This window comes from Panthera tigris, chromosome C1 (assembly GCF_018350195.1).
Source record: "Panthera tigris isolate Pti1 chromosome C1, P.tigris_Pti1_mat1.1, whole genome shotgun sequence".
Taxonomy (NCBI): domain Eukaryota; kingdom Metazoa; phylum Chordata; class Mammalia; order Carnivora; family Felidae; genus Panthera; species Panthera tigris.
Window position 1 is genome coordinate 111,396,847 of NC_056667.1, and position 72,089 is coordinate 111,468,935.

The 72,089-nt window shown below is 38.8% G+C and overlaps 1 long non-coding RNA gene across 2 annotated transcripts; it reads left to right on the forward strand.

Moving 5' to 3' along the window:
- Nucleotides 1-5,849: 5,849 nt before the first annotated feature.
- LOC122240869 lies at nt 5,850-60,276 on the forward strand. Of its 2 annotated transcripts, none has more exons than XR_006220608.1 (3): nt 5,850-5,968; nt 56,645-56,786; nt 60,189-60,276. It is a non-coding gene; the product is annotated as an uncharacterized LOC122240869 (long non-coding RNA). The 2 variants fall into 2 exon arrangements; XR_006220609.1 differs by lacking the exon at nt 5,850-5,968 and adding an exon at nt 31,603-31,654.
- The last annotated feature ends 11,813 nt before the right edge of the window (nt 60,277-72,089 follow it).

The window sequence follows — 72,089 nt, forward strand, 5'->3', positions numbered from 1 at the left end:
GGAAACACATGTATCACTCTCTAGTAGGCTTCCTCAAGCTTCCTTACACGGTGGTAGTTGAAGTATTCCCAAAATAGCAAGAGGACAAACCTCACCAAGCAATTATTTTGCATGCCTCTGCCTATCTCCTGATGGGTAACGCTCCATTGGCCAGAGCCAGCCATGTGGCCCACCCAAATTCAAGTGCAGGAGAAACAGGATCCACCTTCTGATGGAATGAGATGAAATACGACCAGTTTTTCAGTTTACAACGAAACCTTATCTGACCCCTTCCACACGGCCTCAGGTTAAACATCTCACTAAAATCCACATGGCCAATGAATCTTCTAGAAAAAATTACATTAAATTTCAAATACAAACTAATGTTTATAGCTAATTAAAGTAAAATGTAATTCTCTGCCATAGATCATTATAACTGCATAATGATGAGGACAGTAAGATATTTTGGACAGAGGGAGAAGAAAGGTCACACATTACTATAGAATATGGTCATATTCTTCTCTAATTCAGATGTTGAGAAAAAAAAGGAATTGGAATGGTGACTAAAAGTGTCAATTTGGTGGAAAGAATAGATGGCTCATCTCTAGGCACACAGAGATAGGTTTGAAGTCTTTTAAAGGAGTAGGAAGGCTCATAGATCCAGGGAAATGTAGCAAGGTGTCTTACTTCATTCCATGCCAAATTAGTAAGCATAGCATTTCACACTTGATTCACACTTGGCAATCTACACAGCTCCCTATTTTCATTCATTCACTTAACTTTCAAAGTGCCTGATAATCATGACACACAGTGTTATTGCCATTTCAAAGATGGCCGAGGCTTGCCCAAAAAATCAGTGTCAAGAGAGAAGAGAGACATAAGGGGCCATGATTGGAGGAGGTAGAGCAGAAAGAGATGAGCGTTGGCCAGAGGGTGGGCATTACAACAGTCAGAAGCTTGTTTGAGAGAATTAATGCTTCAGAAGGTCTCGAACCATGAGCTCAAGACAGGGCTTTAGAGAACAGGAAGTTGTTGTTTTTGTCAGACGTAAACTTCTTTGGGGGCAAGGGGACAGAGATGAGGCCAGAAGTGAGAAGGTAGAAGACAGAGCTGCTGGATGCTCACATGCAGTTTCCCAACCCCAACAAATGGTTTCATAGCTCAGAATTCTGGATTCTGTCAAAAGAAAATGTTATGTCTTGGAGGGCTAGCTTCTTGACTATGTTAAAACAATTAGGAGATAGATTTCACACATGCAAATGAGATATTTACATCAGTAAAGGGGTCATTTGTGTATAAGCAGAAACAGCCTTTTAAGATGAAAGTGTGATAATAGGAACATGCATTTTGCACCAGACTGTAAGTGCAGCAAGTACTTTATGCATAGGGCCTCGCTTATTTACTTGTTATTTTATTCATCCAGTGAATGTCAAATGCCTGTTGTAGGACAAGAAATTTCTGAAGCATCAAGAATGTATGGATGACTAAGATCTTCACACCAACATAGCTCATGGCCAAGGGCAGGGCTGTCTAGTGGAAATGTGATGCGAGGCACATAATGTACTTTCTGGCAACTTTCCAGTAACTCACAGCTCCTCTCAGTTCAAAGTAGTCACATTTCCAGGGCTTGTGGCCGCCAAACTGGACAGCACAGATTTGGGTGGGCACAAGGACATAAACAATTATCATACAACTTGAAAACTGCTAGGACAAAAATTTCACAAGGTACAATGAATGGAGGCATGGCTTTTAAACTCCTAGATTACCCACGTTGTTAGCAACAGTTTCCTAGACTGTCTGGGCTGGAGGAAAAAAAAAAGATTAGTTCATCTTTTAATAAACATGAGAAATGCTTCATGCTACACCTTGTCTTTGAAATTCAAAAGGCACATTTATATATTAGAAGGTCTGAGAAGGGTTGAGAGTGCAACTTCAGCTTGGGTCATGATGTCATGGTTTGTGAGTTCGAGCCCCGTGTCTGGCTCTGTGCTGACAGTTCAAAACCTGGAGCCTGCTTTGGATTCTGTGTCTCCCTCTCTCTCTCTCTGCCCCTCCCCTGCTCACACTCTGTCTTTCTCTCTTAAAAATAAATAAACATTAAAAAATATTTAAAAAGGTCTGAGAAGCCCTGCAGAAAAGAAATGACCTTCAGTATGCCCACCCCAACACTTCCTCACAGTTATTGACATATCCACATATTTTTTGATAATTATAAATAGCTATGAGAAACACTTTGGAAAAAGCCTGCTTAAAGAATGTAAGCTCTTGGGGCACCTGGGTGGCTCAGTCAGTTAAGGATCTGAGTCAATTTCAGCTCAGGTCACGATCTCATGGTTCATGGGATCGAGCTACATGATGGGCTCTATGCTGACAGTGCTGAACCTGCTTGGAATTCTCTCCCTCCCTCACTCTCTCTGCCCCTCTCCTATTCCTGATCTCTCTCTCTCAAAATAAAGAACTTTAAAAAATAGAATGTGAGCTCTATTTAATAGACATATTTTGAACAACTGGGGGTTCTAGTTCAACACTGGTCAATATCTATATATTTTTTTCTCCTGAAATATCTAGTTCAATTTTCCTGCAATAGGAAAGTCTAGTGAACATACTTCGATCCTTCCAGGAATCTATGCCTAAAACACACTGTTTCTTCTATCTAAAATGGCCTTCCTCTCTTTTCCCTCTGCTCTTAGAAAAATTCCTTATTATTTTTCAAGACCCAGTGTAAACATCACATTTACTCAGACTCTCCCAGACTCCTCATGGCAGAAATAAAGTTCTCTGTGTATACAAAATAGTCACTATAATTACCTATGCACATGTTTAATGTTCTTAACACAGGTTAGGGGCCCAGTCTTATCTCTCTCTATATTCCCAGAAACTGGCACAGCTTCAGGCATATACTAGGTGTCCCCCACTCACTGCATACATCCCATTAATGAGGGGCACTCAGCTAGGGTCGTTTTTTCTTACAACTTTATTGAGATACTGACATATAACATATGTCATATGTGACATAGAACATATTTGTTTAATGGACAGTGTGATGACTAGATACATGTATATATTGCAAAATGATTACCACAATAAGGTGAGCCAACACTGCTTTTCCTGCAGATAATTATGATTTGTGTGTGTGTGTGTGTGTGTGTGTGTAACATTTAAGATCTGCTCTCTTAAAAACTTTCACATATATAATACAGTAGTGACAATATAATTTTTTAAATATTTATTTATTTTCGAGAGACAGCGAAAGTGGGGGGGGGTGGCAGAGAGAAAGGGAGACATAGCAGTTTCTGAGCTGTCAGCACAGAACCTGATGTGGGCCTTGAACTCATGAACCACAAGATCATGACCTGAGCTAAAGTCAGACACTGCACCGACTGAGCCACTCATGCAACCAAGTAGTGACAATTAACATCACCATGCTGAGCATTAGATCCCCAGATTTTATTTGCCTTATAATTGGGAGTTTCCAGACTCTTTTGACCAACATTTACCCAGTCTCCCTGCTCCCAGACCCTGGCATCTGCCATTCTACTCTCTGCTTCTATGAGTTTGGCTTTTTAAAATTCTGGTTTCTTTTTAATATCAGGACTTGTCCTGCTCCTTGCCCTTCCAGTGTCCATTCCAGGCTCTGTGAGGGTCCAGGGAGGCCAGATGTGGGCAGCAAGGCAGACACTGCGTTCTGGTGGCTGGACCAGCAAGATGGCCACCCTCCTTCTCCCCTGGCTCTGCCTGGCCTGGCCTGGCCCCCTTCTCCCCACCTTCCCGCTCCTTGTTTGACTTGAGTCTTCCTTATGAGGTTCCTGGTGTATTCCTGACTTCATTCGTCCTGGCCTCTTTTGGCCCTGATGAGGAATGGCTAAAGCATCAACTCCAACCTTTGCCAAAGGTCAAAGGGCTGACCCTGCCACATACTTGCCTGACATCTTGATCTGTAGCTGATCTCTGTTCCTCTGGCCTCAGGAGACACATTTCTCTGGATTGTCTTCTTATCCCACCACCAAACCCCAGTCAGCTGTGACCAGTCTTGCCAAACACAATAAACCACCCAGAAATTAATTCCTTTCATGGATCCTCCAGTTCTGACTCTGTCCTCTGTGTCTGTGGCTCTCACTTTGTCCCCTCATCCTTTGAACTGTCAAGAGACCACTTTCGTATCTCTCTCCACTTTGATACTGTCAGCTTCTTAATTTGCTATACTGGGATCTTCTTTCTCCCTGATCTCCTCATCTCTTTCTAGCATGTTCTACTGATACATTGTGGGACCCACTTCAAATCTTGGAATGAAGTAGAAATTACACAGGAAATACCCTTTTTTTTTCTTTTATCCTGTTTCATACACTAGACCTGTTTTAGGAAACAGTCCCTGACAGTCCTGTTGAGTACATTCAGATAAAAAAAACAAATCTGGAGATAAACATATCCAATTATTTTTCTGTTTCGCATGCCTAACTCCATCACAAAGCAGGGGCAAGGGGCTTTTGGATTCTGGGTCATTGGTTAGTAAAAACTATCCATCACTGCTTCAGGGATGTGTCACCAAGTGATGCCCTTTGGTCTGTAATGTTATGAAAATGAGATTGTTTAATTTACAGCTGTTCTTACACCAGCCTTGTAGATCTGAAAAATTAATTACCAAATGACATACTTTACAAAACTAGGTAGAGAAAAGGAAGCAGCAGAATGTGAGAGCCAGGGGCCCCTTTTACACAGTAATATCTTAAAAGCCAGAAAGAACTGGCACACCGTGTGGCTTTTTTCCTGCTGCTGACTGTGATGGCCTTTTTCCCCTGGGGCCTGGAGCCTGCAGCAAGGAATGAGTCCTTCAGACTGGCTGGTCTGACATTCTGCCTCCCTCCTTATCCAGCTACATGCCAAAGGCAAGATCCTCACCTCTTTGAGATTCAATATGGCCATCTGTAGCATAGATGGGTATTACCACCTACTTCATAAAGTTCCTATAAGAATTAAATGTGGACACATATACAAAATGCTCCTAGCCAGAGGGACACCACGGAGGTTTTCAGTGGTTCCTGTCCTGCCATGCTGGTTTCAGCCTGAGGCCTGTGGATCCCATGCATCGTCACCCAGTGCCCTGCTGGTGCCTTTCCACCACACTCATGACATTAGGAACTAGAAAACTCCAGTATCCACACCTCAGCCAACCCATGTCTTTCCTCCATCTTTTCTGAACTTTCATTACTTAAATTGATTTGTTTCTTTTATTTATTTCCCTTGTCACTGGAAAATGCCCCCTGCCCCAAACATACACCAGGGTGAAATGTTCATTTTGGAACTGGAAGGTCATTAGAAGTAGTCACACCCACCCCCGCAGTAGACAAGTGGGGAAAATGAGGCATAGAGAAGAGATGTGAGCTGCTGAGAGATATGCAGAGAGGGAACCCAGGTCCCTGACTTCCTCTGCATTGTCCTCAGAGCATGGACTTTGTATTCAGAAGGTTGAAGATTCTAAGCCTAGCTATGCCATTTACTAAGCGTGTGATGTTTGCCAACTGCTTGGTATCCCTGAGCCTGTTTTCCCAAGCATGTATAAACTTGGCATAGCCTTCTCTTGATTGGGTATGAATTACAATTACTTTCTTTGGAATACTCAAATGATTCAAGGTTTCCCCCTCTCAAGCGATCATGAGAATGTTGTTTTCTGTCCTTATGGTCCTTCCTGCTGGGAAGGAATCCAAGTGTTTATTCATCCAAGAAATCAGTTCTGGGTATCATCACCTCCAAGGGAGGGACCATAGGTAGCAGGGCATATACAGCCCTTTTGCCAATTGTGATGACCACACAGTGTCATTGCTATAAGTCAGTTGGTCCTCACATCATCTTGTTTGTCCCTGTTGGATCACCACTGGAGCCTGATGGCTGGGAAGCCAGGTGTATCCCCATCCCCTACAGATGGGGCTTAGGAGTCTATGACTGCTGTTGGACTTTGGATCTGAAGAAGGAATCTCCCTTCCACAGTGTTAGGGTATGTACCTGTGACTTATAAGATCACACTATAGGTATTGACTCTGATTACAGCTCTTTAGTAGCCCAATTTTATAATTTTTACCCTTCTATGTAGCCATCTGTGTAGACCATGGCCATAGTTTCAGAATGGCTGGGTCTGGAAGGTTGTTGGTCACAGAGACACCCAAGGCCCTGAACCATTACTGTTTCCTGACCTCCTAACCCCTAATGTTGAAGATATGCCAAATCCATTCCCCTTTCTTGTTGCAGAATGAGTAGCATTTTTCCAGGTGAAGATCCCCCCGTTATCTCAGGCTGAGATGATACTTTTTCCCTAGGGATGCTGTGAGGGCTGATGGTTCCAGACACTTGAGGAATGTGGGTGCTTTTCTTCTACTTCTGCCACTCAGGATAAGGGAAGGGTTAGTTAAAGAGGTTGATTTAGGTTAAAAAGAACATTGGGAGAGTATATGTTTAAAAATCAAGTTGGTTACTTATAGGAAGACAGTAAGGAGAGGGCTGGGCTGAAGGCTTATGACACAGAGGATCACTGTTCTGAATATAACTTTCATCATGGTTGACTTTTTAAAAGTCTCTCTGTAACTTACATATTAAAAAATTCAAGTCAAGTCAATAAAAATGAGAAGAATATATCTAAAACTGAAAGAAAACTGAAACAAATGAATGTAATTATGTTTTAAATGAATTTTGTTTAAATAAACACACTGAGGGGGGAGCTAAAAAAAAACAAGAAAAGAACTAATTCTAGTAGCTAATGGCCACAGTGTTCGACTCTGTGTGGGGGTGCAACACACAGACATAAACTTTTGAGTTAGTTTGCTTATTTTAGTTTTATTGGCATAATTCTTGAGTTATTGTAGGTGTAATACAGGGTTGAGCAAATAATAAACATGTTGAAGCTGTTGGGAGCCAAGATACTCCTTGTGGAAGAAGCAACATTCAAATACGGATAGGAGGTTGATTAAGCTTGAAGGTATTGGTGTGAACTCAGGGTTTCCAAAATACATATAATACATGTGCACAGGTGTGTTTATATGCACAGGTATATGCATACATCTGTGCGTATGCATGCATATTTGTATGTATGTGCATCTTTATGTGAAAAGTATGTAGTGTTTCCTATCCCTGTCTGCTGAGAAAGCCAAGAAGCAAAGCCATCCTAGGAGAAGTTATCACACCTGATGTTGGGATCTGGGTCTCTAATACCATCCACACTAAAAAGCACCTGGGCATGGGGCACCTGGGTGACTCAGTTGGTTAAGGGTCCGACTTCGCCTCAGGTCATGATCTCATGGTTTGTGAGTTTGAGCCCTGCATTGGGCTCTTAGCTGACAGCTCAGAGCCTGAAGCCTGCTTCGGATTCTGTGTCTCATTCTCTGCCCCTCCCCCACTTGTGCTGCATCTCTCTCTGTGTCTTTTAAAAATAAATAAATGTAAAAAAAATTTTTTTTTAAACGCACCTGGGCCAAACAGAGAAATCAGTGATCAAGTTTGGTCAGGTTACATAAAGAGTTTGGAGCACCTTGTATGCCAGAAAGTAAGAAATGTTAAAAAAAAAATACAAGCATGTTGCAAGGGCATAGAGGGGATTTCAGCAAGCCAAATATAGCACAACTTAAGAATAAAATAGTTAAATACAGTAATGAATTGTAAACCATTTAAAATAGAAATGTATGAGTTGGTGTTGATAATAGACTGAAAGACTGATGGATAGATAGGTAACTGGTAAAGCATTATTACAGTAGAATACTGAAGGTCATCTGTTAAAGGTGGAGATAGTGTCTAGAATTTGGCAACTGGGATGGTAAAGATTGCACCAAACAAGAATCATCAGTGGATGCCAAATGTAGGAACATTTTGATAAGGAGAAGGATATTTGCATGGTCTTACAATGTCTCTCTACTGTCTGCTTAGTAGTTTTGAGGAGGGGAAAAACAGTTCTTATGTGGTGGAGAAATTGGGAAACTCCCTGTCTGGGTGACCAATAGTCACATCATCTATGAAAGACAGACGGACATGCAGGCACAAAACCCAGAGAAGAACACAACATCAACTTTGCTGCATTGCAAGAATACATAATATTAATCTTATCATGAAAGAACATCAGACAGATCCAGAATGAGAATAGTTGCATTTAATCAAAAAGGAGGGGGAAAAAGTGAGTTTGTATTCTTCAAAAATGACAATGTCATAAAAGTCAAGGAAAAGCTATGGAAATGTTTGAGGTTAAAGGAAGGCAAACAGATATGACAACTAAATGGAGTACCTGACTCTCTCCTGGACCCTTGAACAAGAGGGGGGAAATGCTATAAAGGACATTATTAGGCCAACTAAAAAAGTTGGAACAGAACGGTAGGCTAAGTAAAAGCACAACACCCATAAATTTACTGAAGTTGATCATGGTACTGTGCTTACATAAGAGCATATCCCTGTTATTAGGAAATGCACATTCAAGTGTTTAGGAGACAAAGACTGGTGTATTTAACTTACTCTCACATTGTCTAAAACATGTATAAACATGTGAACATGCATGCTTATGTGTACATGCATATGCACATATTTGTATATTATATATATGTGTGTATATATATGTATATATATATGATAGCTAGAAGGATATAGATAAATAGATTAGATAGATAGATAGATAGATAATATAGATGGTTAGGGGTCCCCGAGTGACTCAGTTGGCTAAGCATCTGGCTCTTGACTTAGACTCAGGTCATGATCTCACAGTTCATGGGTTTGAGCCCCACGTTGGGCTCTTTACTGACGATGCACAGCCTGCTTGGGATTCTCTCCCTCTGCCCCTCCTCCCCTCATGTGCTTTGTCTCTCTCTTTCTTTCTGTCTCTCATTCAAAAAAATAGATAAACTTTAAAAAAAGAGAATATAGATGGTTGGATGCACGGATGGATGGATAGACAGATGATAGATAAATAGATAGACAGATAGATAATAGATTATAGAAGATGGATTAGACAGATTGGTAGATGATAGATAAATAGGTAGATAGATGATAGAAGATAGATAGATAGATAGATAGATAATAAATAATAGATAAATAGGTAGATAGATGATAGATAGATAATAGATAGATAATAGGTAAACAGATTTAAGCAGATGATAAAGCAAATAAGGTAAAATGTTAACAACAGTTCAATCTGGATAAATGACACATAGGTATTCTTCACACTGCTTTTACTTTTGCAATTTTTCTTTAAATTTAAAATTCTTTTCAGTTAAAGTAAAAATGATGTTTCTGATTTGGTCTGTGTGGAGAAAGCAAATGAGCACCTTGGCTCTTGTAAAGAGCTCATGATGAAATGGAATAGACCTGACAAGAACCCTCAGGGAAAGGAGAACTGGAGAAAAACTTCCAGCTTTTCACATTTGCCTCAGGTCACATCTCCCTCTCTTAAATAAACATCATGCAAAGTAATGAGTACATATTTTCCAGCTCAGGACTCTTTTTGAGTCACACTATAAATGTCAGAAATAATCCCATGCTTAATAAATCAAATCTATTCCAGCACTTAATTATATCCTTTTGTTTTCACAAATCACTTGTGGTTAGAAATACTTTAGGGCAGAGCAACCATGAAACAATTGGCCATTTGCTCTTAAGCGTAGTGTCAGAACAAATGGGGCCCTCACCAGTGAGGAGTGTGGCATTGGAGGAAGCTGGAGGTAAGGTATCTAATGCCACAAGTCCCAGAGTGAGCTTCAGGACAAAAAGCTGGGGTCTTCCTTTTGCAGTCAAGGTCATTCTTGCCAGTAGAATGTTCTCCATCCCCATGATTATCCACTTTATCTACAAGAATCTCATTAATAAAGAGAATTCCTCAGACTATGTCATTTGGAATGTTTTAAAATTTCTTTTACACTCTATTTCAAACATATCAAGTCACATTCATTTTAAGTTATAGAAGAGTTTCCATGTATTTTCTAATTTCTTCTTTAATTTTCTGGTTAACCTATTCATTTTTTTAGTAGGATGTTCTTTAACCTCCATGTATTTGTGGTCTTTCCAAATTTTTTCTTGTGGTTGACTTCAAATTTCATAATGTTGTGGTCTTAAAATATAAATTATATGAACTCAATATTTTTGTACTTTTTGAGGGCTGATTTGTGACCCAGTATGTGATAAAATCTGGATAATGTTCCATGTGTACTCAAAAAGAATGTGTATTTTGCTGCGTTAGGGTGAAATATTTTGAATAGATCCATTAAGTCCATCCAGTCCAGTGTGTTATTCAAAGCCATTGTTTCCATGTTGATTTTCTGCTTAGATGATCTGTCTGGCACAAAACAGTCACATAGATCAATGAAATGGAAAGGAAAAACCAGAAATGGACTCACAACTGTATGGTCAACTAATCTTTGACAAAGTAGGAAAGAATACCCAATGGAAAAAAGACAGTCTCTCTAACCAATGGTGCTGGGAAAACTGGACAAACTACATGGAGAATAAAACTGGACAAACTACATGGAGAATAAAACTGGACCATTTTCTTACACCATAAACAAAAATAAATTCAAAATGAATGAAAGACGTAAATGTGAGACAGGAAATTGTAAAAATCCTAGAAGAGAACACAGGCAGCAATTTCTTTGACCTCAACCCCAGCAACTTCTTACTAGACATGTTGCCGGAGGCAGTGGAAACAAAAGCAAAAATGAACTACTGGGACCTCATCAAGACAAAAAGCTTCCGCACAGCAAAGGAAACAATAAACAAAATTAAAAGGCAGCCTACAGAATGGGAGAAGATATTTGCAGATGAAATATCTGATAAAGGGTTAGTATCCAACATCTATAAAGAACTTATCAAATTCATGACCCAAAAACCAAGTAATCCAGTTAGGAAATGGGCAGAAGACATGAATAGACATTTTCCCAAAGAGGATAGATAGTTAACAGGCACATGAAAATACACTCAACATCACTCATCATCAAGGAAATACAAATCAAAACCACGATGAGATACCACCTCACACCTGTCAGAATGGCTAAAATTAACAAATCAGGAAACAACAGATGTTGGTGAGGATGCAGAGAAAAGGGAACCCTCTTACACTGTCAGTGGTAATGCAAACTGGTGCAGGATCTCTGGAAAATGGTATGGAGTTTTCTCAAAAAATTAAAAATAGAACTACCCTGTGACCCAGTAATTGCACTACTAGATATTTATCCAAGGGATACAAAAATACAGATTCAAAGGGGTACATGCCCCTCAATGATAGCAGTGCTATCAACAATAGTCCAACTATGAAAGAGCCCAAATGTCCATCTACTGATGAATGGATAAAGAAGATATAGTATATATATATATACACACACATATATACACATATATGTATATGAATGGACAAATAATATTATATATATGTATATATATAATATTCATATATGTATATATGAATTTCACTCAGCCATCAAGAAGAATGAAATCTTGCCATTTGCAACTATGTGGATGGAGCTAGAATGTATTATGTTAAGTAAAATAAGTCATTCAGAGAAAGAGAAATGCCATATTATTTCATTCATGTGGAATTTAAGAAACAAAACAGATGAACATATGGGAAGGAAAAAGCAAAGATTGGGGGAGAGAGAGAGAGAGAAGCAAACCATAAGAGACTCGTGACTATATAGAACAAACTGAGGGTTGATAGAGGGGGATGGGTGGTGAATGGACTAAATGGGTGATGAGTACTAAGGGGGACACTTGTTATGGTGAGCACTGGGTGTTATATGTAAGTGATGAATCACTAAATTCAACTCCTGAAACAAATATTACACTGTACGCTAACCAGCTAAAATTTAAATAAAAATTTGAAATAAACAAAAAATAAAAATCCATTTACAATTTAAAAAAATATACAGAAAAAAAGTTTGTTTAAAAATCTCTTAAATTATTTTGAATAATTTGAATAAGAACCTAAAATAGATATATCTTTATATCCCAGCTTTATCTCTATCTCTTTCTCTCTCATATGCATGTATATATACCTATTAATACATGCATACATACACGTGTGTGTGTGTGTGTGTGTGTGTGTGTGTGTGTGTAAAGTTCATTGACACTTTAATAGGAATAAGCACTCTGGGCCTTCAGGATCAGCATTTGCTCCTTAGGTAAAGAAGAGTTTGTAAACTGCTTTGTGGAGAATCTCATATAAACTGGGCTAAACAAAAAGGATGCCATCATTTGAGCAAACACAAGAGTGGTATAATGCATTTGTGACAATCTCATGTGTCATCCACACTCCATTAATAGATGTCTTGAGGAGCTAAGGAGGGCTAAATGAACAATTACTTTATGCTCAATAATTCAAAGGCAAAGTCAGACTCTCCACAGAGTAAGATTTCAGTGGTGACTGGAGAAAGCCCACTGCTGTGCCAAATCTTCCTCTCTCCTCTGCAGGGTTATCCCTAGAATTCTCCATCCAATGAAAAGCTAAACTTCTCTAACCTCACAATTTGAATGAAGCAGCATTGGTTCCAAAATCTCCAACAGACACTTAAGTTAAACCTCTCCGCTTCTCACCTTTAAGCCAGGCACACACATTTGAGTAGAGCTCTGAGATATGGGGAGGAACTATTTTTCATTAAAAAAAAAAAATCAGCTTTCCATAATCCAAGCTAATCAAATTCCTAAGATTAAGGATGCTTTTTGGCTTTACTAATAAATCCTATTTTCATCAGATTACTTGCCTCCAAGTTTAAGTCCTAATGTGAGGCCAAGCAGCTTTACTTTAACACGATAATACATTTGGAGTTATTTAACTTCATATGGCTGCTTGCTTCTACACAACAGGGCCCAAGAGTACCATGGACCCAACAGATATTAGGTGTGTGCCCATGACATCTAATATACATGCTATCAACGAGGAGGAGGCAAGGACAGATAAGATGGTCTCTACTCATAGGATGCCTACTCTGGTGGAAGAGACACACTCGCTAACAGATAAATAACACAACTAATTAAATGTTAAACACAACAGAGATATAAACAAAATTGAATAGCAGATGACAGGAAAGAACATGTGCATGTACCAGAGGGACTCAGGGAACATGAGCAGGGTTTCTGAAGGCTCCAGACAAGTTACTAGGTGAAGAATGTGAGGAAAGAAGTTCTCAACACATGGAACAACATGGGAAAAGCCACAGGAGTGGCTTGAGGGAGAGCATGAGTGGCTTGCTCCCAGTGGAGGATGATGGTGTGCCTGGGACCTGGAGGGTACTGCAGATTGGCTGGGGATGAAGTTAGGAGAGATGAGCAGAGTGTGACTGACCTCAGGTCCTAATGAAGAAGGATGTGTCTGTATGAACATGTGGGTTATTGCTTTATATCATGTATTTTATAATGCTTTGACATCTTAGGGCCTTGCTGACAGGGGAGACACTGCCCTCCCAGGTACAGCTAATTCCTAGAAATAGTAAACTACTTGCCTATGAGCATGTCTTTGAGATGCAATCAATCAACGCCAAGTTCACACTCCTACTTGCAACCTTTTATGGGCTCCTGCAGTCCAGAATGCTATTCCTCTTCCCTAAACCACTCCAGGGCCAGCTCCCAGATGGGAAAACTAGGGGCAGCCCCAGAGCCCAAAGCATGCTGAAATTACTCAAACTATCCAATTCTATACCTGGTCAGCAGCTTGAACCTGCCTCACCCATTCCTTCTTATGAAAACCACAACAAAGCCTCTTGCCCATGTTCCCTTCTTGTTCCTTCTGTGTCCTGACTGACCCTGGTGCTTCTCTGTGCAGCCCTGCATGGTGTGGCATGACCCCTCTTTTTAGGAACTGTGAGTAGCAAACTATTGTCTCAGTGGCAGTCAATTCCCGAGCTGCTAACCTCACCGTACCTGCAAACAAGAACAAAATTCTGGGCACATTTTAAAACAGTGTCCTGAAGGCAAACACAGTGCAACAGAGGCATTAAAGTAAGTATAGCTTCTTTCACAGGAAGGTAGCTCTAATAACACTTGGCAGAATCAGATAGCATGAAGGAAGTCTCAGGCAGGATAACCAGTAGGAGGTAGTTGTAATCATCAAACAGAACAATAAGGAGGGCTGAAGGGGATGGTGGCGAAGCTGGAAGTGCTTCTGAATGTAATCAGTCACTAGGATAAATTTTGCATTCTCGTATCTTATTTTTACAGATCTTCTGTTCTTCTTACTTTCCTATCAGCTATCTTTTCTTGTTAGAGACCAAACTTCTAGGAAGATTACTACCTTCGCTAATTTGTTATTTCTAACTGGGCATGGACTAGATTATCAGATACTCAAGTTTATTGCAAGAGTAGCCAGAATGAATAAATGGAGTATGTGAATGAAAGTCAGAACAACTCTCATAAACAAAATCCATGAGCTGGAGTGTATGGGAACATTGGAATCCCTTAAAAAATTTTTTTAATGTTTATTTTATTTTTGAGAGAGAGAGAGACAGAGTGTGAGCAGGAGAGGAGCGGAGAGAGAGGGAAACATGGAATCTGAAGCAGGTTCCAGGCTCTGAGCTGTCAGCACAGAACCCGATGCAGGGCTCAAACCCACAAACTGTGAGATCATGACCTGAACTGAAGTCAGACGCTTAACCAACTGAGCCACCCAGGCGCCCCTGGAATCCCTTTTAAATCTCCAGAGATATACGTTTGAGCTAACTTTTAAGTTCTTGGAGGTCTGAATATTTCAGATAGAGAAATTTTATGTGGATAAATTGGAAGGCTGAGAGATTGTAAAGGTTGGGAATCTTATACAGAGAATAAATACATTTCTTCAGTTCTGGCCATTGAACAGGAGCAGGCTTGGCAACATCATGTTCTAGGCCCACTACAGATGTCTCACTTCCTGTGAAACCACATGGGTTGATTCACTACGTGTGGTGCAAGACCCGATTAAGAACCCACCAAGCAGAAGCCCAAGTATAATGATAAAAAATAGCCATGGACAAAAATGGGAGCTTATCTACCTAGTCCAAAGGCATTCTAGCAATGGTTTTCAGTACAGAATAGGGGAATAATAGGAGAGGCAGAAGTAAAAGAGGTGTGTATTTGAGAGAAAGCTGACTTTTCAGAACGCAAAACCATTGCCTTAGTTCACGTGTTTCTGTCTTGCTTACTGAGCTTCAATGTCTTTAACTGAAGAGTTGGTAGAAAAGTTTTGTTATGATGTCAGAATTAACCTAAGGATACATAGAGACTTGAGGTCCCATTTTCAATGTGTACTGATGTCTTTGTGAGATCTCTCCTCAGGGATATTCAGGTACAAGGGTCCCAGTGGGGGCACGTGGACTGAATATAACTAGAAGGTGCGATATCAGGGAAGGCCCACAGAATGATCCATTTCCAGAATAAAGAGGAAAACTGCATTGGAAATATCAAGAAAGAGGGGCACCTGGGTGGCTCAGTCGGTTGAGCATCCGACTTTGGCTCAGGTCATGATTTCACAGGACGTGAGTTAGAGCTGCACATCGGGCTGTGTTTTGACAGCTCAGAGCTCGGAGTCTGGAGTCTGCTTCAGATTCTGTGTCTCCCTCTCTCTCTGCCCCTAACCCACTCTCATTCTGTCTTTGTCTCTTTCAAAAATAAATAAACATTTTAAAAAAATACGCAAGAAAGAGACAGAGGTATGTGTGGTGGGTCAGGCAAATTTATCATGAACATAATGAGTTAGGATAAAATGTGAACACAGGGAGCCTGGGTGGTTCAGTCAGTTAAGCCTCTGATTCTTGATTTTGGCTCAGATCATGATCTCACAGTTCATGGGTTTGAGCCCCACATTGGGCTCTGAGCTGACAGTACTGAGCCTGCTTGGAATTCTCTCTCTCTCTCTCTCTCTCTCTCTCTTTCTCTTTCTCTCTCTCAAAATAAATAAACAAACAAAAAAGGATGTAAAGAATACACTGGCTTGTGTCATTGAGGAGCCAGTTTGTAAACAAAGGGTGTAAACTTATGTTGATCTTTTTAATAATGATAATTGTTGAATTTGCTTTGTCCTATTTTTTGTAAGGCTTGGTACCAGGCTTTTTGCATGAACTATGTCTGATTCTGAAAAATAATCATTATCCTCTTTCCAGAAGAAGAGAATAGTAAAATACAGAGCAGAAGATTAAAATGCCCAAGCTTGTGTGGGTAAGTGAATGAATGAAAGCTTCAATGCATAGTTGCTCCATAACTTTGTCCTTGATTTCCATGAGTTTTATGTGGTGCCTCTCTTTCACTATAGGGATGGATGTGGCTACTTGAACATAGTGCATTGTCCTGGAACAAAGGAAACAAAAAGAAAAATAGACGCAATTTACTCCTTAAGTGGTATAGAGTTTTGCCAGAGAAATTAGACTTTCCACCTAAAAAATAATGGGACAGTGAAAAACTGCACAGAATTAAATATACAAAAGTTAGGGAAGAGTAAGATAATATTTGAATGGGTCCAGACATTAAGCAGGTAGAACTTAAGCAGGGCCATTAAGGAAGGTGAGATCTGGCTTGGAAATAGGAGGAGATCCTATTGTGGGATAATGGACTTGCCATCACCCTTAGCAGGCTCTGTCTGTTCCCAACTTCTTTTTACTTGTGGCTGGCAAAAGGTAAGAAGAGCCTGAGATGTAAGGATGTTAATGTATGGGATTGGAGTTCAGTACCAGAAACAGAGAAAAGGGACAGTAGAGGTCTTAGCCCTAAACTTGGTTCTCTGATCCCTCCCTCACAGATCTCTGCATCAGGGTTTCCTGGTAATGCTCCTACCTCACACAATCAAAATTGTTGCTCTGATCTCTGATATCTTCTTCTTGTGCTCCAGCCTACCACTTGCCATTAAGGTCCATTAGCCAGACCAGTTCTACAAATCTGAGCAGTAACAAAGCCTGTTGTTTTCTTACCTCATGTTCTCTCCATCTTCTTATTTTCAAACAGGACACAGATATGCAGAGAATTACCCTCCACCTTAAGTCCACATGCTTCCAAGGAAGGAAGCCCTGTCTCCAGTTTCAGGGAGTAAACACTGATTGGTTAAACCCTTGATGGACTACATCAGTGTTTCTCAAATTGTAGTGTGTAGACCAGCTGCATTCACATCAACTGAGAACCAGAAACTCTGGGAAGAGCCCGTAACCAATGTTTTAGCAAGCACTTCAGGTGTTTCTGACACATGCTAATGTGTGGGAATCACTGGTCTACACTGATGATGTTGGCCCCAATATTCTCACAAGTGATTGGATGAAGTCAGTGGGTCTCATCTGGGGACAGTGTGCTCCCCTCACTCCATGGGGACCTTTGGCAGTATCTGGAGACATATTTGTCTCACTCTCAGACCTAGAATTGTTCATCTGTTTCCTTAATAATTCCTCTTTTTATCCCCAGGTTGATTGATTGCCATGCTTGATTTTCTTGGCCAGTGGTTCTCAAAGTATGGTCACTGGAATAGCATCATCAGCATCAACTGGGACCTTATTAGACATGAAAATTTCCCCGCTCTGCCCCAGAACTGTTGAAATAGAAACTCTGGGTGGAACCCCAAATTCTAGGGTTTTCTTTCACAAGCCTTCTGGATGACTCTAATCAGTGGCTGAGAACCACTGATTTTGACTGTTTTCTTTCAAGGTTGTAAATGACACTCTGCTATTTGGCTCCACTGTAGTGTTTCCAGATATTTCTGGCTAGTTCATTTTTTAAGTCATTGAAGTTCATGCCATCTTAACTATTAAATACTTTCATTTTAATTATCTTTACAACATTTATTTTACTCAGATATCTGGTGACTTGGTTGTCTTTTAATAATTGTAAATACAGAGCACTGGTGAAGGCAACTTCCTTGAAGTTGCATTGGTTTGTTTTTCCCAATGGCTAACTGGTCCTTTATCAGGGACTGGGGCATGTAGAGCTAAATGTGGATTCTGTAAAAGAGATTGGGGCATGTGGATAACCAGGATTAATTTCCAGATGACCAGGTGCTGGCAGAGTTGGATTATAATTCCTCCTGAGCAGGACAGTCTTTCTTGGTTTCCCCTTCCCTATCACAGAAGGCCACAATTACCAGAACACTGCTCAGCTTCCCTCCCAGTTCCCAAGCCCTATCCAGCCAGACAGTTCACTTGCTTTACAGAAAGTTTAGAGTTTTAGCCAAAAGGCGAGGTTGCTACTTCCCCTTCTTCAAATACTTATGGGGCTGCTATTGAGTCAGGGTGGTTCTGCTCTGTCTGATGCAGATCTTGAATACAGTGCTTTCCAAACCTTAGAGACCTTCAAATCCTTGTGTTAAAATGTGAAGTCTGATTCAGTAGGTGGGGCCTAAGTTTCTGTATCTTAAAAAAGTTCCCAGGTGATATAGATGCTACTAGTCCATGAACCCCCCCTTTCAGTAACAAGACTTTAATTCAATACCCTGAATTATTCTATTCCTTGAATTCCTTCATTCTAAGCTTCTAGCTCCTCTGGTTCTGTTCCTAACAACCAAGCACTCAATTTTTTTTCCATGTATGCATTGAGCTTGGGTTTCTTTCTTTCTTTCTTTCTTTCTTTCTTTCTTTCTTTCTTTCTTTCTTTCTTTCTTTCTTTCTTTTTTAATTTAACACTTATTTGTTTTGAGAGAGAGAGAGAGAACACATGTGAGTGGGGGAGGGGCAGAGAGAGAGGGAGAGAGAGAAGATCCCAAGCAGGCTTCTCACTGCAGGGCTCAATCTCACCAACCTTGAGCTCATTACCTGAGCTGAGATCAAGAGTCAGACACTTAGCAGACTGAGCCACCCAGGCATCCTGAGCTCGGGTTTCTTCTATTCTTTTTGACATGAAGTCTTTTCCTCTCTCTCTCTTCAGTTTTTCCCACAATCTCCAATATGATAAGTGAATGAAACTTTCTTGTTCTCCCAGTACTCTTTTTAAAACTAGTATTAGAATATACATTGGATAGGAGATGGAATAGACCCAAGTGCTAGGTACAATGAATTTTAACTTCTAAATAAAATTTCCATTTCTAGGTTCTCTTCACTCTATAGATCTTATACATGCTATAGTGTTGCCAGCTAAGGCATGCTCTGGTCTTCCCAAGAACTGTTCTCATAATCACCCTTAATTAAGTTGCCTTTTGACATCTTAGGTTAATCATGTTTCTTTCTAGCTTTTAGGTCCTTGTGATATTGAGTCAGTTTTTAGGACATCCCAACATCCTCACCCTGGCCCCTTGAATAACTTGCTATTTCTCACAATATTAATTGAGAGAAAAGAAAAACAGACGAATGTAGGCCTTGATGAGAAGTAATAGATGAGTACCAACCATATCTTACAGAATCTATACCCTGTGATGTGTTCCAATTCTATCTGTTCTTGGCCTCCAAGAAAGATCCTGTCCCCACAGGACAGCATCAAAGTTATAGTTGGATGGAACTAGTGAGTACAAGCTAGTTCCTTTCTTGCACTGAAGCTACTTTTGATATTTTCTTTCTTGAGGATGCCCTGCTTTATGAATGCATACATGTGAATCTTAAAAGAAAATCAAAGTCTGAAGGCTAGTGGTATAAAATTAGCAAGACTCTAGGGAAGAGAGTGAAGATAGAATTTTCCAAACTTCATTGCCCGAACTCTCAGCCAGCAGCAAATCCCCTTGAGGAAGGACTTCATTTTCATCTCCAAGCCATATCTAATTGCCTCTTTGTCATCCTCTGATTAAAACCAGCAGCAATTGGACCATCTAGATGTTCTGTCTATAACAAGGTTTAGATACTGGCTTGGCAGAACAGTGTGGTTTTTCAAAGGCTAATAAGGTTGAACTTGGCATCATTTATCACTAATCTGTGGCTTTATTCTTGGCTCCTGTTTCATGATCTGCCACATTTAATTTACTGCTCTCTTGCTCCAGATGACACTGATGATGTTGAAAGTCAGTGAGGCAGGTGGGGGTAGGGGATGGGGGGGGGACTGTGGTTAATAAATGTGGTTATAGCAGTCTGGTGTGTATCTGACCTTTATCTTTCAAATAACCTGTGTAAATCCAGACCAGCCAATGAGCCCAGATAGATGACTGTGTTAAGGGAGACGATGAAATTCGGTGAGCAAATTCTAACACAAGGAGAAATTGATGTGGTAGTCCAGTCCACACCAACCAGTTCTGTAGTTTGTCTTAAGTGCCTTCCTTGTGTGATGTTGAGTGACTAGGACTGGTTGCTAATGGGAATGGATGACCAAGTTTCTGATAGGAAAGGATGATGAATACTTGATTTCAGAGGTGATTTTCAGAAGAAGGGAGGATGCTGTTAGGGCAGTGAACATCAAGAAATGTGTTATGAATGTTTTTTTTTCTAAAATTGGGTGAAGAAAACAAAATCCACCTGTATACCATACCCCAGATGATTCATAAAGAGAAATTTAAGACCCTGATGTCTTCTTTCTTTTCTTATAAGGAAGCTGTTTTTTTTCACCCCACTTATCACATTCACATGTATTTGCTCTTGACTATTGTTCCTAGGACTCTTCCACTCAAGTACAAAATTATGCTTTCCTACACAGCTTTTGGCTTAGCTTTCTATTCTAGTTTTAGCACCTTCTATGCAGTGAATAAAGATTACAGGTTCAACTCAGGGTTGTATAGAAACCATCCCTACCTGAGCCAGTCTTCTTCCTTATGATTGAAATAGATTCATACAAGACAGAGGGAATGCATAGAAGGTGTTCCTTTAAGTGTATCATTCTCTGTCCCCATTTTCCCAGTGACCTCTATTTTTAGACTATTAAAACATGCTCCCAGATTATTATTACACATGAAGTTATAGAGCTTTATTAATTAAGGCAGAACTTGTTGCTATGAAAGATGATTCAATAAATTCAGTGACAACACAATAGAAGTTTATTTCTCATTCGCTTAGAGTCCAAAAGAGGTGATAGAGGAGAGAGGATGATCCTCACAGTTATGTAGGATCCACACTAACAGAAGCTCTGCCTTTTCAACATAAGGCTTATTAGGGATTACCTTGGTCTTTGATATAAACTAGCAGATAGGGGAAGAAAAGAGTAGTGTATGTTGTAGGATGGTTTAGTATGCAGGCCAAAATGACAGATGAAGTTGCCTAACTTCAACTTTATCAAGTTTTTATCTGAATTGTGTACTCAAGAAGAATGAGAAGCAAATTAGTAAATAACTGGTCAGTTATTGGCACATGCCTACTGAAGGAAAAAAGATCTGGTCTGGAAGTCAGAAGGATTGAACTCTACCTAGTTCTGGCTCTGCCAGTAACGTAATACCTTATCTTTCTATTTGGTTAATGTCCCCAATGTTGATTTTCATACTGATAATAAACTATAATATCTGGTCCCTAAGAAAACTTCTGGTGATAATAGGCTGTAAACTTATATTAATAATTAAGAAAAAGAAAGGAAGATCAATGCCCAGAAAAAGGCCGTTGTTTTTAGTTGTTTGTTACTATTGTATTTTATATTTAAAAAAAACCTGATCTTAGATTATACTTTATACCTACCCAAAGCATTTCAAATCTCCCTATATATTATAGGATATGTCCATATTATTTGAGTTCTATAGAGTCTAAATACAGTTTTAGCTTACATCAGTTTGTTGATGTAGTTTCCATTTCGGTTAAACTCCTGAACAACATATCCACAGGAAGCGGAATGAACTCCAGAATGTAAATAAAGATTCTAATGTGAGATGGGAAGCACAGGTAATTACTAACTTAAATAATTTATAACAGCATAGCTATTTTCCTCTATCACCATATCCATATTTTTATAGCAAAATTTATAAAATTTTAATTCATAAGCTGTAGTCACTACTTCTTTACTTCCAAACACTCATTAACACCTAATTATTTATTTATGTGTCTATCACTTAACTATAATTGTTCCCATTCTTCTGCTCTTCTGCCCTAAATTTTCAGGTCCATGAAAATAAATCTATAATATTCATCCTTCAAAATCACTGTCACAGGTTGTCAAATATTTGATCGCTTGATGATTGCTTTCAAGTTGATATCTCATAAACCCTTCAAATTCAACATTAATATGTTGAATTTATACATTTTTTTTTACATTTTAAATTTTTATACATTAATTAATTCCATAAATATTCAGTATAGTTTTTTGGTTTGGGCTATGAAGCAGTAACCAGGAACAGACTTACTATCCTGCATTAATAACAGAACAAAAACATAAACAAATAAACAAAATCAGAAACCTGTCAAATGGTGCATGAACCCAGGGGATAGGAAAACAAATGGAGCCTGCCATTAGAATGTCCCAGCTTTATATTGAAAGCACTTTTCTGAACAGAAACTCATTGTATTGGCCTTTTTCCTTTGTCAAAGATCAGTTTTTATGAGGTTGACTATATTTATTAGTTTAATTTATTTACTTCTATGCTCTCTATTCTGTTACATTGATATGTGTCCATTTTTTCCCCATCAATAGCACACTGTCTCAATTATTATAATTTGGTGATAAATCTTGAAGTCAGACAGTGGTAGTCCTTTAATACTATTCTCTTTTAATGTGTTGACTGCTCTGGGTCTTTTGCTCTTCTATATAAATATTGAATTAGTTTGTCAATATCCACAAAATATCTTGCTGGAATTTTGGTTGGGATTGTACTGAATCTGTAATCAAGTGGGAAAAACTAATATATTAAAAAAAATTCTTAACGCTTATTTTTGAGAGACGGAGAGGCAGAGCATGAGTGAGGTAGGGATAGAAAGAGGGGGCAACACAGAATCTGAGCTGTCAGCACCGATCCCAATGTGGGGCTTGAACTTATGAACCATGAGATCATGACCTGAGCTGAAGTTGGCCACTTAATTGACTGAGCCACCCAGGTGCCCATGAAAGAACTAGTATCTTGACCTTACGGAATCTTCCTTTCTATGAACATGGAGTAGCTCTACATTTTTTCCACTTTTTTCATCAGAGTTTTGTAGTTTTCATTATGTAGATTTTTTAAATGTATTTTGTTAGATTTATACCTAAGTATTTTATTTTGGGGTATTAATGTAGATGGTATTATGTTTTTAATTTCAAATTCCATTTGTTTATTGGTGGTATATAGAAAAGTGATTGACTTTTGTATATTATCCTTATATCTTGTAGTTTTGCTACGATCAGTTCCAGGAGGTTAAAAATTCTATTCTTTCAGATTTTCTCTATAGACAATCATGTAATCTGTGAATAAAGACAGTTTTATTTCTTTCTTCCAAATGTGTATACCTTAAATTTCCTTTTCTTGTCTTATTTTATTAGCTACAACTTCCAGTATAATGTTGGAAAGGAATGATGAGAAGAGACATCCTTGCCTTATATTTGATCTTAGTGAGAAAGTTTTTACTTTTGCACCATTAGGTATAATATTACTTGTAGACTTTTTTTAACAGGTTGAAAAAGTTCCTTCTAGGGGCGCCTGGGTGGCTCAATCAGTTAGCATCTGACTCTTGATTTTGTCTCAGGTCATGATCTCATGGTTCATGAGTTCGAGCCCCACATCAGGCTCCATGATGACATAATGGGGTCTGCATGGGATTCTCTCTCTCTCTCTATCTCTATCTTTCTCTCTGCCCTTCCCCCACTCTCTCACTCTCTCAAAATAAATAAATAAACTTTAAAAATTAAAAAAAAAAGAAGTTCCTTCCATTCTTAGTTTGCTAAGAAGTTTTATCATGAAAGGGTGTTGGATTTTGTCAAATGCTTTTTCTATAGGTATTGACATGATCATATTATCTTTTCTAATTTAGCTTACTGATGTGATGTAATTGAGTTTCAAATATTGAACTAGCCTTGCATACATACCTGAGACAAAACCTACTTGGTCATGGTGTATAATTATTTTTTGGATTTTTAGATTAAACTTGCTAATATTTTGTTGAGAAGTTTTATATTATTATTCATGAGAGATATTGGTCTGTAGTTTTCTTTTCTTATATTTGTCTAGTTTTGTTTTAGAGTAGTGCTGGTTTCATAGAATGAGTTAGGATTCCCTCTGTTCCCTCTGCTTTTATCCTCTGAAATACATTATGGAGAATTGGCATAATCTCTTCCTTAAATGTTTGGTAGAATTCACCAGTGTACCATCCAGTATATTTCTTTTTTGGAGAATTATGGGTTCATTTTATTTAGTACATATAGGTCCAGTTGGCTTGTTTCTTATGTGAGTTTTTCTTATGTGAGGTTTGGCAGATGGTGTCTTTCAGAGAATTTAATTTCATCTAGGTAATCAAATACACTGCCATAAAGTTGTTCATAATATTCCTTTATTATCCTTTTTTTTTAAAGAATTGTATTTACATATTTATTTTTGAGAGACAGAGAGAGAGAGAGAGATAGAGGGGGGGAGAGAGAGCACGTGCAGGAGAGAGGCAAAGGCAAAGGGAGGCAAAAAAGGAAAATCCCAACCAAGCTCTGCACCCTCAGCACAGAGCCTGATGGTGGGAGTTGAATCACGAACTGTGAGATGAGTTCATGACCTGAGCTGAAATCAAGAGTCAGACACTTAACTGACTAAGACACCTAGGTGCCCCTCCTTTATTATCCTTCTAATGCCCAGAAGAACTGTAGTGATGTAATGTCTTTCATTTCTGATATTAGCAATTTGTGTCTTCTGTTTTTCTTAAGTAGCTTGGCTAGAGATTTTTTGGTTATGTGGATCTTTTCCAAGACTGACTTTTGGTTTTGTTGATTTTTTTTTCTATTTATTTTATGTTTCCAGTAACTTATTTCTTTTGTAATTATTTTTTTATTACTTACCTAGACTTTAATTTTCCCTTTTTCTAGTTTCCAAAAGTGGAAACTTAGTTTATTGATCTAATGTGCTTTTTTTTTGTTTCTAATATATGCATTCAATGGTATAAATTTACCTTTAAGCACTGCTTTTGCTGCATTTCACAAATTTGGTAAGTTGAGTTTTTATTTTTATTTAGTTCAAAATACTTTTTAATTTATTTTTAGATTTCATCTTTGACCCATGTGTTATTCAGAAGTTGGCTGTTTAATCTCCACATACTTGGGAGTTTTCTGGTTACCTTTCTGTTTCTGATGTCTAGTGTAATTCCATTATGGTCTGGGAGCAGACATTGTATGATTTCTATTATTTTAAATTTAAGGTATGTTTAATGCCCTGGAATGTGTTCTATCATGGGGAATGTTCCATATGAGCTTGAGAAAAATGTGTATTCTATTTTTGTTGGGTGAAATACTCCTTGATGTTGATTTTAACCAGGCGATTGATAGTGCTGTTGAGATCAATTCTGCCTTTACTGATTTTCTTTCTGTTGAATCTATTTCTCATAGAAGAGGGTCGAAAGCTCCAACTATGATAGTGGATTCATGTTTTTCTCTTTGTCATTCTATCAGCTTTTGCTTCACATAGTTTAAGGCTCTGTTGTTAGGTGCATACCTTTTTAAGATCATTGTGTCGTCTTGGAGAATTGATATTTTTTACTATGTAATGCCTCTCTTTAACTCTAATAATTTTCCTTGCTTTGAAGTAAGCTCAGTCTGAAATTTATTATTATTAGCTAATTAAAATTATTTCTACTTTCTTTGGAATAGTGTTAGCATAATATATTTTCTCCATCCATTTACTTTTAATCCGCATGTGTCTTTATATGTAAAGTAGGTTTCTTGTAGACAGCACATAGCTGAGTTTTAGTTTTTGGTCCACTCTGATAACCTTTGTCTTTTAAATTGGTATTTTTAGAGCACTGATGTTTAAAATGATTGATAAAGTTAGATGAATGTCTATCATACTTTTTTCAGTTTTTCTTTTGTTGCTCTTGTTCTCTAACTTTTGTCTCTCATGCTTTTCCTGCCTTTTGTGTTTTTTATACAGTAATTGTGCATTTTATTGTCCATTTTCCCTCATTTCTTAGCATTTTATTTATTCATTTATTTAACTTTTTATTTTAAGCAATTTTCCTAGAATTGGCAATATACTTTTAGAACTAATATAAATTCACTTTCAAATAATAGTATACCACTTCTCAGGTATTATGAGTACCTTATAAAAACAAAATAATTTATATTCCCCCCTTTTGTCCCTTTCATCATTGTTATTTTTCATTTAATATATTGATGCTTTTATTTTTTTATTATATTTCATTTTCTTAATGTTTTTATTTATTTTTGAGATAGAGAGAGACAGAGTATGAGCAGGGGAGGGGCAGAGAGAGAGGGAGACACAGAATCCAAAACAGGCTCCAGGCTCTGAGCTGTCAGCACAGAGCCTAAGCCTGATGTGGGGCTCGAACTCACGGACGGTGAGATCATGACCTGACCTGAAGTCGGACACTTAACTGACTGAGCCACCCAGGCACCCCATTGCTTTTATTATGTTGAACATACTGTTATCTGTTATATAAATTAACAAGATATATGTAATTATTTTACCATTACTTATTCCTTTTTAATACTCTTCCTTTACCCAAATTTCTGAATCATATTTTATTTTCCTTCTCTCTAGAAGAACTTTTTTTGACATATCTTGAAAGAGATACACTGCAACAAATTCCCCCAATTTTTATTTGACTGAGAAAGACTTTCTCCTTCACTTTGTTGTTTATTTGTGTTTATTTATTCTTGACAAATAAAATTGATGCATATTTAAGATGTACAACATGATTTTTTAATTTATGCATACATTGTGGAATGTTACCAAAATCAAAATAAATGATATATTCATTTACAATAGTTTTTTGTTTTGTTTTGTTTTGTTGGTAGTGTGAACACTTAAGATCTAGTCCTAACATTTTCAAGTTAGTATTAACTGTGACTGTATTATGTACCTTAAGTGCTCAACACTTATTCATTTTATAACTGAAAAGTTGTGTCTTTTGATGAATATTTTCCCTTTGCTCCTAAGTCTCATCATCTGATAATCACTATTCTACTTTTTTTACTATGAGTTTGTGTGTATAGCTAATTTCTCTTAACATAATGTCCTCTAGGTTTATCAATATTGCAAGTGGTAAGTTTTCCTTTTTAAAAGCTAAATATTTTATTACATATATATCCTATGTTACATATATCTATTTATATTATACTGTATACACACACACTCACACATACACTTGGCTGAGGTGAATAATGCTTCCCTAAAGATGAGAGTGCAGATATTATTTTGTTATTGGATTTGTTGCTGTTTGTCTCCTGATCCTCTGCATTTCTGTCATATCTGTCATAATATCTCCTTTTACATTTCTACTTTCATTTATTTGAGTTTTCTCTTCTTCTTTCTTAGTCTAGCTGAAATTTTGTTAATTTTGTCTTTAAAAAATTACTCAGTTGATTGTTTCTTGTTGTCTTTCTAATCCCTATTCATTTAATTCTTTTCTGATCTTTATTTTCTTTCTCCTATTAACTTTGAGCTTTTTTGTCCTTCTTTTAGACCCTTGAGATGTAAAGTTAGGTTGCTTATTTTAGATCCCCCTTTTTTTTTAATGTTGACATTGATTGTCATTTCCCTCTCAGACCTGTTATTGTGATGTATTAAGTTTTGATACATTGTGTTTCCATTTTTGTTTCTCTCTCTCTCTCTTTCTCTCTCTCTCTCTCTCTCTCTCTCTCTCTCTCTATATATATATATATATATATATATATGTTATTTCTTTCACCAATTACTTGTTCAGATTGTTCAACCTCCACCTACCTGTGAATTTCCAGGTTTCCTTTTGTTACTGAGTTCTAGTTTTATACCATTGTCATGGAAGAGATATTTGATGAAGTCTCAATCTTCTTAAGTCTTGTTTTTTGTGTTTGCAAAGAACTATATCCTGCTTTTGTTGAATGAAATATTCTGTATATGTTAGGTTCATTTGGTCTAAAGGTTATGTTCTAATACTTCCTTATAGACTTTCTGTCTGGATGTATCCATTGTTTAAAGTGGGGTGTTGAAGTCCTCTACTATTTTTATAGTACTTTCTTTTTTCCCTTCAGATCTGTCATTGGTAGATTAATATACTTTGGTGCTTCATTGCTGGGTAAATATACATTTTCTATTGTTATTTCCTATTGTTGAATCAATCCTTGTATGGTTATATAATGACCTTTTTTATCTCTTATTATAGTTTTGACTTAAAGTCTATTTAGTCTGATAAATATAGCTATCTTTGCTCTCCTTAGGTTTCCATTTGCATGGGATATCTTTTTTCTAACACTTTACTTTGAATCTTTGTGTATCCTAAAGCTGAAGTGAGTGTCTTGCAGGCAGCATATAGTTGGGTTATTTAATTTAATTTTATTATCTTATTTTACATTTAACCACTCTATGTCTTTTAATTAAGGAATGTAGTCCATTTACAGTTAAAGTAATTATTGATAAGTAAAGACTTACTCTGCCATTTTGCTTATTTTTTTCTAAGTATTTTCTAGATTCTTTGTTTCTTTCATTGTCTCTTGCTGTTTTCCTTCCTAATTTGATCATTTTCTATAGTGATATGTTTTCATTTTTTTCTTTTTCTCTTTTGTGTATTATCTTGCATAGGTTTTTGCTTTGTGGTTTCCACAAGGCTTACAAATGACATATTTATAATAGTCTATTTTAAGCTGAGAACAACTTAACTTTTTGCATACAAAAGCTCAACGTTTTCACTCCACCATACGCATGTACATAATGTGTACACATAAATGTGTTTGATGTCACAACTTATGTCTATTTATATTGTATATCCATTAACAGATTAATGTTGCTATAGTTATTTTTAATCTTTTGTCTTTTAACTTTTATGCTAGAGTTATGTCATTTACACATCATCATTACAGTATCAGTTACTCTGAAGTTGACCATATATTTACCTTTACTATTGAGTTTTATACTTTCATATGATTTCTCGTTACTACTTAATGTATTTTCTTCTCAGCTTGAATAACTCCTTTTATCATTTTTTGTAAGTCAGTTCCAGCGGTGATAAATTCCTTTAGCTTTTGCTTGTCTGGGAATGTTTTATTTCCCTTTTAATTCTGAAAGATAATTGTCAGGTATAGTATTTTTCGTTGGCATGTTTTTCTCTAGTAATTTGAGTATATCATCTCAAGGGTTTCTGCTAGGAAATGGCCTTATGTGGTTACCTTGCATGTGATGAGGTTTTTTTCTCAATACTTTCAAAATTTTAATTTTGTCTTTTTAATTTTATTTTTAACTGAAATATAGTTGACATAGAGTATGTATTAGTTTCATGTGTACAACACAGTGATTCAAGAATTGTATATATTACAATTCTTGTATACAAGAATGTATACATTACATAATGCTTACTACATTAACTACATTAACCACACTAACCACAAAGTGTGGTTATCATCTGTCACTATATAAAGTTATTGCAACAGTATTGACTATACTTCCTATGCTGTACTTTTTATTCCTATGACTTATTTATTTATAATTGGAAGTTTCTACATCTTAATCTCCTTTACCTAATTGACTATCAACACATCCCTCTTCTCTGGAATTTAGAAGTTTGTTCTCTTTATTTGTAAGTCTATTTCTGTTTGTTTGTTCATTTTTTTTTTAGATTCTAGATATAAGTGAAATCATATGATGTTTTCCTTTCTCAATCTGATTTATTTCACTTAGCATAATACGCTCTAGGTCCATCCATTTTGTTGCAAATGGAAAAACTTCATTCTTTTTATAGCTGAGTAATGTAGCTGGGTACTTAAGTTGTTCCATATCTTAGTTATTGTAAATAATGTAATAAACATTGGAGTGCACTATCTTTACTAATTTTTTCCCCTTTGGGTAACACCCAGAAGTAGAATTACTGGGTCACATGGTGTTTCTATTTTTATTTTTTTGAGGAACCTTCATACTGTTTTCCATGGTGGTTGAACTACAAAAAAGAAAATTATAGATCAATATTCCTGATCAACATAGATACAAAAATTCTCAACAAAATAATAGAACTGATTTAAAAAATACACTATAATGATCATTCATCATGATCCAGTGGGATTTATTCCAGGATGCAAGAATGGTTCAACACTTGCAAATCAATCATCATACACCATATTAACAAAATGAAGGTTAAAAATCATGATTATCTCCATAGATGCAGAAAAAACATTTGACAAATTTCAGCTTGGATGTGTGATAAAAACTCTCAATAACATAGGTATAGAGAAAAAATGCCTTATCATAATAAAGGCCATATATGAAAAATTCACAGCTAACATTACACTTAATGGTGAAAAGTTGAAAGCATTTCACACAAGATCAGAAAAAATACGAGGATGTCCACTCTCATGACTTTTATTTGACATAGTACTGGAGGTCCAAGCCACAGCATTCAGACAAATAAAATAATTCATCCAGATTTCTAAAAAAGAAGTAAAACTGTCACCATTTTCAGAAGACATGATACTATGATTAAAAAAACAAACAAACATGATATTATGATTTAAAAAAAAAGCATAAACACTCTACCAAAAACTATCAGTACTAACAAATGAATTCAGTAAATTTGTAGGGTACAAAATTAATACACAGAAATCTGTTGCATTTCTATACACCAATAAAAAATGAAAAGAAAGAGGGGCACCTGGGTGGCTCAGTAGGTAAAAGCTGCCGACTTCGGCTCAGGTCATGATCTCACGGTCCGTGAGTTCGAGCCCCACGTCGGACTCTGTGCTGACAGCTCAGAGCCTGGAGTCTGTTTCGGATTCTGTGTCTCCCTCTCTCTGACCCTCCCCCGTTCATGCTCTGTCTCTCTCTGTCTCAAAAATAAATAAACGTTAAAAAAAATGAGAAGAAAGAGAAATCAATGCATCTGTTTGATTTTTAACAGTTTTTTTTTTTTAATAATATGTCTTGGTTTAATCTTCTTTGGATTAAACCTGATTGGGGATTTTTGTGCTTTATGCAATTGAATGTCCACATCTTTCTCAAGAGCTGGGAAATTTTCAGTCATTAATTTATAAATAAGCTTCCTGCTCCTTTCTCTCTCTCTCCTTCTAGTATGTTCATGATGTGTATATTGTTTTGCTTGATAATGTCTTATAAGTCCTGTAAGCTTTCATCACTTCTTTTTTTGTCTTTAAGTGGATACCCTCAAATGACTGAGTTCACTGTTCCTCTGATTGAACAGTTTGCTTTTGGAACTCTCTGTTGCACTTTTTATTCAGTCATATTCTTCAACTCCAAAATTTCTGTTTGGTTACTTCTTAATTTTTTTCTGTTTTTTGCCTCTTTGTTGAACTTCTCATTTTATTCTTGTATTGTTTTCCTGATTTTGTTAAGTTGTTAACTGCAATCTCTTGTCCTTTGAAGTTCTTTAGAATAATTATTTTGAATTCTTTGTTAGGTATATTTTGTATCTCTATATATTGGGGTTGGTTGCTGAAATTTTATCGTGTTCCTTTGCTGGTGATGTTTTCCCAATTCTTTGTGATCTCTGTGGCTTTGTGTATGTGTCTATGATTTTAAAGACAGTCCAGATTTTATTTACTTATTTTGATAAAGGAAAGAATTTTACCGGCAGTGGGGAGATGCTAGAGTGTGTCATGACCTTGGACCTATTGGTCTGGGGAGCCAAGTGCAGGTGGTGGAGGATTCCAGACCAGTGAGGAATAGTGTCTCATTAGGTCAGGCAGCTGGTATCTATGACCTCAACAATGGATGATCTGTGGTGGAAAGAGCTGCGGGGGGTCTTTGGTGGCTGCAAGAGATTCTGGGGTCCTCAGCTGTCCCTCTAAGTCCAACAAGGTAGGTGTGGTGGTGTCCAGAACTGTAGCATGCATATGTGCACTTGAAAGGGCTGGCTGCAGGGTTTTTTTTTTTTTTTTTTTTTTTTTATTGTGGTGGCAGCGGCTGCTTGCAGGCACATAATACTGTGGCAGGGGTCTGGACTAGTTGCTGGGGTCAACTGCAGGCACATGGACAGCTATTTTAGTCTGGGTTGTCAGCCTTCAGTTGCATGGCTATGGGGACTAGTCACAGTCATGTCATGGCAATGGGGACTGGTAATGGGAATCAGGTTGGGGATGGGTGCTTGAGCAGCTAAGTGGGCCTGGGCTTTTGGCCATGTACTCATGCAGCTGCAGTCTCTACTCACAGGTACAAGCATGGTAGTGGAGGTCTATCGGAGTCAGGACAGCAGATGGCTACAGAGGTTAGCTGTGAAAGTGTACATGCCAGTGGAAGGTCATGATAAGAGTTGAGGCAAGCTGGGTTCAGATGACAGCTATAGTATCTTGCTATGGATATCCAAAGGGCCAGTGGCAGGAGTTGGGGCTAGATAGGCTCATAAGCAGCTCCAGTGACCTTTGCTGTAAAAATGCACATGTATGGCTGTAGGGGCTAGCTGTGAGTATGTACATGGCATTGGAGGTCAGCGACAGAAGTGAGGGCTGCTGGCATGTTAAGTGCACAGCTATAGAAGCTAACTTTGGGCATGTACAGTAGTGCCCATCAGTAACAGAGCTGGGCTGGCCCTGGGATCTGAGCAGTGGTGGGTGCGTAAGCTGTTGATGTGCCCTTTTTTGGTTGTTGGGACAACCACAAGCACACACCAAGTGGTCAGGGTCAGACATAGAGCATTGTGCTGTCATTATACACACACGCAGGACTTTAGGCTGGAGCTTGCTAGTAATGTGGATCCTGGGGCCCAACAAATCCATAGCAGTGCTGGCTGAAGTGTCTCCAGTGTGGGAGGGTGGGAGTCAAGAGGATTCAGGCAGATGGAATCCGACAGTGCCATATACCATGGGGCCCTCAGTGGTAAACCACACAGGGTCTGTAGCAGCTAGCCATGATGGATGTTGGTCTCCTCAGTGGATTTTGCTAGGGTCCTCTGTGGAGCAGTCTCCTGGGGTTCATGATGGGCTCAGTGATGTTATCTATTGGGCTTTTCAGTGTCTGAAAAGGTTGTTGAAGTCCCTAGTAATGAGGGCTACTAGGATCTTCTACAGTACAAGCCACTGGGAACTGTGGTTGCTTCTTCCACAAAGTTAGGACTGGTAAGTTCTGAATTTCTTCCTTGTTTCTATCCATTTCTAGACCTCTCAGCTCTGCTGGGCTCTGGGTGGAGTCAAACTGAAGCAGGTCCTTTCCCAAAAGGCTGGGGAAGTCAGTCATTCTTCTCTCTTCTTCCAGGTGACTGAAACTCTCTCAGGCTGAGAAGTTCCCTCTTGGCTCTGAGCAGTGTCGATTTAGGGAATGGGAGGATTTAGGCAAAATAAAACTGTTCTCCTGCCCTTATTGCGCTGTTATTTTGTTTTTATATTCCAGTGTGTCATGATGCTTCTTAAGTGGACTCTGAGCTATTTTTGCTCAGATAGCAGTCCAATTGCTCTTTGTAGTAGGGGTGAAGGTTGAGGTCTCCTACTTTGCCATCTTGATGATGTCACTCTGTTCTTCATCATTTCTCAGAAGTCAGATGTAGATCTTATCTTTGTTCTTCTACATATAGGGTGTTTTTTCCCTCTGGCTTCTTTCAGGATTTTTTCTTTATCTTTGATTTCTGTAGTGAAAGTGGTATGCCTAAGTGTAATTTTTCAACATATTCTACTTGGGGTTTTCTGAACTTCTTGGATCTGTGGTTTTGTGTCTGACATTACTTTGGGAAAATTATCAGTAATTAATGTTTCAAATTTTTCTTCTGTTTCTTTCTCTCTTCTCTTTCTGGCATTCCTATTATGTATATGCTATATCTTTTTGTTGTTGTCCCACACTCTTCAGATATTTTTTTCCCTTTTCCTTTTTCTTTTCTTTATTTTCTTTTATCTTTTATCTTTTTTTCTTTTCTTTTCTTTTCCTCTCTTTTCTCTTTCTTTCTTTCTTTCTTTCTTTCTTTCTTTCTTTCTTTTTTTGTCTTTGTTCTCTTTGCTCTTTGGTTTTATTAAAAAAAAAAATTGGGAATGCAAATGGGTTCAGCCATTCTGGAAAACAGCATGGAGTTTCCTCAGAAAATTAAAAATAGAACTACTTGGGGTGCCTGGGTGGCTCAGTTGGTTGGGTGTCTGACTTTGGATCAGGCCATGATCTCATGGTTTGTGGGTTTGAGCCTCATGTCTGGTTCTGTGCTGACAGCTCAGAGCCTGGAGCCTGCTTCAGATTCTGTGTCTCCCTCTCTCTCTACCCCTCTCCTGCTCATGCTCTGTGTCTCTCTCTTCAAATAAATAAACATTAAATAAACATTTTTTTTAAATAGAACTACCCTATGACCCAGAAATTGCACTACTAGGTATTTATCCAAGTGAGGGCTGCTCACTTGGTGTGCTGTTTCGAAGGGGTATATGCACCCCAATGTTTATAGCAGCTCTATCTACAATAACCAAAGTATGGAAAGAGCCCAAATGTCCATCGACAAATGAATGGATAAAGAAGAAGTGGTATATATATATGTATATGTACACACAAGAAGTGGTATACACACATACACACACACACACACACACACACACACACACAATGGAATATTACTTAGCAATCAAAAATAACAAAATCTTGCCATTTGCAACTACATGGATAGAACTAGAGGGTATTAAGCTAAGTGAAATTAGTTGGTCAGAGAAAGACAACTATCATATGACTTCACTCATATGAGGACTTTAAGATACAAAACAGATGAACATAAGGAAAGGGAAGAAAAAATAATATAAAAACAAAGAAAGGGACAAAAGATAAGAGACTCTTAAATACAGAGAACTGAGGGTTGCTAGAAGGGTGGTGGGTGGGGAGATGGGCTAAATGGTTAAGAGACATTGGAGAGGACACTTGTTGGGATGAATCACTGGAATCTATTCTTGAAATCATTATACTACTATATGCTAACTAACTTGGATGTAAATTAAAAACTAATTAATTAACAATAAAAACATAAAAAATTTAATGTTTTATTTATTTTTTAAAGCACACAAGTAGGGGAAGGGCAGAGAAAGAGGGAGACAGAAGATCCAAAGTGGGCTCTGTGCTGATAGCAGCATCAGCTGTAGGGCTCAAACTCATGAACTGTGAGATCATGACCCGAGCTGAAGTTGCATGCTCAACCAACTGAACCCACCCAGGGTTCATAGAGTTCAACCACCCAGGAAACCCTTTGCTCTTTGGTTTTAGAGGTTTCTACTGGTGTATCTTCCAGTTAAAATATTCTGTACTGAGTCATATTTACTTTACTAATAAGCCCACCAAAAGCATTCTTCATTTCTTGTGTGGTGTTTTTGATCTCTAGCATTTTTTTTCACTTCTTTGTTAGGATTTCCTAACAAAGCTCAACTTGCATTTCTCATCTGTTCTGGCATGCTGTCTACTTTATCCATTACAGTTCTCAGCATATTAATTATAATTATTTTAAGTGCCTAGTCTGATCATTTCAACAGTTTAGAATTCTTTTTTCTAATGTTTTGTCTCTTCAAATTGTATTTTTTTTTCCCTTTTGGTATGGTTTGCCATTTTTTCCCTGATACATGTACATGCTGTGCTGGGTAAAAGAACTCTATAAATAGTCTTTTACTAATGGTGTGGTGAGGTGTGCCTGAGGGGAAATGTTCTATTGGCTATGATTAGGTCTTAGTCTTTTAGTGAGTCTATAATTCACAGAGTTTCTCAGTTTTTTTTTTTTTTTGTCCTTCTTTATTGGGACAGGATGGCTAGGGTGGACTGGAATTCGGTGTTTCCCTTTTCCAGGTCTGTTAGGCTCTAGCTAACCAATTTCCCTTGAGTGCGGGCCTCACTGAGAACAGAGTTCTTTGAAAAAAAATTTTTTTAATGTTTATTATTTATTTTTGAGAGAGAGAGACAGAGTGTGATCAGAGGAGGAGCAGAGGGAGAGAGGGAGACACAGAATCCCAATCAGCTCCAGGCTCCAAGCTATCAGCCCAGAGCCCAATGTGGGCTCACGAACCGCAAGATCATGATCTGAGCTGAAGTTGGAAACTTAACCGACCAAGCCACCCAGGTGCCTCTAGAACAGAGTTCTTTGGCTTGCCTTTTCCCCTCCCTCTGCTGGGAGGACAAAAATATATTTCTATAGTATTTACTATAGGAACCTAGTTGAGATGCTGGACTGAAGTCTCACAATATTGTGGGGATCCCTTTATGTTTGGGTCCCCCTGGAGTTTTTTTAACTCTCAATCTTGTCCACATCTTGGTCTCTAGCAATTTGCCAATTATAGCTTCATTTTTTCCAATCCAGGCACAAGTTCCCAAGTGGTTTCCACTTGTGGGTAAGCCTTGGCTCCTTGTGTTCACCTGTCTGTCTCTCCAGTCTTGGGGACAGCAGTTCTCTTCTGTGTCTTCCCTTCCCTTGCAGATTCAATAAATGCATTGATTTTGCAGTTAGTTCAGCTTTTTGTTTGTTAGAATGATGTGGTGAGCTCCAAGTTTCTTGCATGCATAACCTTGTGCTTAGAGATTTAAAAACCAACATGATAATAAAGAGAAACAACATAGAAGATATCTGGAAATAAAAAAAAAATAATACAATGTTTTTCTGAAATCCAAATGACAAATTATAGGGAAAAAGTATATTAAATGCTGCAAATAAGAATGCCAGTGAATTCGGAGACATAAGAATGCATTTTATGAAAAATGTAACATAGAATGGAAAAATAATAAAAAACAGATATTGGTAGAACAGACCAAAAAAAAAAAAACTTAAGAAAATGGAATACTTCAATAACACAATAAATCAACCCAATGTACTTGACGTTTATAGAACCTAACACAAAAAACACAGAAAGAAACCTTTTCAAGTGAATATGGGAAATTCACCAAGATGGATGAGGCACAAAAGAAGTCAAACAAATTTAAAATAATCGAAGTCACACAAAATAAGCATTCTGATTACAGGAAAAATTAAAAGATAAATGAATAACAGAAACGCATCTAGAAAATCCTCCAGTAGGTGGGCATTAAACGATGCAATCCTAAGTAATTCAAGACTGAAAGAAAAAACACATGGAGAATTAGCAAATATTATGAACTGAATGAAAATAAAAACAAAGCATATCCATACTGGTAGGATGCAGGTAAAGTAGGGTGTAGAGAGAAATGTATAGTTCTAAATGATTATATTAAAAGAGGTAAATATGATGGGCATCGAGGAGGGCACCTGTTGGGATGAGCACTGGGTGTTGTATGGAAACCAATTTGACAATAAATTATATTTCATAAAATAAGGTAAATCTGGGATCAATGAGTAAAATTTCAGTCTCAAAGAACTAGAAAAAGAAAAACACATAAGCCAAATGTGGGTAGAAGTAATTAGATGCTAAAGATAAGAGAAGAAATCGATGGAACTGAAAATGGACAAAGTCCATACCAAGTCTAGTTTTAAAAAGATCAATAAAAATGATGAGCCTTTAGCTACATTCATGAGGGAAAGGAGAGAGACAAATCTTTATTAACATCAGGAATAAAAGAGGAATCATCATATCACATGGTACAAACATTAAAGGACAATAAGAGGATCTTGTAAACAATTAAATTTCAGTAAGTATTATAACAATGCAATAGGAAAGTGTTATGAAAGGCAAAATTATGAAAATTAGCCCAGGAAGAAATAGAATATATGAGCAGTACAGCATATATTAAAAAATTGATTTGGTAACTAAAGACCTTTCCACAAAGAATACCCAGTCTCAGATGGTTTGCAGGTCAAGTCTGTCAGACATCTTTAAAAAAAATACCACAGAGAGATTTTAGAAGATAGAGTGGTGGAGCAGGGAAGAAAATTTCCCGAGCAAGGCCTTTTATAGGTCAGTATTACTTTAATGCCAAAAACTAGACAAAGACATTAGAAGATAAATTATAGAAGAGCTATTATACAGACAGATATATTGTATTCCCTAGACTGGGAAGGCAAATGGTTTTAAGACATCAATTACTGTCAAGTTGAACTATGTTTCCAACAGAATGCTAATCATAATCCAGTTTTGTTGTTGTTAAAATTTGACTGCCCTAAAGTAGATACAAAAATCCTTACATATTATATTGGTTTCCTAGGGCTGCCATAAGTCCACAACCAGGGTTACTTAAAACCACACAAATTTATGCTCTTCAGTTCTAGGGGTTGGAATTCTGAGATCAAGGTGTTTGAAGCTCCATGTCTCTTCTGGGACTCTTGGTAGAAGACTGCCATGCCTCTTCAGAGCTTCTGGTGGTGGCCAACAATCCTTAGTGTCTGGCCTTATAGCCGTTATCAGTCTCTGCCTCTTTCATCACATAGTCATTTTCACATCATCATCCCTCTGTGGCCAAATCTCCCCTTTTTATAAGAAAACCAGGGGCACCTGGGTGGCTTAGTTGGTTAAGCGTCTAACTTCAGTTCGGGTCATGATCTCACAGTCTGTGAGTTCCAGCTCTGTGCTGACAGCTCAGAACCTGGAGCCTGCTTTGGATTCTGTGTCTCCCTCTCTCTTTGCCCCTTCCCTGTTCATGCTCTGTTTCTCTCTGTCTCAAAAATAAATAAAAACATTAAAAAAAAAAAAGAACACCAATCAAATTGGATTAGGACCTGCCCTAGTGACCTCAAAATAGCTTAATCATCTGTGAAGATCCTATTTCCAAATAAAGACAAATTCATAGGAGCTGGAGGGTAGGACTTCACATATTTATTAGCGACAAATAATTAGAAATGAAGTTAGCAAAATCAAAATAGTTCACAAGAGCATGAGAAACATAAATATGTAGGAATAACTGTAAAAAAAGATAAGAGCCAAGCACTGAAGAATATTTTTAAAACACTGTAGAAGACCTAAGCTTGTGGAAAGATATATCATGTTAATAATTTGAAAGATTCAAAATTGTAATTGTGTCAGTTTTTTCCTGAATTGATCTGAGGTTTCAACACAATCCTAATCAAAATCTACATAGTTGATGTAGTTAACTATTTTGTTATGGTTAACTAGTTGATTCTAAAATATATGTGAAAGTCCAAAGGATCTAGAGTAGCCAAACAATTTGAGTGAAAAATATTAGAAGAGTAATCCTGACATATTTTATGGCTTACTACAAATGTCTAGTAATCAAGACAGTGTAGAATTTACATAAGAATTGACACAGATAAATGCCATTGGATGTTTATCATTGACATAGATAAATGGAACAAAAATCAAGAGCATAGAGATATATAGGCACACATATGTAGTTTAACAAAGTGCCAACATTTCAATAAGAGTTAATGGACTTTTCAAACAATTGACATCCATATGTAAAAAATTAAAAGAAACAGTGAGGTTTGATCTTTTCCATATCCTATCCACAATAATTAGCTTGAAATGGGTTCTAGATCTAAATGTAAAAGAGCTATAAATATATTTTTGAAATCATACAGGAAACTCTTTGAACTTGAAGAAATGAGAAATTTCCTTAGACAGGAGCACTAAAATGTGGATCATAAAGTATTAAATGGAACTTCACCAAAATTTAGATCATTTGATTTTCAACATAACTCAACTAGATGCTACTTACAAAAATCTAATTTCAAATTCAATGACATAAGTAGATTGAATATAAGAGGATGGAAAATAATATGTCATGTAAACAGTAATCTAAGAAAAGCAGGGGTGATATATTAATATCTGGAGAAGTGTACTTCAGAGCAAAGAGAATTACTAGATACAAAGAGGAACATTACATAATGATGAAAAGAGTGGGGTGCCTGGTGGCTCAATTAAGCATCTTACTTTTGATTTCAGCTCAGATCATGATCTCACAGTTCCTGGGATCAAGCTCCATGTTAGCCTTTGTGCTGACAGTGTGGAACCTGCTTGGGATGCTCTCTCTCTCTCTCTCTCTCTGGCTCCTCTCTGCTGTCTCTCTCTCTCCCTCTCACAAAATAAATAAACTTAAAAAATTAAAGGATGAGTTATCCAGGAAGATATAACAATTTTAACTATATACATACACACCAAACAACAGAGTTTCAAAATCTATAAAGCAAAAACTAAAAAAGCTGAAACAAGAAATCCACATTTATGGTTGAGAACTTCAACCTCCTGCCTCCCATCCTCACTACCTGCTGTCCCAGGAACTAATACAACTGCAAGGCAGAAAATCAACAAGGATATAGATGAGTTCTACAATACAGTCAACCAACAGGATCTAATTTACATATATTAACACTGGTCTCAATCACAATAGACCCTACTGTGTTTTCAAGTTCCATGGAATAGTTAGAGGTAGACTGTATCTTGAGCCACAGAACTAACCACATCTAACACTGTACTAGAACATCTACTCACTACAAGTAGGTAAGAGAAATGAATAAAAGGCACAGATTAAAAAGGAATAAAATTTTCGACTTACAGATGACAAAATCGTCATAAAATATTTTTAAGATTCACTAGTACAAATAAGTGAATTTAGTAAGATCATAGGATACAAGCTCAACATGCAAAATCGATCAGATTTCTAATAACAAATGTGGGAAATGAAATCAGTAACACAATACTATTTATAGTTCCTGTAAAGGAAAGGAAATATCTAGACATACATTAAAAGAAATGTAAAAGATCTTTATTTTGCAAAATACAAAGTGTGATAAGGGAAATGAAAGATCTACATACAGGAGATGTACCACATTCTCAAACCAGAAGTCTCCATGGTAAGGATATCAGCATAATAAAGGTATCAGTTCTCTCCAAATGGATCTTCATTGTTTAGCACTATTTCTATTGAAATCCCAACAAGTTTTTGTTGACAAACACAGAGAAATTTATTCTAACACTTATTTGGGAATGTATAGTCTACAGACCAGATAAAACAGTCTGAGAAGGAAAATTCAAGTGGGAGAACTTACTTTCTCCCACACTGTAGCTTATAGAGTTTAGCAAAGTGTAGTATTGGCAGAAGGATAAACAATGACACATAAATAGTGTGAATAAAAAAATTAATATTTTCTCTTCTGAAGATACAGTTAAGAAAAAAATACATGGCCCAGAATTGGAGAAAATATTCTTTTTTTGTTTTTTTTTTTAAATGTTAATTTATTTTTGAGAGATAGATAGAGCATGAGCAGAGGAAGGGCAGAGAGAGAGGGAGACACAGAATCTGAAGCAGGCTCCAGGTTCTGAGCTGTCAACACAGAGCACGATGCAGAGCTTGAACCCACGAACTGTGAGATCATGACCTGAGCCAATGTCAGATGCTTAACCAACTGAGCCACCAGGAGCTCTGATAAAATATTCTTAATGCATATATCTGCCAAATATTTGTATACAGAGATCTTTCATCATGCAATAATGAGGAAACTAGGCAATTAGAATCATCATCAAAAGACGTGGACAGTTTTTGCAGAAAGGAAAATATATGAATATTCAATATACTCCTAAAAAGTCAGCCACCATGATTGGTCATCAGGCAGATGCAAATTAAAACTGCACTAGGATACCACTACACACACTCCAGAATAGCTAAAACTAAAAAGTTTGAAAAGAGTAAATGTTGTCAAACTTACAGAGCAACTGACTCTCTTACATTCCTAATAGATAGTAAGATGATGCAATCACTATCTAAATCCAAACTGGATTCTTATAATAATTGTTTTTAATACCCTCTATTTAAATCATTTAGTTTTGTTAATGTTTATTTATTTTTGAGGCAGAGAGCAGGAGAAGGGCAGAGAGAGGGGTCAGAGGATCTGAGCCTGGCTCTGTGCTGTTAGCACAGAATGTGGGGCTCCAACTCATGAACCACATGTGAGATCATGACCTGAGTCAAAATCCAAAGCTTAACTACGCAGGTGCCCCAAATCATTGTTTTACTTGTTTTTCCTTTTCCTCTCCATTGGTATATAAAGTTAAATCATTGTTTACCACTTCCTAATATGGAGAAATTATGTAACACATCCAATTCAGTTTCCTCATCTGCTTCTATGGGTTTACTAATTACACTTATCTCAAGATATTGACTTAAAAACCAAACGGGGGATGCCTGGGTGGCTCAGTCGGTTAAGTGTCTTCCTTGGCCTCAGATCATGATCTCATTGTTCATGAGTTCAAGTCCCTTGTTTGACTCTGTGCTGACAGTGCGGAGCCTGGAGCCAGCTTCGGATTGTGTCTCCTTCTCTCTCTGCCCTTCCTCTGCTCATGCTGTCTCTCTCTCATTCTCTTTCAGTCTCTCTCAAAAAATAAATAATAAACATTAAAAACATTTAAAAACCAAGTGAAATTATGAACATAAAATATTTACTAATGAGTATTATATAAAGCACTCAATAAATCCTAAATTTTATTAGTATTGTTACATTGAGAATAGCTATATTTCTTAAGTAAATCTTTTGTGACTGTCCTTGTGCCACGTTAATATTCTTCTTAGGGCCTCACCCAAGTTGTCTCTCAGCATTTATTTGTGTGCTGATATGCTGAATTTCGCAGTCGCTGCTTGGGAAGTGAGTTGCCTGCAGTCAGACACCACCCCTGCTTTGCCTACTGTTGCACAGCCAGCCTTGCCAGTGGTAGATGCCCATTGACCCTTTGTGATTACCTGACAATTGCAGTGGCACAGAGCAAAGCATCCTCCTATTTCTTCTCTGGGCAACTTCAATTTTTAGTCTCTCTTATGCTTACTCTCATTCTTACTGTGGAATCAAAGACCTAGTCCCTCAGAAAGGAATTTTAGGTTATTTATTTATTTTTTATTATTAACAAAACCCACTTATTTATTTATTTATTTATTTATTTACAGCAAGCCGTGGAGGGGCAGAGAGAGAGGGAGAGAGAAATCCCAAGTGGGCTCTGCACTGTCGGTGCAGAGACTGACATGGGGCTCGAACCCACGAACCGTGTGATCATGATCTGAGTTGAAACCAAGCGTTGGACACTTAACTGAGCCACCCAGGTGACCCCTGAATTTTAGGTTTTGATGAACATAGCTGCATGGATTTCTGGTGAACACAGAAACATTTTCCCATAGTCTGTTGAGGGAGCCTGAGGCAGGTTGAGGGGCAAGATACAGGCTGGCACTCCCCACCCCCACTCTCCCCTCAATGCTGATGGAATATGTGTGATATTCCTCAAACACTCCTGGCCTACCCAAGAACAAAGGAAAGGGGTTTAAGTGCTTGCCATAATAATGTGGGAAACTAAGGCAAATGAAAAGTTAAATTCCCTTACTGCCTACATCCCATTGACAAGTCCTTGAGACCAGCAGAGTAACCTCCCTCTAGGAGTTTAGCTGCCTCAATGATGACACTTTGCTAGGGGCAGAAGAGAACCGTAGCAACATTGTCCTAATCTCAAGGATCCTGTAAATCTAATTCCTTTATCTCAACTGCCCCAGGATATATGCTGGCAATCATGCTCCAAGCTTATGTCACCCCCCCCCCCCCATATGTATCTGAAGGGTCTCATGGCTGAGATTTTATTAAATGCTAATAAATGGTGTTTCCCTAGCAACAGCAGGCCCCTCAAGGTCCTGGAAACCTTGCTTCCAAAATTCCTTAGAGACTTACTCTTTCCCTCACCCCCTCTCAACCGGAGGGTGTATAATAAGTTACCCATCGGGACCCCAGGGAATCTCTTCCTGCCCATAGGTCCTGTCCCCATGCTTTAATGAAATCACCTTTTTGCACTAAAGACATCTTCAAGAATTCTTTGGTGGCCATCGGCTCTGGACGCCATGAATCCCCCATCACCCCAAAACTTCATTGTTGAGTGTAAGTTGGGTATCCAGAAGGTCGTGGTCATAGAAGGCACACGGGGGCAACATGGCACACCAGGGGAGTTTGGGACTTCTTATATTTTACAGAACCTCCTGCAGGTGGCTGGTTTGTTCCTCCCCCTTTACTGCTCTGGGGATTCACTATTGTCTGCTTCACAGACACCCATTTTTTAAAAATAAAACCTCTCTTAATCACACATTTCTTTGAGTTGTTCATAGTGCTTACCCCTAAAAGAAATTATAAGTGTCACACATGGAGGTTCTTACAGCATTGAGTCTTTCTCCATAACCCCTCCTTTTCTTTTATTGGTGAAAAACTCTCGGAAAAGTTATAAATGTTGCCTCATATCATACAGCTAAACAGAGACAGAGCAGAACAAACATCCAGATATCTGAACTTACAATATAAAAAACTTCTGATAGAGTGAACTTTAACTGACATGGAAAGTATTCTTTTTGGCTCTGAACGTGCCCCAACTCCCCAGCCCTTTTTTAAATATCTAAACTGTGGAAGTTTTATACGGAGACAGGTCCAAGTTCAATATTTTTGTCTTCCAACATTCACGCTGGCCACAAGGCTAAGCGTAGGGCTATTTATACAGATGTTATGCGCCTAGCAATGCCCACTCAGTATTGATGAATGCATAAAAGAACGATGGCCTCATTTTGCTTATATTGGCAAATACACTTTGGGGGGCTCTTTGGTTTGCGTTTGAAGTTCAGACATCTACAAAAGCGTCTTGTAGTGTTTAGAGGCTACAAAAGCATCTGACAAATGTTTGTGTTTAACGGACTTTTATTTAGTTGAATTTTGTCTCTCTTTCAAAAGGAACAGGGGTAGTTGCACGCATACATGCGTGCCTAATAAACCATTCTTTTATCTTCCTCTGAATTCATTACACCCACCTGGCCATAGCCTTGGCCCTCACAGGAGCCAATGTGATTGTAGGGAATTAGCTTTTATTACGCTTGGACCAAACACACCATGTTTGAAAGGGTAATTGAAGTCTGTGGAGAGCACACGGAGCATTTTTCCCCTCCCCTCCAGAGATTGTACAATAAAATGGATTTTCATTCTGCACAATAACCAGGGATTGCAGGCCGGGCAGCCTCTATCCCCGTTGTCTTCCGTCCTGGTGTCCAAAGGGCCAAATCTCCTGAGAGAACAATAAGACCCTCAGGAAGATGCAGGCTGGCAAGAGTGACAATGGAATTAAAGAGATCTGTAATTCCGGGGTGGGCGGGGAGGGGAGAACTTCAAAATCAACAGTGATTTTATTTAAATAAACCGAATTTCCCTAACAAGCTGTTTTTCAATTTCAGCAGCACCCGAAATTTTATCTTCTTAACTCCATCCGAGGTATTGCATTCTGCCACTCGAATGAAATATTAGCAATAGAAGCACCATTCTAGTTAGTCTCCATTCAACCCCAAACTTTAATAGAAATAACCTGTCGGCTTTGATTGAGTGTGATATCACTATAGGAGCCTTGAATTTAAACTGGAGGGATAAAGAAAATCGCATAGTGTGTGAAGCCAGTTTGACTAAAATGGAAATTTTACTTCAGTCCCATCTGGCTGTCAAAAGGCCACTTCTAATACTTTCACAAAGCAATTTACCTTCGCAGCAAAAAATAAAAAATAGAAACCGAAAATGCAAAAATCCAAACTAAGCCAAACTTACATCTTTGTGAAATTTCACCTCGGGTTCTGTGTTGTCTCTCCAGGGGCTGGGATCGAGCACAAGGTACCAAGTTTTCCTATCAGGCTCACCTCCCACTTGTTATGAGTACATTCAGTTTCATTGGCTTTTACATCTTTTAAAAAGAAGACAAAAACATCCCAAAATAGAAACTCCTAAATAATCTGTCAAATACTTGAATTAAAGTGCATCCCACATTTGCTTCAAACTTTTGAGAGAAGGCAACATGGGGTGTGCAAAGTTGGCAAAGGGCAAGCATCCCTGGGGGGCCTGTGCACAACATCTCAGATCGGCTGGTGGTCCTAAGGGGCACTTTCACATCCAAGGCTGGAAATTTCACCACATAATCTTTGGGAAAAATTTGCCACAATTGACTTGCTAAAGGAGAATGCCATGTCAGTGGCGGTCGCATATGAATACATGTGAGTGTTGGGAGCTCTGGTGTATAAACTGTTGGGGCCTAAGAGTCAAAATGGGGAGAATGGGGGGATTCTGGTGGTACCACAAAGATTTTTTTTTAACGTTTTATTTATTTTTGAGACAGAGACAGAGCATGAATGGGGGAGGGTCAGAGAGAGGGAGACACAGAATCTGAAACAGGCTCCAGGCTCTGAGCTGTCAGCCCAGAGCCCAACGCGGGGCTCGAACTCACGGACCATGAGATCATAACCTGAGCTGAAGTCGGCCGCTTAACCGACTGAGCCACCCAGGCGCCCCGAGATTTTTTTAATTAAAAAATTTTTAAACATTTGTTCCATTGTCTTACTGAATGCTCTTTGATACTGTCTTCCAGCATCTATTAAATATCTATGCAAGAAAATAAGGGAGAATGTAGATGTGATGTTAGAGACATGTTTCAGAAAGAGGCTCTGTTTGCCTTTAAAAGTAAAATGTTTTCTTGGGGCACCTGGGTGGCTCTGTTTGTTGAATGACAGGCTGCAGCTCAGGTCATGATGTTGATAAGGAAAAATCTGTTATAAGATGGCCAACAGGACTGAGAGGGAAATTCCAGTCCTGGACCGAAGACTCCCCTTCTGGGTTCTTGTTCCTACCCTGTTTGCACATCAAATTCCTACTAATGTGGAATGTGGAAGTAACAGACTATAAATTGTTCCCTCTGCTTACACTCTGGGCTCAGACCTCTGGAGAGTGATCTCCTCTGAGCCCGCCGATGTAAAATAAACCTCCTGCCTTCCAAGACCACCGAGTGCTGCTTAGTTCTTCTGCTGGGTCATCCAGACCAGGTTCCATAACAATCTCACGGTTTGTGAGTCCGAGCCCCATGTCAGGCTTTGCGCTGATAGCGAGGAGCCTTCTTTGGATTCTCTGTCTCCCTCTCTCTGCCCCTCCCCCACTAGCTCTCTCTCTCTCTCTCTCTCTCTCTCTCCCAAAAATACATAAGCATTAAAAAAATGACAATAAATAAATAAAATTAAAAGTTTGCCTAGAGTAAGCAGAGAATCAGAGAAAACAAATCTCCTTGTCTGGGAGGGGAAGGGCAAGGTCATGAATGCTATCTGGGCAATTCCTTTGAAGACTTATAATTGATCAATGCAAGAAATCATGTGCTATATCTATACTTGATCACCCCTGAGTGATCAGACAGACATCCCCCACCTCACACACACACACATAAACACAGACACACACACAAAACATAAAACACAAAAACAACCTAGAATATCTTTACCTATTCTTTTTTTTAAATATGAAATTTATTGTCAGATTGGTTTCCATACAACACCCAGTGCTCATCCCAAAAGGTGCCCTCCTCAATACCCATCACCCACCCTCCCTTCCCTCCCACCCCCCCATCAGCCCTCAGTTTGTTCTCAGTTTTTAAGAGTCTCTTATGCTTTGGCTCTCTTCCTCTCTAACCTCTTTTTTTTTCTTCCCCTCCCCCATGGTCTTCTGTTAAGTTTCTCAGGATCCACATAAGAGTGAAAACATATGGTATCTGTCTTTCTTTACATCTTCTTAACCTGCAAAGCAAAATATAGATCAGAAGGAACAAAATACATAATCATTGAATTTGTATCTCAAGCCTTCAGGTCTGGACATTATGTCAGCATTTCCTTAGAAAGTGACACATAAATAAAGACAAAAAAAGAACTTAAATGCAGGTGTTGTTCTATATCCATTTTATAGATGAAAAACTGATGCTTGATGCTTAGGGAGGTAAACAACTTGTCCAAGACTGAGCAGTTGATAAGCGATGGGGCTGAAATATAACTCTGACTTTTGTTCCACAGTCCATGCTGTTGGTCTATGGCTGCGCTTCTGGTTCTGGGGACTCTCGTGCCAATAGTATCCCTGCCATTTTCCCATGCAGTGACCTCCAGCAGCAAGAGTTCTGCACAGGATTACAACAAGCCTGTTCTTTCATTTTTCAGGATGTCCTCTGGTCGCTTCTCACTCCCTTGTCAAAAGTTACATGTCCAAGCCTCCATTCTTAAAAGGCTGTGCTCCCTGATTTTTACATTAGCACATCTGAGCTGAAGTACCATTGTCTGGTAACAATATATCATAATCCTATCCTAAATTCACTTTTTAAAAACCTTTTCGTTACACCATTATGTTTTAACTGTTGATTTTTTCCCCCTCCCCTTACTTCCTTAGCTCTTAGGTTAGACTTTACGTTTCTGACTTCTTCTCACACTAATTTTTTTTTTCTGCCAGCACATACTGCTTGGCTGTGTTCACTGCCCCTTCCGTCACTGTGTTAGTTCTGCTCTCTGTGCCCTGCATGTGGCTGTACCCTACACAGAGTACTGCATACATACATTCAGCCGTTTAAAAAGCTATTAGCTCTCCAAAGCAATTCACATGTGTTCTTTCATTTAATTCTTATAGAACCCAGTGCTACGAGAATTACTATTACTTATTTTACATATAAGACTGTGAAGGACTGAAAAGGCTTGAAAAGGCAAATTCACCTGGAAGCTTAAGCTTTAGGGCTCTTCACTTGTACAAGGTCTTGTGAACGCTGGAGGCTTGTGGGAGCTATAGCTTGTTCCAGATAAGGAGGGGAAGCCAGACAACCACCAGGAAGCACTTCTTATGATCATTTCTGGTGTCTCAAGACCAAAAAAAGGGATCAAATCATCCAAAACTTCAGTAATACGTTGTGATTTCCTTACTCATTCTTAATAACCACATTTATATTATATATACATACATATATATACACACATATATATACATACATATACATTTATCTATATAAAAACATTTATATATACACACATATATATATACACATACATACATATATATGTATGTATGTGTATATATATATGTGTGTGTGTATATATATGTGTGTGTGTGTGTGTGTGTGTGTGTATATATATATATATGTTTTTACTTATTTTTGAGAGTGTGTGTGTGTCAGAGTGAGCAGGGGAGGAGGAAAGAGAGAGAGAGAGAGAGTAACAGAGGGTCAGAGGTGGGCTGTGCACTGTTAGCACAGAGCCTGACATGGGGCTCGAACTCACGAACCATGGATCATGGTCTGAGCTGAAGTCAGATACTCAGCGGACTGAGCCACCCAGGTGCCCCAATTTTTATATTTGCTTTCATTTTACTTAAAGATGGCCCACCAAAATGTACACACCTTAAGCCCACAAAACCTGTCTCCAACCCTGAGTTATTGAACTTGCCCCAGACAATGGAAGAGTGGGGACTGGTGTCCTTTCTGCCTATCAGATGCTGGCAATGCCATTGCCTTGAAGGGCTCAGGTGAGCAATGGCCTGAAGTCTTCCCAAGGCCAAAGCAATATCAATGTGTCCCTTTGGATCTCGCAGGGCACTTTTTGAGGCCTTTGGTTTTTACATAACAAATTTGTCTGCTGTGTTGTCCTACCTTTGTTGTGCTATTTCTCCAGATAAACTGGGAGAGGCCCTGGGTCAATGTGCTGTGTTGTGTCCTTTCTGAAGAGTCACCATGGCATGGACTTGGTGGGTAGTAGCTAAGCTTTCTGGAGTATGGAAAGCCTTTCCTGCACTGCCAGGTATCTGCTGTGGACTTCCATTGGTCTCTATTTTTAGATTTGTAAGGACAGTTTATGAATCTAAGGCAATAGGAGAGCCAGAGGACCCCAGGATAGTAGAAAGCAGATTCACAGGTCTGTGTCTCTGTTTTCAGTGCTTTACCTCCAAGCAGAAAACGCTCTCAACTGCCACGATTTATTCATCCATTCGTTTAGCAATTATGTTTTAGGTACTGACCTAGATTCTGGGGACAAAACTGAAAGATTCTCTGCCTGCCCTCAGGGAGTTAAGCAAAGAAATGTTATTTATTATTAGTGATGCCATAATTTCTGCAGAAAATTTAAGTTGTCTGGATTATTTTGTAGTGGTCCATGGACTGAAGCTTATCATAGATAAAAGGGCCATTTGTTTTACTCAGCAATGTACCCTTTAAGGAATAAATTTGTCCCTGAAAATTTGTTTATAGAGTGAAACTTGACTTCCTGTTCTAGTAACTTTCCATATAAGATATGACACCTTCTTGGTGGGAAAAGTCCTTCAAGCTGAAACCCACATGGGTGTGCCATATGAGTGTGATGGCAAGGATGTGTCCAATTGTGTTCACCTGGTTTGTGCTGTCCCAATGGCAATGTGCTTACGTCAGTAACATTTGGAGAACTTTCTCAGTTAAGAATGTGTTTTTTTCAGGAGAACATTTTCCTTTTGTCCTTGACTGCAAGTTTCTTTTGACTCTGACCAGGAATCTATAGCCTTTGTCACTTGCTCTTTATCTGTGTACAATAGAGCTAGGACTACAAAGTTATATTAGTAGCTACCAGGTGTTGTGGCAGTATGGCTAGATAACATTTAGTGGATTGAAAGCGTTTCATTGTTTTTAAATAAGACTTTTCTAATTTGAAAAATGAAATGCCTTTAAAATGTTTGGAACAGTCCCCACTGAGAACTCCCATTTCTATACTGCTTTTGTGGAGAAGGAAAATGCCAAGTCACTTAGCACTTAATTTCTTTTGTTTGTTTATTTATTTAGAGAACCAGTTGGGGAGGGGCTCTGTGCTGGCAGTAGAGAGCCCAATCAATGTAGGGCTTGAACTCAGGAACCATGAGATCATGACCTGAGCTGAAGTCAGCTGCTCAACTGACTGAGCCACCCCAGCGCCCTACTTAGCACTTAATTCTATGTGTTTCCTTCCATCCGCTGGAATAGACAGTAGCTCCCTGGAGGGCAGGCACTATATCTTCCATTTCTTTAGGGTTCCCTGTAAGGTTTGGTTCTATGCTGGATACAGAGTAAATGATTTTTATTGTTCCCTTGCAGCCCCACATTTGACACGAGTTACCACTTCCATTTGCTGACATGGCGGGGTGCGCTGTTCCCACACTTTAGCGTGAGCACGTTGAAGGTTGGGGGGTGGGGCTGTTCTGACTCATCCCTACCACTTCCACACTCAACACCGTGCCAGGTGTTTTGTGGATCGTCAGTGAATGTAGGATGAATGAGTGAATGAATGAATGAATGAATGACTGCTTACCTTGGCCTCTGTAAGTACTATTTTGACATAACTGCTGAAACCAGTACCGGTAAATACACTTTGCTCTGGATTCATGTGTAAGCTGTCTGGCATCCAGCCTTCCTCTCTGCTTGCCTGATCAGCTCTGACTTGTCCTGAAGAATAATCTCAGAATTCACTTCTTCCCTGAAAGTCTTCCTGACTCTGGAATAAATGGTGGGCTTTGCCTCCCTCTTACTTGCACAAACCTTGGTACAAAGTTCTGCTATGTTCGTTCCTTTCCGACACACGACCTGGTGCCTAGGCACTGCACTGGGTGCTTTGGCACTTAGTGAGCTGTGTGGGTGCCCACCAAATCACCATCTCTCTCCCCACACTGGGCCGGTGGAGGAGACCAAGCATGGATATAGGGGGCCCTGTAAAGCACTGCTCCCCACTTTCCACCTTTCCAGGCCATTTTCCTTGAGCCTACAATTTATGAGGCTCCCAGAAGGGGCATTATTATCATCCTACCCATTCTAGCTTTTTCCGAGTAAATAAAAATTAACATATGTTCCCATTTAATATCATGTATGTCTTCAGGTGCAGGAATCGGACTCTTCTGGCTTTAGGATCAAGTGTTTTTAAAATAACATTGAGTTTTGGAAATCCCTGGCTTGTGGCCCCCAGTTGCACAATAATCTCTTGTAATCTCTGCAGACTTCTCGGTGCCCAGCTTCTGCTGTCTCCCCAGAGTTAGGAAGCTCCTTGTTTCTGTCTAGCTGTGTCACAGTTGGTCCCTTGGGTCCTGGAACAACACTGCATGTTTTCTGTGTCCTACACATTTCCTCATGAAAAAAGACTCCTTTGGTGTTTACTAATGGACCTCCATCTCAGATCTCAGGCTTTGTGAATGGGTTGAGCTGGTGAGATAGAGGCCATGGAGTCTCTTCCATGGCTCCATCGGTCTCTCAGGTGCTCACATACTCAAGGCCCCTCTGCTTGAGGCCTCTTTGTTGAATGTAAAATGATGTCTGAAGGTGGAGCCTGCCAGTTCCTTCACTGGGCCAGACTCTCAATCACAGAATCTGCATCTAGGATAAAATTTCTGCAGTGATAATCTATCAGTAATGAATAGGTTAAAATACAACATGGTCAACAATATGGAGTGAGCATTAGACCACAGGCTACTGCTCTAGTTATGGCATTGTGGCAGGTGACTCAGGTTTACCTGCAGAGAGGACAAGACAGCAGTGTGCAATCAGAAAAACACGGGGTTGGGTACATCCCCGGGCCGGGTCCAGCCTCTCCCCTTCCAGCTGTATGAACTTAGGCAAGGATTATAACTCTTTTAGCCTCTGATCTTCTGTCTAAAAATGAGGACAGTCATACACAGCTTCTCATATTGTGAGGATTAGAAGCAATGGACATATAACACCCAGCACATAGAGGATACTCCATTAATACCATGACTCCCTTTCCAGGCATTTATAGGAATTTATAATCTAACAGCTGAGACAAAGCAATACCCTAAATCTTATAAATTCAGATTAAGTATTTAAAAAAAAAAGAGTATAATGTCTTTGCTTTAAAGACTCAACCTAAATAGAAGGCAGACAAGTGTTCTCCCTCATTGATGGAGAGGTTTAATGACTCAACTTACTAGTGAAATCTGAATCAGGAAAGCTTTGTATTTTTTTAGAAAGTTCCTGACATATCTCCTCATTTCAATTTTTTTTATTGTTTATTTTTATTTTTGAGACAGAGAGAGACAGAGCATGAACGGTGGAGGGTCAGAGAGAGAGGGAGACACAGAATCTGAAGCAAGCTCCAGGCTCTGAGCTGTCAGCACAGAGCCCGACGTGGGGCTCGTACTCACAGACCGTGAGATCATCACCTGAGCAGAAGTCGGACGCTTAACCGATTGAGCCACCCAGGTGCTCCCTCTCCTCATTTCAAAAGCAATTAGAAAATTATTCTAAAGAGTTCTAATTAATATCCAGCTCTTCCATACACCCTGTGTGTTATTTTCTGTAAAATATTTAAAGCAGATAGAACCATGTGTTATGGTTCTGTCCAGTTATACCCTGGTTCTCAAAAGGACCTGCCTCGGCACCCTGCCCCCCACACCATATGCTATAATGGCCTGGGTGCTAATTTGTGACTCATGTGGGAAGCGGAAGAGAAGAGTTCTACCTGGATTTGGTAAAATAACTTGGAAGCCCCAGTAGAAGGCATCTGAAAATGCTATTTGCAGAGAGTGAGGACTGAGAAAGATATCCTTTTGTACTTTATGGCACATAATACGATTTTTTTATGTTTTTAGAACCATATAATGACTTTTCTCTCCAAGAAATCCATCACCTGTTTGATCATTTACACTCTGTTTAACGGGAATGAAGAATCCTCTAAATGCTATAAAAATTGCTCAATTTTAGCTGAGTTTCACCTAGAATGATTTATTTTCCTTGTTCTTTTAGCAGACATTTTTGTTTTAAACTGCTGGTCTGCCACACAACTTGTCTTGCACCCACAAAAAGATAAAAAAGGGAAGCTGAGAGATGTCAGCTGTTTCTGGGCTCAGCATCATCAGGTTCAGTGCTAGGATATCCTCAAGATAGGATATGAGTCAGGTCAAGGTTTAAGTTGTGAACATTAACAACAATGAAGGACTACCTTCTTCTTTGAGAGAAAGCTGGGGGTTACTATAATAAGGAAGGGAAAGAGATAGAAGAAGGAAGGAGAGAAAAATAAACTGACATATGCTACGCTGAACGTACAGCTTCTGGGTCAGCTCAGGCAAGACACTTAAGCTATTTCATCTGTATCTGATATAAAAATAAGGGCAATAATTTATTAAAATGTTTTTATGAGTATTAGAAATAATACCCGTAGGTTGCTTACAGAACGGGGAAAAGATAAAGCTTCCTTTAAACTAATCATGACAATGTACATTTCACCAGCACTGAACGATGTCAATAGCCCTCCAATGAGGATCAGAGGGCAGGGTTGTTGAGCTTGTCTATATGGCTAACAGTATCATGTTATGGAACGAATGGGAATTTAAAGCCAAAGAACATCCATCACTTCTTGGGATCTTTGGGAGAAGCAGTCAGCCAGAGGTCCTGAGTCTCTCTAAAACCTCCTATCTGGGCAAGACAAAGATTCAAAACTCTCACCGCTCTCCACCGAAGCAGTTCCCAGGGTTGTTTACAGTGAACAGCCTTGAGGGACAAGTTTATGTCTATTTTGGAGACAAAGAGCAGGTTTACTTACTGCTTGCTGTAAAATCGCAGATTTTCGAGTCCCAACGTTTTTCAACTGTGATACAAACCCACTGCATGAACAGAATCCATCTGAGCCCTTGGTAGAACTTGAGGGTGGTGGTGAGGGGAACCAAAGTAAACTGTGGCGCTTGCTATGCTGTGCATAATTATGTTCTTGGTCTCTGATCCAGGAGTCTTGTGCCTCCTGTCAGGATTCATTAAACAGTAGTAGGCTTACTTACAAGCTAGTAAGTTGGACAAAATCAAATCCCAGACTTCATAATGTCCTAGATCAAATTATTTTATCTCTCAAATTCTTGGTTTGCTCATTTGTAGAATACCCACAATAGTAGTACTCTTAAAGGATTGGTGTGAGCATTTAAATGTTGTTAAATGTTAAGGGCCTGGTCCAGTTCCTAAGCATCTGTTGAGTGGTTGGATCCTATCCAAGACCTCCAAGCTGTGTGGTTGTCGCTGTACCATTACTACAGTGCAATCAGAGCCACACTACCTAACAGAAAATTGATTTCTTCTTTTTTCCAAGTGTCATTTTCACCTTGCCATTGGACACTAAGCAGCTTGAGAACAGGGTGTGCATTGCATGTATATTTTGTAACCCTGATTGTTGCAAAGTACCTAGCACCCAGTGATTGATGGACATTTACCCCTTCCCTTCAGGTAAGGCCTTTAGGTTCCTGCACCTTGTCCCTAACACAGAATTGATAAATAAAACCCATTTTACTCATCTCACTGTTTTTTTTTTCTTGGAGGACGATGACCTCACAATGTCCTTGTAAATTTATGAATGTTTTAAATCATGAAGTCATAAGATAATAATTCACATTATCGAATGCTCCTTGTATCAACTGCTAAATCCACAAATCTCATTTCAGCCTATCATTATAGGCTCATTAAATATTTTTCTAATTATTTTACAGATTGAGAAACCAAGACTCAGCAAGTTTAATTTTCCCCAAATCACAAAGTTACTAAGTTTGATAGACTGGATTTGAATCCAGGACAGTAAGATTCTAGAGTTGTACTGTCCAATATGGTAGCCATTAGTCATATGTGGCTATTTTGATTGAAATTAATTAAAATTAAATAAAATCAATAATATTACTCTTCAATAAAGGCCATGGGCACCAAAAATCTTTCCAAGGTTAAAGTACCAGCAAGTGACAAAACCAGAATCGAAACCTAGGACTGTTGATGTAAAGCTGGTGGTACAGGTCGGTCTCCATAGTATTGTGGCTTCCCTCTTCCTGGGATATATGGTTGCTTCAGTTTGTTTTTGGCACTCAGCTTTATTCAGATGAGCAGCTGAAGCTCCAGACTTGAAAGCCCTAGGGATTAGTCTTCTTATCTAATTTATCCCATGTCATGTGAATGGAAAGCAGAGAACACACTGTCTTACAAATAATTGATGATCAACAAATGTTTGTTGAGGTAAATTATCATCCTTTTCATTAACTGACATTGTTACAGACATGAAACAGAGATATTAGATGAAAACAAGTCTGGAATCTTGGGACAAGAGAGCTGTCTCACAGCTGACATATTTATAAGTATGGGCACTAAATACTTCCCCTGGGCTGAGTGGGTGCCCAGTGAAAGACAAAGACAAGGAATGTTACAGAAAGCCAGGACATACCAGCTATGCGTAGAGAGCAGTCAGAACAATCTCAAGAAGTGGAGAGACTGATTCGGGTTTTGAAGGGTGATTGGACTAGAAGTATAAGCTTCTTAACAAGGTGAGACCCTGCTTTCTTTTCTAACGTATTTCTTGACAACTCAGCATATTTAAAGCGCCATATTGCTTGCAATTTTTACACACATTTGGCACTTCTTGCTTACCTGTGTGTTTTTGTTCCTACATTCAGCCTATAGATGATATACTCACTGTCTAGTTAGTTCCTAATGTTTCCTCACGAGTTATCCTTTAAGCCATGCATAATCCCCATAGGACTGCTCGGTCATGCTCCTTTGTACTATTCGAGAATCCTGGGCTTACCTCTAAAACTTCACTTACCTGATTTGTTTACACTTCTATCTCCCTGGATCAGTTAGCTTTTGCTGCTTAAAACACCATCTCAAAACTCAGTGGCTCAAAACAACAATCATTTATTATTGACCATGAATCTAAGAGTCAGCTGAATCATTCTGCTGCGCTGAGCTAGGTTTGGCTGACTTCAGCTGGGCTCCCTCATGTGTCTGCAGTCAGTTTGTGTGCAACTTGGGGTCTGACTGATTCAGGATGGCCTTTCTTACATGGCTGTTGGTTGGGGGACAGAAGAAGTGGGCCACATGTCTCCCTCAAATTCGACCTGCTAGCCTGGGCTTATAACTATGGCAATTGGCAGAGTTCCAAGAGCAAGAGCAAAAGCTTATGAGACCTCTTGAGGTGCAGGTTTAGTAATGCCATGGTGCCACTGCTGCTACATTGCTTTTGCTCAAAACTCAAGATTTGGTGCAAATCGTATTGCAAAGAGGTGACAATTGAGGCCATTTCTGTAAATGATCTAGCACACTCCTTGAAATCGTCCTCATCAGCAAAGATGGGAACTAAGATTTACTCATTTATCTATGTCCAGAACCCACCAGAAATTAAGGCTTTATGATATGACAGGGCTTTGTTTTATTGCAGATGCTGATGAGTGGAAAATATTGAAGATGCTCCAGGCAAGACAAGATGGGAAAGTAGAACAAGTATGTTGGTTGTCACCATGGAAAACATTTGCCATGAAGGAAGACTTCTGATTTTTCTGCTACCAGGACAAACCTGGGAAGTTAGTAATCATATCATTTTCCTCTTCTCCCATATATTCCATGTATCTTCTCCTTCATTGACACCTCCCCCCACAACTCCCCCCCCCCAACCCAACACACACACAAAGATATTTCTGATGAGGGAAATATAGCTCAGAGGATACTCCTGGTAAAGGCACTCTCTTAATTACTACATAGATCTTAAAAAAATGTTTTTAATGTTTATTTGTTTTTGAAGGAGAACAAGAGACAGAGTGCAAGTGGGGGAGGGACAGAGAGAGAGGGAGACACAGAATCTGAAGCAGGTTCCAGGCTCAGAGCTGTCAGCACAGAGCCTCATGCAGAGCTCGAACCCATGAGCCAGGAGATCATGACCTGAGCTGAAGTCGGACGCCCAACTGACTAAGTCACCCAGGCTCCCTTTGATTACTACATAGATATTTACCACTAATTCTGTCTTCTCTCTCCAAAGATTAACTCGGCTGAGTAGGTATGAAATTTGAGGGTTAATGTACCTCATGAAAATGTCTTATTTTCTAAGTGTCTTCCTGCTTCACTCTCCTCTCTATGGCTCTTAAGACCAGTGTGTAGGGACAAATCCCAAGAAGGAGCACACTGGAAACATGGAAGATGGAAACAAGTAAGAGACAGCAGTCAAATACAGGCTTAAAAGCCAATACGTCTCAGTCAAGGTCAATTTACAACCTATTAAAATTCTCTCAAACAAATATCTACTGCCAAGCTGTCATCTCTAAGGACTCCATTTTGCCCTTCACCAGTTTCCTCTCCTTGGAAGAGGAGAGAGGCTGGACTGCAGCTATTCTCAAAAGAGTTTCCCAAAGTACATTTTATTAAATATAATATATCAGTATCATATATTTAAGTATATATAATAATATTATATTATATTATATTATATTATATTATATTATGTATTAGGATTAGATGTGGGGATGAAGTTTCCATGTTCTAAAATCTTTGGGACACTTTGGGGCACCGGGGTGGCTCAGTCAGCTGAGTTCGACTCTTGATTTTGGCTCAGGTCATGATCTCACAGTTTGGGGAGTTCAAGCCCCACCCTGTCTCTGAGCTGGCAGTACAGAGCCTGCTTGGGGTTCGCTCTCTCTCTCTCCCTCCTTTTTCCCCTCCCCTACTCAAGGTGTCTCTGTATCTCTCAAAATAAAAGTAAGAAAAAAAACAAAAATGAAAAACAAAAAACAAAACACACAAAAAAACATTTCTAGCCAAATATTAAAAAAATAAATAAATAAAAATAAAATAAATCAAATCAAATCAAATCAAATCTTTGGGACACTTTGAGACATGCTTCTAATTATATATCTACGTCATGGAGGTTAGTATTGCCTGCTATTTGCATGCTAGTTCACCACTGAAAAGTAAGGTAGAATCTATGCATTTCCTTTGAAACATATTTTAGAAAATGATGTTCCAGTTTTCAGAGGATGTAAGGAAATGATAGAATTCCCATTGATACCTAACAAATTACTCCAAAATTTAGTGGTATGACAACCATTTACCATGCTCACAGACTTTCTAGGTCAGGATTTCAGACAGCATATCAACAATGGCTTGCTTCTGCTTCATGATATCTAGGATCTCAGTTGAAAGTCTCAGAGCCTGGGGGCTTGAATCATCGTAAAACTCACTTACTCAAATGTCTAATGATTAATATTGTTTATAGGCTAAAATTTCAGTTAGTGCTTCTGCCCAGAATACCTACTCATGGTCTTTCCATATAATCTGTACCTTCTCACCACATAGTGACTGACTTCCAAAAGAAGGCATCCTGAGAGAGCCAGGGGTAAGCCATGTCAACTTTTATGACCTAGCCTTGGAAGTCTTGTAGTGTCACTTCTGTTACATTCTATTCATCAAGGTGTTCACAATCTGCTGTGGTTCAAGGGGTGGGGGGGGAGGGATTGATGGATGGTGGCAAGGCTCTAGGACAACATATGGGGCTAGAAATATTGATATGACTTAAAACAAACAAACACAATATTCCATACTAATTATGTGTGGAAGGCTGTAAGTATATGAGCTTAATAAGAACAGAGAATTTAGATAGGTAAGTAGGGAAGATAAGTTTATAAATGGAGATTAGAAAACACAATATTCTAACTGGTCCATATAAACCATCATGAAATACTTGACACCAGCATATTATATTGCCACAATGAAGCAGCCCAGCATTTGGGAGTTATGAAGTCAGATAAATGAAAATATCTTCTACAATCTCTACATAAGGATGTTTCACTGTATTATGTTTCACTCAGAATTCAAAAAATGTCACTTTGAGGCACTAGTCAGAAACTTACATTCAGCTAATGACTGTGATATAGATGGGAAATTGGATCTGTGCCTATATGCTGAGTTATGAAGAGAATGATAACAAGTATTATATTTAATGAAGGATATTGAATATTAAAATACAAATTACATGTTATAAACTTCTCCAGTCTTCAGCAACCTTTTAGAATAAATAGTCATGGTTAACATAGACCCTTCAACTTTTAAGAACTTCTGTATTATGGATGTCTTAATGTTACAGGGGAGATATATGCTCCCCCAAACTCTTGATTTTACTGGTTAAATCCAGGGTTTGGGTGAGGTTTCACTCTCCATCAATCTATACTCCACATTGCTGGGAGCCAGCAGTGCCCTGCTGGACATCAAGGGCTGCCCTGGACATGAACTCTTTTGGAGCTTGTTGGAATAGCTGGAGGGAAAAATGTATCTGTTCTTTTTTTGTTGTGCTCTGTTGTTGGAATGGTCTCAAGTTTTGATAGAGTGTTTAGCAAAGCAGCAATTCCTTAGGCATTTATCCATGGAACTGTGTGAAAGGTATAGTCACCTGAGAGTAAAAGTATTTTTCTGAAAGATTACATCTCAGGACACTTGACTAGCTCAGTCAGAAGAGCATGTGACCTTGATCTTGGGGCCATTAGTTCAAGCCCCATGTGGGGTGTAGAGATTACTTTAAAAAGTTATGTCTTACGGTCTTTTGGTTATACCAAGATGGCATCATCCATATCTCCAAGTTACTCTCCCTTATAACTAAAAGAACATAAACAAAAACAAACCCTAGACATAACACAATAATTCAGCATGGAGAGTCCCTAAAATGTAGAAAGAATAAAGTAGGTTACTTTGGGACTTTCCTTAGAACCTGAGGGACAACATAGTGGTGAGTTCCTTGGGTCTTTTTATTGTCTCCTGTATACCACAGAGTGCTGGCAGAAGCCTCAGATCTAGAACCACCAATAAGCACAAAAAAAAAAAATGTAGCTGCGAAAAAAAGTCTGTTTCCCTCAGCCAAAGAACAAGACAGGATGGCCTACCACCAGAAAAGTTTTTTGAAAATACTTTACACCAAACACTAATGAGAAAATCATACTTTTCAGCCCTGGAAGACTCATCGGGGATGAGTAGAAAGTTGATCCTCCATATCACCTTGCCATCACTCCTGGAAGCAGGGGACTTGCTCCAGTGTTCGCTCTGGATATTGCCAGTGAGGTTGAGCAGATTGCTGGTCTTTTATCCCTTTTCTGGCAAAAGCAGTGGCTGTGATTTGATTTCCATACAGAGAAGTGCTGGTGAGGCTGAGTGGTGATTCATTCCCCACACAATCGGAGGAGGTAGAGTTCTGATTGTTCTCTGTTCTATATTCTATGACAATGACAATTCTAGTGGGGTCCATCAGTGAGCAGAAATGGCTCTCCCACTCAGCAGCCATGAGACTTAACCAGATGATGTGATGTGAGGCTGGTAATCACTAGTCTTCACTCTCGCTGTTCTTGCCCACCCCCCCCCCCATGCCACAAGGACCCCTTGGGCAGCTAAGAATATACAACCATGCAGACATCATTCAACAGCAACAGGAAGACTGCCTATTGAATACAGAAGATTCAATAGAATACAGAGTTTTGTAACATAATATCCAAAATGTCCAGACCATAACCATAAGTAATTCATACCAAGAGCCAGAAAAATCATCCACAGACAAGTACTGAGATGAATCAGAGGTTGGAATTTCTTGACAAGTATTTTAATTTTTTTATTAGTTTTCTTTATTTTTGAGAGGCAGAAAGAGACAGCGCGTGCGGGGGAGGGGCAGAAAGCTAGGGGGAGACACAGAATCGGAAGCAGGTTCCAGGCTCTGAGCTGTAAGCACAGAGCCCAACACAGGGCTCAAACTCATGAACCATGAGATCATGACCTGAGCCAAAGTTGGACACTCAACTGACTGAGCCACCCAGGTGCCCCTTGACAAGTATTTTAAAGCAGCCATCATAAAACTGCATGGACAAGTAATTATGAATTTCCTTGAAACACATGAAAAATTAGAAAGTCTCAGCAAAGAAAAAGTTATAAAAATAGACCAATAGAAATTATAGATCCAAAAAATAAATAACCTCTCACTCACAAAACAAAGATACAAACAAGCATACAAACACCCCTCAGGGGGTGGGCTCAATGGTAGAGTGGAGGTAATACAGGATAGAATCAGCAAACTTTAGGACAAATCAATAGAATCTCCCTAAACTAGGTGATATGGAGAAAACAGACTGACAAAATTGAACAGAGCCTCTGGGACCTGTGGGAGAATATCAAAATATCCAACATCTGTATCATTGGATTTCAAGAAGGTGAGGAAAGATTAGGGCTGAAAAAATATTCAAAAACATAGGGGCAGAAAATTTCAAAAATGGTAAAAGACAAAAAACCTACAGATTCAAGAAGCTGAACACACTACCAAAAAGGATAAATTCAAAGAATTTCTGCCCAAAGGACATCATAATTAAACTTGGGTAATCTAAAGCCGAAGACAAAAGCTTGAGAGTACCAAGAACAGAAAGACACATCCTTATGGGGTGGGCGGGGAATGCCGATTTGAATAACAGTGGATTTCTCACCCCACACGGGAGGCCAGTAGGAAATGGGACATTTTTCAGGCACTAAAGGAAAATAATTGGCAATCATGAGATCCAAAAGTATCTTTCAGGAATAAATGGAAAATAAGCACATTCTTAAATGAGGGAAGACTAGGAAAATAAGTTGTTAGCATACCTGCCTGGAAAGAAATGTTAGGGGAAGTTCCCTAAACAAAAGGAAAGCACTAACAGTAGGCCACTTGGAACTTTGGAAAGAACTTTATAATAGATGCATGTGGAGTAAATATAATAGACTATCTTTATCATGATTTTATTAAATTATATTTGATGGTTGGAGCAAACTCATAAAACCATGTGGCGTGCAGTAAATGAAGAGGGAATACTTGAGAAAATTATATTTCAGTAACTGAAGAGGGTAAAGAAACTTCACAGAAAGTAAGTTTTCTACAGTTCACTTGAAGTGGAAAGACATCAATGCCAGGTCTCTGATAAGTTATGTGAATATATTGTATTACCTTGGGTAACCACTAAGAAAACTGTACAAAGTGATAGACTAAAAAACAGTGTAAATAAATCAAGTTGGTTCTTCTTCAAAAAAATCAATAAAATTGATAAAACCCTAACAAGACTGGCAAAAGTAAAAAAAAAAAAAAAAAAAGGAAGACACAATTCACCAATATCAGGGATGAAATAAGGGACCCGGGGGATATCACGATAAATCCCTCAGTCTGCAAGGAGGTAATTAGGAAACACTGTGAACCACTTTACACTCATAAATTTGACAACTTAGAAGACATAGACCAAAAATCAAACAAAATGAAGGTGAGATCTCTAGTAGTATTTTATTCATTAAAGGATTTGAATTTGTAATTTTTTAGAAGAAAATTTTTTGGTTTATTTACTTATTTTGAGAGAGAGAGAGAAACAGAGAGACAGGGAGAGAGAGAATCCCAAGAAGGCTCCATGGTGCTGTGAGCACAAAGCCTGACACGGGGCTCGATCCCATGAACCATGAGATCATGACCTGAGCTGAAATCAAGAATTGGGCACTTAATCGAGTCAGGACATCCAGATGTCCTGAATTTGTAATTTAAAGCCTCCCCCAAAAAATCTCTAGACCCAGGTGGTTTCATTGTCAAATTTTACCCAACATTTAAAGAATTAACACTAATTTCATTACTATCTTTTCCAGAAAATAGAGAAGGGGACAATTTCCCATTTATTTTATGAAACTAGCATTACCCTGAAAACAAAACCAGATAAAGATTACAAAAAAAAAGATAACTACAGACCAATATCTCTCATGAATTTTTACATAAAATCATCAGCAAAATGTTAGCAATTCTTACTTTATCTAAAAATTAACTCAAAATGAGTCAAAATTGAAATGTAAAACATAGGGGTATCTGGGTAGTTCAGTTAGGTAAGTGTCCAACTCTTGGTTTTGGCTCAGGTCATGATCTCACAGATCGTGAAATTAAGCCCTATGTTGGACTCTGTGCTGACAGTGTGGAGCCTTGTTGGGATTCTCCCTCTCTCTCTCTCTGTCTCTTCCCCTTCTCTCACTCTCAAAAATAAATAAATAAACTTTAAAAAACATAAAACAAATAGAAGCATGTCTAGGAAAAAGTCTTCTTAGAATGATGTCCAAAAACATGGAAAACAAACAGAAATTGATAAATATGATATCATAAAAATTAAAAATATTTTCCCTGAGAAAAATTCTGTGAAGAGAATGAAAAGACAAGCTTTAAACTGGCCGAAAAAATTTGCAGCCTTATAGATCTGACTAAGTACTAATATCTTGAATATCTAACATTCTCATACCTCTGCCATAAAAACAAAACATATGGAGGGCCTGGCTGGCTCAGTCAGTTAAGCATCCAACTTCGGTTCAGGTCAGGATATCACAGTTTGTGGGCTTGAGCCCCACGTCGGCCTCTGTGCTGACAGCTCAGAGTCTGGAGCCTGCTTTGTATTCTGTGTCTCACTCTCTCTCTGTCCCTCCCTTGCTCATGCTCTGTTTCTCTCTCTCTCTCTCAAAAATAAATAAACATTAAAAAAATTAAAAACAAAACAAAACAAAAACAAACAAAACGTATGACAAAAATAAACCAGTCCATCTAGAATACGGACAAATGCATGAAGACACATTTTACCAAAAGGAGTTATACAGATGTTAAATATGACTGAACATCATTACTCATTAGCCACAAATGAGATACTATGGCACGCTGACCAGAGTGGCTAAAATGAAATAAATAAATAAATAATGACTACACGGAAGGCTCCAAGGATGGTAGGCAAATTGGACTGCTCATACTTTGCCAGTGAGTACAATGTCACAGCCACTCTGCAACACAGTGTGGCGGTTTCTTAGTAAATCCAGTCAGGCAACCACCACATGACCCAGCAGTTGTACTTTTTGTCCGTCAAGCCAGAAAAATGAAAACTTATATTCACACAAAATTATGTACACAAATGGTCATAGTTATCTTACTCATAATATCTAAAAACAACCCAGAGGTCCTTTTGTGGGTGGATGGTTAAGGACACTGTAGAATGCTGCTCAGTAATAGAAAAAGAACTGATACACACAGCAACCTTGATGAAACTCCAGAGAATTCTACCAAGTCATAAAAGCCAGCCCTCAAAAGTTACCCATTGTATGAGTCTGTCTACAGAACATTTTTGAAATGAAAACATTGTAGAAATGTAGAACTAGTGGGTGCCAGGGGTTAGAGGAGGGAATGGGGATCACAGATAAGTGGGTATAGTTATAAAGGGGAACAAAGTGGATCTTTGTCTTGATAGAAAGGCTCTATATCTTGACTATATCAATGCTCATATTCTGGTTGATATTGTACTACAGTTTTGCAAGATATTACCACTAGAGGAAATAGAATAAAGGGTATCTAAGCTTTTTCTACATTATTTCCTACAGGTATGTTTGCACTTTCATTATCTCAAAAGAAAACAAGCATTTAATTTAAGTAACCACTTCTTCCCTTTTAATGGTGGAGGTGTTGTTACCAGGTCTGTTTGGGATACTTGCATCTTCTTTGACTTTGTGTGCATTCTTCCTGAAGAAACCTCTCATTTTTTCACAGGTCATCTTGAGAGGAGCCCAGCTGTGTGTGTGCATCTGCGCATGTATGTGTGTCTGTACGCCCATAAATACACACAATGTACATATGTTTATTATATATTTTACTGAAGCCAAGCTGCCACAAAATTTACAAATAATAAAAAATACAGTACTCTGTACTATGAATTCCATACAGCAAATTGATTCGCACAGAATGCATTGTTGGTTTTTGCCAAACTCGTAGGCACAGCCAACTTATGGTTGCAACGGACAGACAAACGTAGCTCTCCTGCGGTGTGGGTTATTTGTGTTTACATTAACAAGAAGGATGCAAAAGTAAAAAATGAAAACATGTCAGCACCTTGCTCATTTGTCAATGACCTGAGTGAGTCAGAATTATCTGCTGATTCAGATAATGATTTTTTTTTGGTAGTGAAAGAACGTTTTCTAGATTTTTGTGCTATTTGTAATGGAACAGCTATGGACTCAACGTATTTTGAAATTTAATCTGCATTATTAACCTTTCTCTATTTTTTTTTTTGTCTAGACAAGAGTCAGCAAACTTTTACCATAAAGTATTAAAGCATAATATTTTAGGCTTTGCAGCTCAGGCAGTCTTTGTTCTAATTACTTAGCTTTGCCATGTGGCTCTGGCATTGAAAGTAGCCACAGACAATACATAGTTAAATGGCCTGGCTGTGCTCCAATTAAATTTTATTTACAAAAACAGAGAAATTATCTCTCATCTCTCTATCTATCTATCTAATCTATTGAGAGTGAGTCTGGGTAGCATGTTCTCTGTTTTTAGTTTATAACCTTTTAAAAACGCAAAACATATCCTTAGCTTGCAAGCCAGATTTAAACCACTGTCTTAGTTTGGTGATCCCTCGTTTAAACAGACAATGAAACAATAAACCAAGACTTACTTTGTGTGATTTGTCTATTTCACTGGTATAAAGAATCCCATGACTGATTTTAAGCTGTTAAAGTGATGTCAATGAACCAAGAGTTAGGAAGACAGGCATACAAAACACCATTATATGTATTTCCACAGAGCAGAGAAAATAGTCAGATGCAGTGAAATCATGAGAAAAAGATGACTTTTGAGTATGCACCACCTTTGTTTTGAAACGATTTAGTTATAATTAAATTTATTAAAAAGTTTATTTATAATATGTAATATGGTAATGATGATAATTGAGTATAAATTTAATTCCACATAAATTTATTAATAATAATATAAATGGAATTAAATTTAAATCTCATCATAATTATAAGCTGGAGGTGGACATATTATTACAAGTGCAAATGTTCATGGTCCCAGGACTATGTCAGATACAGTGTGCTGGAATAGAGTTGAAGAAGAGAATAATTAGTGGTCCCAGGAACTGCAGTAAAGATCCAGAGAGAGACCAGAAGGCCACGGGATATTAGAAAAGCAATCATTATGTTTCGATAGGTAGATGGCAAGTGGTTTGGGAAAACTTCAGAAATGGGGAACACATCCATTGTTAGACAATGACTCCCCAGCACATTTTCTAGGCCTGGGTGGGTGACTGGATGATATTTCACATCAGTGGTCTTAATAAGGACTCAACGAATAACAATAATAATGATAACAATAAAATTATTAAATAGGGAGAGAATGAGAGGCTGGGACTGGAGCCCATGTACTTGTTCCACTGAACAAGAGGAAATTGTCCTTTCTAATGAGAATGTATTCTCTGGAATGCCAGATGGCCAAACCTTACTAGGTTCCCTTGTACACATGAAGCTTGCAACAAGCTTGCAAAGGAAGAATTAGCATGTATTCCCTCATTCACAAATTAACAGGAGGGCTCACTCCATTCCAGCTCCAAGCAGACATCACTAGCTGTGTGTGGCCTCAGCGTATGTTACAGCTCTCAGCTTTCCACCTACTACAATGCCAATGTCACAACGGTGTCAGGGAATTTGGCCTAGTGAAAGGAGTGAATGCCAGACAAAGCCAATGAGGGTCTATCTCTTATTCCTTGGTGTTTCTCTTTGTTCATTCTTGATCTCTGACAAGTTGCAGCTGAAAGGGAAGAATTAATCTGTAGCAAATCCTATGAAACATCTGTATGAGGAGGAAGACTCCTTCATTCAGCAGCCAACAAGAATGTCTCCAAGGGTAAGGGGTGAAGTGAAAAGTGTCAGGGAGCCCTGAGGAGAGAAAGACTGCTCCATTAAACAATAATATATTGCTGATCCAAATCCTGATGAGGAAGGCAGTTTAGTTATGTAAAAATGGAAAACTGGCCCAGGGGAAAGAGGTGAGCTGCAAAGACAGGAAAAATGTGACATTCAACAAAGGTGCTATTAGAAAGAAAAATAAAGACACAATAGTGATACCAATGGAAGAAGCTAAATTTAGGGGTGATACTAAAGATATCTAGAGATACTAAATTTAGAGGTGTTGTCCACTGACAATTGGCCTTATAGAGAAACACGGCCAGGACTTGGTCAGTATGTGTCCAGAGAAGTGACTCCTGGGTCTTTGAAGACTGGAATCAGGTTTTCTTTCACTGGTGATTGCCATAAGTAATGCTAATGTAATTTTAAGAGACTGGTGCTTTCTTAGAAAAAAATATATAATCTGCATAAGCTATCCAGAGATTAGAGATGTTAGCCTTTTTTTTTTTCTATAGCACTGTAATAAAAGTACTTATGGGGGGATGGGGCAGAATGATATTGCTTCAGAGTAAGTTTTATCCAGGTGAGTTTGGTAGAATAAGCCAAGAGATGGGACTTCATTGCCTAAATATATCTTCCCAGTCAACCCCCCAAAACTCTACCCTGTTTCCCCATCTGAGTGCAGGATGATTATTAAGCTGCAGATCTAGGAAACACTCCAGCAGATATTACCACCTGGAATGACAGGGACTGCATCCTTTGTCTTCTCATCAGAAAGAATTCAGGTGACAGACCTGGAAGGCACAAGCAAGCAGAGTTTATTGAGTACAGTCACAAGAGAGGTGAGCAGGCAGCTTGAGAGAGACTCAATTGCCCAGAACAGAATTGGTACCAGGGTTTTTATTAACTAGGGGGTAGAATATTACTAGGGGGTGGAATAGTCATTACTTGTTGGGTGGGGAGAGGCAGGGTTTCCCTCCTTTTCTTCCTAATTTGGTTAGAGGTTTCCTGTCATAGCATCCGCCATCTTGGGTCCATCTGGTTTGATCTGGGTTTTTGTGGAGAGCTGCCAGGACAGGTCTCTGACTTTCCCCATACCCTTTCTTATCGTGGTGCACCTGCCCAAAATTCTTTAGTTTTATTACCTAGCATCCTCTAAGAAGGTCGGATGAAGGTGAGGATGGGCAAACCACGATGATAATTGCATTTTTTTTTCTTTTTGTGCCTGTGCATCCTGTGGTTTCTGTATTAGAATTCCCCTTGGCCCTCGGGGCAAGACATGCCTAATTGCAGTTCACAGATGTCTCTCCTAACACATTCACCCTCCCTGCCCCCGTTTCTGTGGGACCCAGGCCTCACACAACTATCTAACTCCCTACCACCCAGCCTGTGCTTCAGTCTCCCGTATGTGGTCAGTTTCTAGGCCTGTCCATTCGACCACCTACACTGAGTCCACCTGCCTTTGAGTCAGCCACATTGTTGCCTCCCTCCCAGGCACTTGCTTCTTGTCTGGATGGCTGCTGATTTCCCTTCCTGAGTTTCACCTCTTTCCTCCATCTTCCCAACTTTTGCTGGAGCCATTTCATGGGGGCATTTGCTTGTGCGCTTGCCGTCTGTAAGTACACACAAGAATTCCTGGTTGTACTTCACGGGCACTTTGCTGTCCACTTTCTGGCAAGGCTCACCCCCAGTTCCATCCCTCTCCCAGCTTCCTCACTCCCACCCTACCCCAACAGCAGACAGCAGTGTGCATTTCCAGCAATGCTGAACTGCTAGTACATTCCTGTGGTTTTGCACACTCTCTTCTTGCTTTGAATGACCTTCCTCTTTTCTATCTCTCTCTCATCTTGAATTGAGTTCCTAGTCATGAGACAGTGAAACCAAAGGGATCCCATGAAAGAAAAACAAAATTTTCGTTTTGCTTCTTTTCCTGCTTCTATTCTTGCTAGGGCCTACACCCCCCACTGACTCTACAATTGCCTTAATGTATGTCCTCCTTGAAAGGGACAAAGAGTTAATGCTATCTTTGGAGTCTTCCAGAAAAATAGATAATATCTAAACCATTGGCACTAGACAACTTGTTGCCCAGACTCCTGGCTTCAAGGAATAAGTGACTTATGATGGACACTTGAACTTGTCCTTGTTCTAACCAGTTCCTGGGTGCTTGAGAAGACATGTACACCAAGCCATTGTCCTCAGTAAAAACCCCCAGACCCTGAACAAAGGTGAGACTCATGCTCCTTTCTTTTACAAATCTTCCAGATGGTCTGTCTGTGTCTGGTCTCTCTCTCTCTATTTTCAATAGACTCTGTCTTCATGTCTTTCTGGTTCTATTTGATTTCCATCTGGTATGAAGCCAAGGACCCTGTTGCCTGGTCCTGTGGGATCCCCCTCCTCTGCCCTGCCCCAACCCCGCTCTGGGTCCTTGAACCGGCTTGCCTGCATCAGTTATTAGAGATGAACACTAACAGTCTTTCAATCCCTCACCCCATCTAACCTGGGTACAGATTCTTAAAACATACAAGTCTTCTTTCTAAGAAAGGAAGGAAATGGAAGGGAAGGAAAGGGAAAGAAAGGAGAGGGAAGGAGAGGGGAGGGGAGGGGAAGGGAAGGGAGGGAAGAAGAAAGAAAGAAGGAAAGAAAGAAAGAAAGAAAGAAAAGAAACAAAGAAAAAGAGAGATGAAGAATTGCCTCAATACACATAAATTTTATTCTGGAAAGATACTTACAGATGCTGCTTCTCTAGGGAGAAGTTAGGGAATTTTTTAAGGCATATATAAGTGAATTTCTTTTCTTTTTTTTTTATGTCTTTATTTATTTTTGAGTCAGAGAGAGACAGACCATGAGCAGGGGAGGGGCAGAGAGAGAGGGAGACACAGAATCTGAAGCAGGCTCCAGGCTCTGAGCTGTCAGCACAGAGCCTGATGCGGGGCTCGAACTCATGGACTGTGAGATCATGACCTGAGCTGAAGTTGGACACTTAACCAACTGAGCCACCCAGGCGCCCCTATAAGTGAATTTCTTAACACAGCAGTGGGAAAAAATTGTTTTTATTTTTAAAAAAGGAAATGTAAAGTCTGAGACATAAATCACACAAACATTTACTAACTGCCTGTGGATGATTATATACTGAGAGAAGTGGCAGATGAAGGAGGAAAGGTCATCTTGAAGTTTGAATTTTATTCAGTATGAAATGAAGAATTTAAAAAAGTATTGAGTAATGGAATGACATACAGTATGCTTTTTACATTTTCCTTTTTTAATGTTTTTCTATTTATTTTTGAGAGAGAGAGAGAACGCGAATGGGGTACAGGCAGAGAGAGAGGTGGGGAGAGAAAATCCCAAGCAGGCTTCTCACTGTCTGCACAGAGCCTGACATGAGCTAGATCCTACGAACTGTGAGATCATGACCTGAGCTGAAATCAAGAGTCAGACATTTAACCAATTGATCCATGCAGGTGCCCCTACATTTTCTTTTTAAAATTTTCATATTGTACAATTGCAATTTTTAAATTGGATTGTGTGTTTTTATTGTTGCTGTTGATATATAAGAGTTTTTAATATATTTTGGTATCAATCCCTTATCAGATACATGCTTTGAAATATTTTCTCCTATTCTATTGGTTGCCATTCACTCTGTTGACAGTGCCCTATGATGCACAGAAGTTTTTAATTTTGATTAAGTTCAATTTATGTAGTTCTTTTCTTTTATTGCCTCTGCTTTTAGTATCAAAACCCAATATTATAAAGCTTTTCCTTTATGTTTTCTTCTCAGAGTTTTATAGTTTTAACTATTACATTTTGGTCTTAGCCCATTTTGAGTTATTTTTTATTTATAGTATAAAGTAAGGGCCCAACTTCACTCTTTTGCATGTGAATATCCAGTCTTCCTAGCACCATTTGTAGAAAAGACCGTTCCCTATTGAATGGTCTCAACACTTGTAGAAAATTATTTGACCATGCACACAAGGCTTTACTTCTGGGTTGTTTTTTTCTATTCTATTGGTTTATATGTCTATCTTTATGCCAGTACCATGCTGTTTTGATTACTGTGCACTTGTATTAAGTTTTGAAGGCTTTTGTTTCTTAAAGAAGGGTATAAATGATCTCATCTCTGGGATAATCAAGTGGGACAAATTATTCTTGGTCAGCTACATGAATGCCACTATTCTAAACCCAGGGACTAGAGGGACAGATAAGGGAAAGGGGTGATGATTTCACTCAAGGGGATAATCAGGGTACAGAGACACATAAAGGAAGGCAGACTGGAGCAGTGTAGACTGCTTTGTGGGTCTGCTGCCATGAAACAAATGAGGCCTTTTGCTATCGGCCCTGGATCTGGCCAACAGTCAGGAGACCTATATTTTCTGGGACAACATATGTACTGATTATTTGTATGGTACACCATAATGAAGTGGGGACAAGTACATCAAAAACATTGGACCTAAAAAAAAGCTAAAAATTGCTAGTGCGGCTCTTGCCACATCCTGAAGAGAGGTGGTGTCAATCACCTAATTAGTTCATGACACCAGAATGGGACCACTTGCCTGGAGAGGGGCAGAAGCTAAGACCAGCCTCTGACTCTTAGTCAAGCCCCAGGAAATTTCCTGAAGAAGCCATGGGTGAAGAGATCCTTCAATCAACTTCCCTCAGGGCAAGATTTCCAGGTCACATTCAGTTACAAACAGTTGCCCACGTCTGCAATCCAATTCCAGCTTTCTTTGGCTGCATTTGGGACACAAAAGGACAATTTATAAACAAAAAGAGCTTGTAAGGGACTTCTGTTATATGTTCCCCTCTATGTCTTTGTTATAGGTAGAAGTTCAGAAAGCTTTGGTAATTTCTTGTCCCAAACAATTGTATCTAGGATTCTAAATCGTGTTGGGGCAGGGGTTGGGGGGGAATGTCATTCATTCCAAGGCTCTTGAAGTTTTCAGGGAACTTGTGATTTTTCCTGAAGATTCTCCAAACAATGTGGATCAATGTTCTCTTCATATTGTTGACTTTCTAAGCATAGTACCACAGAATCTGGGAACGTCAGCACTGGGAGGGAAAGATCTAGCTTGATGTGTATCCAGATTTATGTATATACTGTATATACCAGACTGGTCATCAGAGACAGGAACTTAATTCAAGCCACATGGCCTGCAGATTGCTGAGACTGCACA